We start from the raw sequence: 72,089 nt of genomic DNA, 5'->3' as shown, positions 1-72,089 counted from the left end.
GGAAAAGATCTGTTTTGTTCATTACTTATATTTAGTAACTTACGGGGAAATAAATTTGTTCTGCACTTACTTTTGAAGCTAGAATATTCAACAGGTTAAGACAAAACCTTACTCATGAGCATTACACTTAGAGGCTAGTTTCACAAGCTAGCAACCTTTCAATTCTTTCCACCTAGTGGCAAGAGAGGCTAATTGAAAGCAAGCCCTTAAAAAATAATCTCAGGTATGGGGCCCTACATATTTAAAAGGAAATCAGCTAATATTGTAAGACCAGATAAATGTCCACTTTGTTTTGTTAAACTATAATAAAATAAACTATGTAAAATAAGGTATAGATGTAATTTGCCATGATGTTAAGTACTGAAAGAAAAAGAGTTCCTTTGCTAGACAGTAAATGAACTATTCTAGAAATTTTATAAATTATCCTCCTAGGTCTCTGGTTAGCTCAGTTAATTAGAGGGTGGTGCAAAAATTGATTATCTTTAAAGCTTTTGAGATCTCAAAAACTGTATTTTTAAGTTAGGCATGATACTCACCTTTAAACCCAGCAAAGACAGATGCAGGTGGATCTCTGTGAGTTCAAGACTGCTGAAACTGATTCCTAAATGGTGTGCCCTTTGTTTCAGGGAAATGGGTACATCTATGTTAGGCAGGGGTACTAGGGATATAAAAGGGAGTTCAAGGTAGATTCCATTTGTCACAGATATGCTATTGTGGTTATATTTTACTAATGGATACAATCATGTATACTAGCTGAATATTAACTCTGAGGTAAAACAATCTAGACAGAGAAAAACAAACACTGCATGAACTCACTTACGAGGACTCTAAAAATGTCGATCTCATACTAGTCAAGCAAATAATAGCAGTTACTAGAAATGGTGCAATGTAGAATGAAGAAAGGAATGGTCAATAATTAGGAGGAAAAATTCTGTAGTTCTATGACAGTTCTTAGTAGAGCTTAATAAATTAACTGTATTATATATTACAAAATAGTTTAAAAGAATTTTGAAAGAAATCCTTCATAAAGAAACAATAAAGATTTGAGAAAATGGGTATCCCATGATTTGGCATTTATTAAATAAAAACAAAACTAACTTGCATACTACTTTATAAATCAATTTGGCAGTTTGCAGAAAATTGAGAATAGTTCTACCTAAAGACATACCTGTTCCTCTATCTATACCAATATACCTGTACCAATACCTGGGCATATAGCCCAAAACGGTGCATCATTCCACAAGGATACCTGCTCAACTATGTTCATAGCTGCTTTATTTGTAATAGTGAGAAACTGGAAACAATCTAGATGTCCCTCAACTGAAGAATACATTTACACAGTAGAGTATTACTCATCCATTAAGAACAATGACATCATGAAATTTGAAGGCAAATGGATGAAACTAAAAAAGCTCATCCTGTGTCATGTAACCCAGATCCAGAAAGAAAACCATGGTAGGTATACTCACTTATAAGTGGATATTAGTCATAAATTACAGGATAACTATGCAACAAACCACAGACCAAAGAAGCTAAGTAACAAAGAGAGCCCAAGGCAGGGGGAACTTGAATCTCACTGAGTGCAGGAGGGGACAGGAGAGGTCACATGGGGGGAAGAGAGAGAGAGAGAAAGGGAGTACTGGGAGAGACAACTGGATTTGGGGGGGCATCTCCTGTAACCAGGCAAGACTTCCAATTGGGAAGGGATTGGGACACCAATCCAGCCACAAAACCTTAACCCACAGTTTTGTTGCCTACAAAATATACAAGGTAACAGATGGAGCAGAGTTTGAGGGAAGAGCCTACCAGTGACTGGTTGGGAACTATGCCATGAGAGAGAGCTTAACCCTCACACTAGTAACGATATTCTGCTATATTTGCAGATAGGAGCATAGTATAACTGTCATAAGAGAGGCTTCACACAGCCACTGATGGGAACTGATGCAGAGACCCACAGGTAAACAGTGAGTGGAGCTTAGGGTGTCCTGTAGAAGAGGGGGAGAAAGGACTGAAGAGTCCAGAGAGATCAAAGGTTTTCTTGTGGTCAAGAAAACCTACAGAACCAACTAACCTATACCCATAAGGGTTCATAGAGACAGAACTGTGAACCAGTGAGCATAACTGGGATGGACCTATGACCCCAGCACATACATGACAGTTGTGCAGCTGGGTCTTGATTTGGGATTCCTGAAACAGGAGAAGAGGTTATCTCTGACTACATTGCCTACCTTTGGACCCCTTTCCCCTAACTGGGCTGCCATGTCTAGCCTCAGTAGAAGAAGATGCACATAGTCTTCCTGCAACTTGATATGGCAAAGTATATCCATGGGAAGCCTCCCCTATTAGGAGGAGAAAGGCAGGAGGGGTAGATGAGATGGAAGGGAGGTGAGAGGGAGGGACTGGGAGGAGAGGAGAGAGGGGAAGCTGCAATCGAAATGTAAAGTAAATAAATAACGTAATTAATAATATAAAACAAGCCAAAATCCACACATTAAGTTGTGCTTTAAAATATAGGCAAATAGCATATCAATCAAAAAACAAATTAATAAGTCCAGCACAGTAAGGTGACTGACTAAAGATGCTGAAAGGAATATATCCTCAAATGAAGGTTTCATAGCACATGCTTCTAAATGGGCCAGTGACCCTGTCTAATAGCAGGAGAAAAAGTGTGTGTGCTACACATCACACTCACAATTGAGCTAAAATGTAAGAAAAGATCAAGCACCTTCTAAAATGTCCTACCAAGTACCAAGAGAAGCTTAACCACCCATCCAAACAACGGTGGCCTTGATCCTTCATCAATGAGGTTCTTTGCTTTCTGTGGTGAGAAAATGCTAATTTCTCATTTTTTAATGTCAAGTACACTTGGCTTTTCACAATTCACCGCGGGTGTGTTTCCTAGCACTAAGAGACTTAAACCTACAAGGCTAGAAGATGTTTTAGTTAGTAAAGAGCTCGCCACTCAAATTTGGGGACCTGAGCTGTCATCCACAGTGTCCACATAAAAGCTTGTGTGTGGCTTATATCTGTGCCCAATACTTGGAGGGAGGAGAGGAGAGAAGAAAGGTGATTCTGGGCTTTGTGTGTAGCAGTGCAGCTGAATTGGTGAGCTCCAGGTCCAGGGAGATGAGCCTGTCTGAAAACAAGTTAGAGAACCAACCGAGGAAAACAACTAATGTCAACTCCAGTCTCTACCCTCACACCCAATGTGTGCAAGTGTGCATGTGCACACACACACACATAGAAAGAGACAAGACTACATGGGAGAGAGAGGGAGAGAGATAGAGAATACAAATGGAGGAAAGCTAAGGAGGAATTCAGTTTTCAACATTGGCCCCGAGGCTTTGCAAAAGACCGCCACCCAGGTTTTTTTTTCCCTCCTTTGGTTTTGTTTAATTTTGATGGACATATATTTGTGTATATTTTTAGGGTAAAACATAATGTTCCAATTCATATGTCATTGTGCAATGTTAGCAAAATGTTTTAGTGATTTATTACAAAGTAGGATGGCTATAATTAATAAAACCTACTGGCTATTTCAAGTGTTAGTACAGGGGGTTTGAATTGTTCTCAACGCACAGAAACAATAACTGTGTAAGATGATGGATATGCTGGTTATTGACTTTTGTATTTTTTTAGGTGACTACACCATTTCTCCTCTAGATATTTGTTTCTCTGCTGTGGAGGCATAAACCCGTCTCTGCCAGTTTATTTACCAGTGAGTTTTTACACAGGAAAGTTTGAATTAAAATTCCAAATTATACACATCTGCTCATGTGTACACTGCAATTGTTTTCTGTCTTGGGACTTATAGCTACACAGATACTGGGTGATGATGGCGCACCAGCATTCGGGGAGGCAGAGGCAGGTGGATCTCTATGAGTTTGAGGCCAGCCTGGTCTACAGAGTGAGTTCAGGATAGCCGGGACTACACAGAGAAACCCTCTCTCAAAAAGTAAAACAAACAAAACATGACAAAACATGTCAATGATTTCTCAACTGTTTCTGTAAGTGAAATTAGTTTAAGCAAATCATGTGGGTGGCCAGTTACTAATTTGTACATTGCCTTTTGTTTTGATTTTGAGACAGTATGAAAATGTGCCTGGAATGTTTTTAAGTTGGATATTACCTTACTCTTAGTTATTGTTCTGCTCAAAGTTATAACATATTGAGTGGAACAGTGGCTTTTCCAATGTATCTTCTCTTGTTTTGAGTGCAAATACTGAGGCAGAATGATGCTTACTTTTGCTTGTGAAGTTAACAACCACCACTTGCATTTCATAGACAATAAGTCACGGACTGGGAAGTATTTGCCCCTGATTGCAATTGTTAGGGTCCAAAAGATGCTGAAAGAAAGACCCTAAACTTGAGTAGCATGCAAATAACAAAAGGCATCTATTCTGCAGAGATCCATCATTCTGGGTTTACCATCTTCACAACACGGCGATGGCCCCAAAGGGGAGTTGAAGGCCCCTTTTAAAGCCAGAGAGTGGAATTCCTACAGTGGCTATGTAAACTTGATTGGCATGGGCTGGTGCCCATGGAGGCTACACTCTGGGCAGGACTTAGGAGCTTCTCAGACCAGTAATTAAACAACCTTATCTCCCTAGGCCAATTCTCTTGGCTGAGCCAGTTTCCATGGTTTTTCCTGCAGCTAAAGTTTCTTTTTCTGAGGAACAGAAAACTCAGGCCTGTTCTATCTAGCAAGAAAATTAAGCTCATCATGGAGTTGGTCAGCCTTACTTAGCCAGGCTCTCTCAAAATAAATCACCACCTATGAGCTGATTAATGTAGATTGGAAATATGAACATATCTAAAACATACTAAAAACAAAACAGACCTATATGTGACTATCAAACATGTTCTAGTGTAAGAATAGCAGCACAAACCACTCAGACTCTGGTCTCAGACATTGATGGCTTATTGGAATGCCTTTTCCAAGTTGATTGATCAGGGCCATAGTAAGGACTCAGAGCCTAACTGCGACATTTCATTAAGCTGTAAAGAAAAATAAGATTGTGAAATTTGCAGGTAAATGGAGCTTGAAAACATTATACTGACTGAGGTAACCAAGATCCAGAAGACAAAAGTCACATGTCTTTACACATATGTTGATCTTAGCATCAAGTCTTTTGATTTGTGTTTATCTTGGCGTATCTATGGAATTTTTGAAACTAGAAAAATACCATTGGTGGGGATAGGGAAGGAATATCTTAAGGGAGAGGATGAGTAAAACACAGGTAATACAAAGAAGGAAATAGAAATAAATGCAAAGGCAGTTTAAGTAGGGAGAGGGAAGGGAGAGTAGGGCAGAGAAGGGAGTGAGGAGAATAATAAATAGCACTAAGGATGTTTGAAAAGCCATGGGAAATGTAATATTTAACCCTATTGCTAAAGACACTTTAAACTTTCATTATATGGGAAATCAAGTTGGTATGAATGAGGAAGTTTCCTTCCTGTTGCTAGCTCACATAGTACTAGAAGGTGCTGTGTATGCAACTAGGGGAGCAATCATGAACAGTTTTATCCAGCTGTGAACTCTATTAACTACTGTAAGGAAGGGCATGGCCAAAGTATACCCTTGAATACAATAGTGTCATGAATGTCAGGGAGTAATCAACATTTCTGGTTGGATTTAAAGCCCATGCCACAGCTGGAGATACATGCCTGGTACTATAAATCTGACCAAGAACCATGGTAGAGGAGCAGGCCAGTCCCAAGTGTGAACCTTTTACTATTGTTTTGCTAACTGGGCATAGTATAAAATTCCTCTCTAAATTTGTGTCTCTATGGTTGTAGAATAATGAAATTTTCAGGTATCAGGAAAATTATTGTTTTGCACTGGGTAGTGGTTAAAGAAGACACTCAAAGTAGTCAAAGTACAGGGAATAAATACCAATAGAGTGCTTTGGGAAGGGATGTATTACCTCCTGCTCCAAGGCTCATGGAATAGGGGTAGAAATTGTAAGCCAGAGGTTGGAGATATCCAGAGTGAAACAATGTCACCTGGACATAACAGGATGCTGCATTCATAAGCTCACAGCAAGTGTGGTTGCCTGTACAAGACCTAAACAAGATCCAGCCAATCAACATTCTAGCGTGGAAGGGCAAAGGGCATATGAGACCCTCCCTCTCCTAGCTGAAAAGGTATGGAAAGTTGATGATTTTGTGGGGAGAAAGAGTCAATTTTCTATAAGGATGTGGCCATTGGTAGGTTGACACTGGATGACCCCATACCCATGATCACATGGTCAATTCATAAAGTAGATTTAGCAGATGATCAAAAATAAGACAGACACATAGTTAGGGTTGTGGAGGGTGGATGGATAGCAACATAGAGACCCACAACTGGAAAATGTGCAGAAAATGAGGGACTTTGGAACACTCAGTCTTCAGCGGGTTTTCTACAGGAAGCCCCTCCCCTCAGTCTAGATTATGTAATGAGAATGTAGAAAGGTTATAAGAGCAAGAAGAGAGGGATGACACCAAGAAAAGTGACTTCTAGACTTGTCAGAACCTGGCCAGGCATGTAGTCATGTGAGAAGAATTCTGAGTGCTTGTGGGGACACTCCAAGAAAACTGGACAAAAGTCTTGTGACTCAGTTTCTTTATAACATGGAAATGTTCTTGAAATGTGTTTTCATGTTCCTCCCAGATGCAGCAGAAAGTAGTGGATTTATTTCAGGTTACTTGTTATTGTTGTTGATAATTATCTAAGTAAATGGTCCTTTGTGTGCTTCTACGGAAAAACATGTCACACTTAGCCGTTTTTGTCGTTGTATACAGATTGAATTCATGTGAACTTCACTCATGAACTTTTTTTGTTTTTCAAGGCAAGGTTTCTCTGTGTAACTTTAGCTGTCCTGAACTCTCTTTGTAGACCAGGCTGGCCTCAAACACAGAGATCCACTTACCTTTGCCTCCCTGAGTGCTGGAATTACAGGCATGTGCCACTGCACCAAGCCTCTTATGAACTGTCTTAATTCTCAGAGTATAAATTGTCTGCTGCTCCAACTAATGAGTTTACCTCATTTATCTGCTCCGCTTCCCCAGGTCCTATTGCCTCTCTGGTGGTGACACACACTCAACAGTACTGACACAAATGAACTCACAGAGCCTGTGGTAGCATAAACAAGGCCTGCACAAGTTCAAGCCAGAGAGGGTCTCACTGCTGAGAGACATGAACATTATTTCCCACTCCTAACCAATTGACACCCTGCCCCTGAATCTTCTATGTATTAGTTATTAGATATATTAGTTATTTCTCCTGTTGCTGCAACAAAATGCCAGACAAATGTAACTGAATGAAGGGAAGTTCACAGTTCAAGGTTATAGTTCATTATAATGGAGAATTATGGTGTCAGGAGCCCCAGGGAGTTGGTCACACTGCATCCTCAGTCAAGAAGCAGCTATCAGTGAGTGTTGGTGTCCAGGTTTTTTTAAATTGGGATTCCTAGACAACAGGGATGGTCCACCCAAAGGTTGACTGGGTCTTGCTACCTCCTAGAGCCCAGCCCAGACACTCCCTCCGTCACAGACACACCCAGACTCTTGTCTCATAAGTGATCCTATATCTTGTGAACGTTCCAATTGGCATTAGTCAACATGGAATCTTTTAGCAAAAAACATTTTCACACATTGTTTGTCATAAAAACCAAAAAAACAAAAAACCCACAACCCTACAGTTAATTCTTATACTGGGAAGCTAAAGAAAAAAAAATACGGCCATTGGCCATATTTTATATTTACTTCTATTTAGTCCTATTTTAAAGACATTAGAGAAGGATTTCTCTTAAAATATTTCAATACTTTCTTTCAGAAAAGGTACATATATGCATCGTAGAAAGCAGGTATTTTCCTTTACCATGTATTTCATGTCTGTGAAGCAGCAGAAAACTGTGTCAGGTCATATACTAACTGAGGAAAAAAATCATGAATTGTTCTTTCAGCAAATATTTTCGATACATAACATACTGCGACATATCTCTTTGGCTACAAGGTTCTGTTGTGTGATACAAATTAAATGACTGAGATCTGTTTTCAGTTGGTATAAAAAAGTGGCAATTCACAAAGCACTTTTCCTCCCACATTTTTCTAGTTGCATATGTGCTACAGTAGGCTTCTGTACAGCCACATGTCAGGGGTTTTGCCATTAGTGTCTTCATGTCACTCAGCATGTGCCACGCTTAATGAAAGCTTGCATATTCAAGTGGATGTGTCAGAGCCATTTGGCAATCAATCTGTTATGAAATATTTCTATAGTGCTTTTGGCAAAACAAAAATGTCAAAATAAAAGTTATTACTGCTGATCTTTTTCCAGGGACAATAAGAAAGTATCCTAAATGATTTTAATATTCAAGAAACAACATCAGTTAAAAGCAATAGGATAAGCATGAGAGTTTTCATCTAAAAAAGGCTTGGGTTGCTTATTTGAATAATACTGAGTCATCCTCTGACTTTAATAGTATGTAGTATATTGAAACAACCCTGGCTCACTTCTTCCAATTTCGTTTGCTGATACTTTATAATATTATTTATTTAAGGAACTTTGTAATGGAGCTCATACTTCAATAAGTGTGCATGTCCAATTAAAGCTGTTGCTCAGATTAGAATTTTCAGACATGTATAGAAGCTGAGAAGCTGCTGCTTTACTAATTAACATTTATGTATCGGTTAAGTTTGGCTCTTTGTTGATTATACTTCAAAAATTTTAAGTACCAAATTAAAAATTAATATTACCTAATTAGAAAAAGAATTGCCCTTATCTTTCAGAGAGTTGAAGACTAGTAGATCCTAATAAAGTAGTGGTGTTATTCTTCATTATGGGAAAGAGAAAGCAAAGATGGGAGTGGGGACAGTGTTGCTATTTACATTGTGTTATCACTAATACATTGTGATTTATAGACTTTTGTGCAGAGACATCCTTGTACAATGCAGTTACTCTTCTGGAACAAACAGTTCTAAAGACCGGTCAAGTTAATGTTGAACCAGTACTACAGATTTTTTTTCCTCAAACTCAACCTATATTTTTATTTCTTTATATTTATATGTTTTTTTTATTGTTGTGGTGGGCGCTCAAGCTACAAGCACAAGTGTGGAAGTCAGAGAATAACTTCTGGAAGTATGTTCTTTCCTTCAGCCCTTGTGACCGTTTAACTGGCTTGTCAAGCAATTTTTCCATTCCCACTGAGCCATTTCACTGGCTCTGAAATTAGATTTTTAATCTCCTCGGTACAGTAATTCTTATGTTCTCTCATTGAATCATCATTTGGTTTTGCACTCTCCTTTTATTGTATCAGAAGAAGGTCCTTCCTAAAGTGAGTAATATGAGGAAGGTACAGTAATATCTAGCAGATGATAAAGTGCAGGAGAACAATAGTTAACACAAGCAGATTAACTGGCAATACTTGCATTAATGAAATGAGCTAACATTGAGAAGTCACAATTTAACATTAAAACATGAGAACCAGGAGTGACTGACCAGTAACAGAACAGGAAACACTACACAAAAAGAAGAGTGAAATCCAAACAATTGCCAACACAAAGGAGATGGCCAGGGTAAAACAAATTACGGACAGGAAAAAAGTCTTTTTAGCACTGATAGCACTATCATGAACTGCAGTCAAGAACACATTGGCACTGATGGAGTCTGAGAGTTCAGGGCTGAGATGTGAAGTTCCTGGCACTGTCTGACAGAGCCAGAGTCTAGGAGTCCCTCTACTGTCCACTCAGTGTCCACTTCTTTTTAAGTACTTTGCACCTTGTGCTGTCTTTCTCCTTCTTTTATACAGAAGTCAATAGTTCCTCTAATAGTAGGTCTCTGCCTTGCATGTGCCACCATGCTCAGCCACAAGAGAATTCTTTTTTTTAAATTTATTTATTTTTTTAAATTACAGTTTATTCACTTTGTATCCCAGCTGTAGACCCCTCACTCATCCCTCCCAAACCTACTCTCCCTCTCTTATCTCCTCCCATGCCTCTCCCCAAGTCGACTGATAGGGGAGGTTCTCTTCCCCTTCCCTCTGATCTTAGTCTATCAATAATAGAATTCTTAAGAAAATTTTTATTTTTTTTTAACACTGGAAGTGATTCTCTCCTGTCTTTTCTTCTCTTTGTACTGCTATAGATAAACTAAATATTCTTATGGACCTCCATGAAACTACAAGGCTCTGACTTCTGGCCACTGGCAAGTAGCCACTGCCAGGGGCACTACTTGCTACTCTTAGAACTCATTAATCAACTGAATTTCTTATTTCCTGCTTGGCACCTAGGAGACTTCAGTATAGTATATGCCAAAACACACATGTGTATCTTCACACACATATACATGTACAAATACCTGGAGTGCATGTGAATGAAAATTATATTTACAGCAGAGGAAAACACATATTTTCTCATTGTTGGTATATGGCTCACAAAGTACTCCAAAGAGTGTCATTGGCTCACTCTGGTTAGTCTTTAAAAACATTTTCTGTAGATGAGAAAATTATAGTATGGTCCCCATGCTGCTGCATCAAATCCAATACAGTTTGCTTTTGTGAGCAAAACCTTCCCAGACAGAAGCTATACCTTCAAACAGAACCTTTTGCAAGGCGGATGAACTGTTCAAAGTGATTGTGATAAATTTAGGATGTTGCCAAGCAGAGTCAGATTATTTTGGGCCATCTTTAGCCCTCTTAATGGCCATTTATTGCCCTGCTCTGTACCTGACCTAACACCTCATGACCACTATATGAATCACGTGGAATGTGCAAACAGACCACCAGTTTCCCTTTGGAATGTATTTAACTTGAGTAGACCACTGATTCCACCAACTCAAAAGCTAAGTTTGTTATCAGACAGCATCTGAGGCCTAAAACAGAGGTTTCCCATTCTGCTGCAACCCGCCTCTTTGATATTTTAACGGATGGGTTTGGAAAGGGTCTTGATTTATGACTTAGCTACTTTTACGTTGGAATGTAGAGTTTGGCGTGACTTACATCTCTGTTTCTCAGATATGATCTCTCATATGTGGCACCAGAATAAGCCTATCTCTTGTCCTCTTTGAGGTGAGAATTGTATTTTTACCTTCACACTTTCAATCTTGCTTTCAGGATTAGTCAAAGGAAAGTTGTTACTGCATGAATGGAACTCCTACCTTGTCCTGGAAGTAAATGTGTTCACTAGAATGACAGGACAGGGGGAAGAGGGCAGTGGTGTAAAATGCTGTCAGGTTTAATCTGACAGTGTCGTTCTTGAATCAATAGCACCTGTGACTACCTGCACAAGCTCTAGGCAAGTAGTAACACCTTGGAGTTATGGAGTTGGAGAAGTTCTTGAGGACTCCCACCTCCATGAGGATTTATTCTCAGTTAATGGTTGGTGGGAGAGAGAGAGAAACATATTCAGTGTGGCTTTGGGAAGGTACCTATGCTGCTGTAAACTGTCATCCATGTTCCTGTAACCAACCAGAATGAAACTCATGGGGTCATCGGAAAACAAATAAAAACAGAGGAAAGGAAGGTACAAGGAGTATAAAAGGATTTTAATTCAGAACATGGCTGCTCTGGCAAGAGATCACATCCGAAGACCTTCTAGGTCTGTGTGATCCGGCTGGAATATAGACATGCATTTAATCCCACGAGACAGAGACAAGATCTCTGAGTAGAAGGCCATCGTGATATAGAGCAAATATGAGCTAAAGAAAAGCTTAAGTCCATGGACACTCCTTTAATCCCAAACAATAAAGGTAAAGTTAGTTTGTAGAAGGAAGCACTTATATTTGAAAGTGATGTCTAATGGAATGTCAGAAAAGGTGACAAATTAGAGAAAAAATTAACAGAACAGGATATGCCCAGCTGTCACCAGGAGAGGAAAGGGAAGCTACTTAGTGAGCCATGCAGAGTGAAAGGGAGGAGACAGTTTTACAGGGACAGTAATAGACAGGGTGCAGAGAGGAAACTCAGATGAAGACTGGATGAGCCAGAGAATGAGAAGGAGCCAGAAGATTATAAAAGATTATTGAAAATAGTTTGAGGCCAAGCAGGGCAATTTAGAGGCCGAGAGAAAAGCCAGATTAAAATGAGTCATCTGGCAGAGGGGTTTGCACCAGAACAGATGAGTTGAACTAGCCAGCCCAGAGCTCAGTAAGAACAAGAAAACATGAGCTTATTCAGCAGTAAATCTCAGGGGCAGAAAATATTCATTTGAGGCATAGGTCAGAATGTATGGAGGCCAAAGCTTCCAGGACCAGGCCTAGGTTAGCAGACAGAAGCAGTAACCCTTTAAGATGACAATTAAAGCAGGTGAATAAAAGCTCCTTTTGCAAAAGAAGACTATGTTTAAAGAAGAAGGGGGTCAGTGATAGTGGGAGAGTGACAAGATAAAGTAAATGAAATGAATATGATCAAAGTTGATTATATACATGTATGAAAAATCATACTGAAGCATTTTATATGCAATTAATACATGCTGAATTGATAAATTCAAATTGATAAATTCTACTAAGAATTTTCAGGCAGTGAGTAGGCTGAATCCACATTTAAGAGAAGCTGTCTGGGAGCCTAGCAGAATTGTTTTCTGAGAGGCTTCATGAGGCAGCTGATGGAAACAGATGCAGAGACCCACAGCCAGACAATAGTCAGAACTCGGAGTCTTGTGGAAAAGTGAGAGGAATGATTGAGGGATCAAAGACAACATAAAAGACCTTCAGGGTCAACTATCCTGGGCCCATGGAGGCTCACAGAGCACACACGGGCTGGACCTATGCTCCCTACACATATGTAGCAGATGTGCATCTTGTTCTTCATGTGTCCCTAACAATTGGAATGGGACTGTCTCTGACTGTTGCCTGCCTTTGGATTCCTTCCCCATGGCTGGACAGCCTTGTCTGGCTTCAGTGGGAGAGGAAGTGTGCTTAGTCCTGCTGAGACTTGATGTGCTGTGGTGGGTGGTACCCATGTGGGGGGGATCTCCTATGGAGAGAAGGGGAGGGAATGGGGAGAGTGATATATAAGGGTGGGACTGAGAGGAGAGAAGGTAGAGGCCTGTGTCAGGCTGTAAAGTAAGTAAGTAAGTAAGTAAGTAAGTAAGTAAGTAAGTAAATAAATAAATAAATAAATGGGGGGGGGGACCCAAACAAACCCAAAACCAGAGAGAAAGCCGGTGCAGTGGTGCATGTCTGCCATTCCAGCGCTCAGGGAGGCAGATGTAGGCAGATCTCTGTGAGTCTGAGGCCTGCTTGGTCTACAAAGTGAGTCCAGGACAGTCAAGGCTACACAGAGAAAGCCTGTCTTGAAAAACGATAAACAAAACAAAACAAAATATAACAACAACCTTCCCTCCCCCCAAAAAAGAGAGTTGTCTTAAGGTTGATGAAGGTTTGTCTTGTTAATAAACTAAGTTTATGATACTAAGCAGAACATCTTGTTTTTTAATTTTAAGTTATTATTATTAATTCGTGAGACAGGGTTTCTCTGTATAGCCCTAGCTGTCCTGGAACTGTCTCTGTAGTCCAGGCTGGCCTTGAATTTGGGGACTCACCTGCCTCTGCCCTCCCAGGTTCTGGGATTAAAGGCAGGTGCTCCCACCACTGGCTTAATTTTTATTGTATGTGTTTTGCGTGCATAAGCATGCCTAGTACCTTGGGAGGCCAGAAGAGGGTGCCAGAATCCCTGTAACAGAAATTCAGGATAGTTGTGAGTCATGGTGCAGGTGTTGGTTGGAACCTGGGTCCTCTATAAGAAAAGTAGGTGTCAATCAGGATATATAATGAATAAATTGTGAAAGAAAAAAATTAAAAAAAAAAAAAGAATAGCAGGTGCTCCTCTGCAGAGTCATCTCTCTAGCCCCATAAGCATAACATTTTAGCCCAATATGAGGCCTTTAGGTGGTGACTAATCTTGCATATTGGGGGTGTTTATGAGGATTAATGCTTTTGTGAGTTAGTAGGTAGGGATCCACTCAATCTCCACACTAGTATGCAGAAAAACTACATGGGACCTTATGGTTGGAACCCTCTCCTCCTAAAACATTTAAAGTTTGCTTTATTAAGTAGAACATTTAATTGCAAAAGGAAATAATCAGAGAGTGGTAATTTGTTTAGGTAAACTGTCTGCACAGCTATATTAAATTGACTTTCAGATCAACAAAATGAGACAATAAGTTATCTCGAAAGTAACACAAATTTGAAGAATGTACAATTCAGCAAAAAAAAAAAAAAAAAAAAAGTGACTGTCCAGTCATAAGGCAGAAGCAACCAGATTGACATTAAATGATTGACATCACCAGGAAGAAATATGTACTGGAAAAGAGAAAAAAGCAACTTAGGCCACATGCAATCCCTGGGTAATTTAGCATATAGATATCTGCTGTGGAGGAAGGTGTAGCAAGCATATTAGAACTGCATAATTTGTGTCTGGTTTTATGCTTACTAAGACATATGCTGATATTTTGGTTTTCCCAGTAGATCTTTTCTTTCTTTCTTTCTTTCTTTTTTGAACCAAGAAAAAATGTACTGGATAATCTGAAAATTATAGTTCATTTTACTAAATCAACAATATTTATCACTCGAAACTGGTGAGCTAGTTTTCTGGTTCTATGCTTTAGTTTCACAAAACATGTTAGGGACTTGCATGGTATAGTAAATTCATTGAAAAAAATAAATGCATTGAGAGGCCTGTACAAATTGTATACACTCAACTATAATTTGGCAATTTGACTTTACATAGGCATTTATACATGGCAACATTGGTATATTAAGATATTATTTTATGCAGGCAACAAAATTTTAACATTCATAGGCTGAAAATGTGGATTTTTCTTTTTTAAAACTTAATATTTTTTATTAATTATAGTTTATTCATTTTGTATTCCAGCTGTAGCACCCTTTCTCATCCCTTCCCAATCCCACCCTCCCTCTCTCATCTCTTCTCATGCCCCTCCCCAACTCCACTGATAGGGGAGGTCCTCCTCCCCTTCCCTTTGACCCTAGCCTATCAGGTCTCATCAGGAGTGGCTGCATTGTCATCTTCTGTGGCCTGGTAGGGCTGCTTCTCCATCAGGGGGAGGTGATCAAAGAGCCAGCACTGAGTATTTCTTGTTTTTTTTTTTAATGATAAATGAATTACTCATTCTCAACCAGTAGGTCTTGTACAGAGGAGTAAAAAACTATACTTAGTGATAATCTAGTTATTTTCTTCCTTAATTATATTGTCATCTGTTTTGAACAATAATCCTGGAGAAAAAGATATATTTAAAAAAAAATAGAAATAAGTTTAGGCATGTTTAGTAAAACTTGCCCTGAGCCGCATAACGAATAAACAGCAGGGTTAGGGTTAGTACTTAATTCCAAGTCCAAGTAACTTGTATATGCTCTGATTTCTTATGGGATATTGCAGCCTTAAACTCTACAAGAATGTGTAATCAGGTATGCTGCTAAAGCTTTAAATTGGCCTTCCCCTAGATATAAGTGGTGTTTGAATGAGCCAGATTGGGAGAGGCCATGACTCAGCCCACCCCCCCCCCCCACCCCTCCCCGCCTCTCCCCCAGCCAAAAAAACCAAAAAACTGTGAGGCTGGTAAAAGGATGGGCTTTGCAATGCAGATCACGCCAGAGACAAAGAGATTTAAATTTAAAACCTAAGAGACCTTTCATGTGAGGAAGAAGAAATAGAGGAGAAGAGAATGACTAAAATGTTTGCATATTAACATTGAGTGCAGCTTCCAAAGAACCTTCATTGGAAGAGAAAATAATGATTATAGTTAGGTCTAGGGGGCAATTGGCAGGAGGCCCAGGCATAAGAACAGCCGCATACCATCCGAAACAAAGCTAAATTCAGTTTTGTATTTAGTGTTAAACTTGACTCAGGAGTAACTTTAGTGTCTCCAGCCCAATGTGTGTGTGGGACTGACACACTGTCTCCAGGTTGTGTGCTGGCCAGGCAGGAGGGATTGGAACAAGACTCTAGCTGGGTGTGGTGGCTCAGGCCTTTAATTCCAGCACTCAGGGAGGCAGAGGGAGGAGGATCGCTATGAATTCGAAGACAATCTGGCCTACAAAGCGAGTTCCAGGACAGGCAGGGCTACACAGAGAAAGCCTGTCTCAGAAAAAACAAAAACAAAAACAAAAGACAAAAAAAATTAAAAAAAAAAATAAAATAAAAAGGAGATCTAGACACCCGACACCTACATTTGTGGTCATCTGTTAACCATGCTGCCCCTGGCTTTCGGGTTCCTTTTTGCTCCTGGATCATCCCTTCTACCAGAGCATCTGTTCTCTTACTTTGCCACCCAAGTTAGAGCTTTGCCAAGAGAATTTATGGATTCTGACTTCCTTCTTATCAACACTTGTGGTGTAAAGTGTCAACATTATTTCTCTAGTTAGGTAACTTTTACTATTGTCATTTACTTTTTGTAACTGTGGCTATATTTACATATTTATTTTTTAATCTAGCTTTTCTCAAGTTCTATAGCCTTATTATAGGAGAGGATAATATCAGACATTTGCTGTTTGACAAGGAAGACTGCCTTATATCTTTTTTCATAAGATGTGTGCTTTTTATTCAGTAATGTGGTCAAATATTTATCCACGAAATTATTTGAAATAAACGTCACGAAATTAACTAGAATTACCCCCGATCTTCACATCTGTGCTTTATGAATTTACACTAGCCCTCATTCTGCTTTCTTTTTCCATCTTCCTCCAAGGTGCTACTACTACCTCACAAAGGAACCCACACTACTGCCTTTACAGCTTCTCCACCCTCTCTAATGAAGCAGTTCAATATGCGCATGGTTTATGCATATTCTGAGCCCATGGTGTTTGTGTGTGAACTCTGTGTTTAAGGAAACCTGTAGGCTTGCTCTGATTTGAATGCTATAAAATTTGTTGCAACATCTCCCAGTATCCCACAAATAGGAGCATTATCACGTTAATTAAAAGCTAGAGATAAGAGCATTTTGAAAGAGATTTCTCTGCCTGTGTTTTGAAGGGAATGAATTGGGTGTACATGCACAAATACATGTGAAGAACATATTCTTTTTTTTAAGATATATTTATTTTACATATATAAGTGCTCTATCTACATGTGCACCTGCATCCCAGAAGAAGGATCAGATACTTGTATATGGTTGTGAGCCACCATGTGGTTGCTGAGAATCGAACTCAGGAACTCTGGAAGAGCAGACAGTGTTCTTAACCACTGAGCCATCTCTCCAGCCACCTAAGAGTATATCTTAACAATACATGTACGTGTGTGTATTAAGTAAATATCTGTGTCAGTCTGGGTAGCTTTGAGACATTTTTTTTTCATATTATTTATAAAAATCTCCACTATGAACAAAAATTTTTGAGTAAAAAAAAAAAAGCTGTGTTTTTAAATTCTTATACATTACTATAGCTATGTCTGAGGAAAGTACACCTTAGGAACAATGGCTCTACACTAATGCTAAACAATAACAGGCTTCCAGGCTCAGTATATTTCTAACTGAAATTAGCATATCCAAGTGAAAATGCCTTTGGCCTGAGAAAAGAGAAAAGCAAATTCATTTCATAAATAGCAACACCGCTGGGAAGAGAAATCACTGTTTGGCTGATTGCAAACCCTTCTTCTTGCTTGTACTACATCTTAGCCCCCCCCCATGGTCACAGTCACTGCTAGACCCTCTGTTTTCAAAGCAGTCTCATCATGAGAATACATCTTTGAATAGTTCCCTTGGGAGTGTGGGCCATCAGGTGGTTTGCATGGAGTTCTACTTTCACTAAGGTGACTTTTAGAGAAAATGAGGAAATAAGGTTTCGGGACCCTAATCATGAAGGGATTGAAAGTCTTATCCTGTGTAAAAATAAGTGGTGTGTGTATGCACATAGTGGTGACCCAAAAGTACTTAAAATTGCCACTGCAGGGCGATAGACTCAGACAAAGGGCTTGAGAGTGTTGAGATGTTCAGGTCTCATCCTGGAGAGTTTTAGGCTATCAGGGTCACTTTGGGGATTAACCCACTCAACTCTTGAGAGGTAAGTCCCAAATTCTTAGGGGAAAATAAAACATTCTATTTGTGTCTTAAATTGCTTTATCAAAATAATCATATTGCTCACACAAGCAACTCTGCCGTAATTTCACCAGTTATAAACTTTAAATGAACATATAAACTACAGAACCTAACATGTAGAAGGAGCTAAGCCGGGATAAGAGGAAAGTGAACATCCTTCTGCCTCTGGCTGGAGAGCAGTCGTCCTCGACACACAGCAAAGAGATAGGAACAAACCACCACACTGTTTATCTCTCTGCCTATAGCAAAAGCTCCACTGAACAGGGTTCTTGCTTAAAAAGTTTCTATAAGAATCTCAGGGACATGGTGACGACACAAGAAACATGCAGAGAACAAAGGATTATGGCCGTAATAGAAAAATATTAAGGTATTCAAGTGTGTAAGGAACTTACCTGGGCTTTTAGTGGTGTAATTCACGGGCCATATAATTCTTTAAAAAATGTAATACTGCTCAATAACAGCTTCTGTATCAATCTAGCCACTATAATAGATACATAAACATTATATGGGCATATAAATTTTAATTAATTTAAGAATATAACCAGCTTTTAAAGTCTCTGATGAGGTCAGGAAAAATTAAGCTTCATCAGTGTGAAAAAATATTGAGGTTAATGAGCCAATTGAGAAGACAGCAGCATTCTTGTCATTGCAGTGAGACAGTTTAAGAAGTTAGAGAAGTTAACTGTTCTGAAGCACCACTGACAGCTCCTGAGCAGCTGGTCCAATGAAGTACTTCCTGACCTGTGGAACCAAGGAACTTCTTCCCCCGTGGGACTAAGGAAGTACTATATCCTACAAGATATCACAATTCCCTGAGATTGGACAGGGAAGGCAACCTGTAGAAAAAGACTGTGATATTTTTCAGCCTCAGTAGTTCAGGTATTTCTTTCTGTGCAGCAGCATGCAAATACCATTCAGAAGAGAGATACAGGTAAGGCAGACTTCTCAGGAATGACACAAAGGTGGCAAACTAAGCCACCATTATTAACAAGCCAATGAATTCAGGTGGCACAATTCCATAATATTCTTATTTTAGTAATGGGGAAGAAAGTCTTGAATTCATTTTGACTTAAAAACTGCAGCAGTTTTAAATTAATTGAATTTTGGGAAAACCTGGTCTGGGAACTGAGATTGTTTAATTCAAGTTGGGTTTGCAAAGGTAATGCAGCTGTCTAGGAAGAATCCTTCCAATACCTCCCCTGCCTCCCCATTTCTCCAGAAAGACAGAGAGAATATTTTTAGGGAGCAGGACTCAAGGCACAGATTAACTCAGCAAATAAGTCAGCAGCATTTTGTCCATAGTGCCAGCTTCTAGTAAAGATTGTTGCCCTTCTAAATGAATTACTTTATTGCAGTATTTTATTACAGTTATTCTGCCATTGCTATCTCATTATTTACACCTCTGAATCCATTCTCTACCCTCTGGCTTTTTCCCTAGAGTTTGACAAGCGGAGCATTATCCGTGGATTTGTACACCCTCTGACTTTCAATCAGCCAATGTGAAGACCTCATAGTAAACCAGACCCAGGCAGGACAACAACAGCAGGATGTTTATTTTAAGGCTGGTTCCTATAAAAATTGCTTCTTGTGATCCTCAACGGAGGGTCATAGCTCATCTTGAGCACAAAGACTTTCTCCTTGGTTATTTCTAGCCTAGGAGCAATAGCTCAGCTGCTTAGAACCTTGGCTTCTAGACACACTTTTTTTTTTTAGTTGTTACATCGACACATTTGTAAATAATAAATTTACAGATAGATCCTCCTTGAAAAATTTCTTATTTTGTTTTCCTTACATTTCTTTTTGGGACCTTGACCAAAAGTACACGGAAACTGGTCATGTAATCAGACTGTGGTATGGTGGAGCTTCACGTTAACATGTAATGATTGTGCACTGAGGAGACTTACAAATCCCACACAAAATGTGAACTGAAGGCCATTGAGCTCCTGACATTGTGAAAAAAAAATATATGGCTTTATGTAATTTTTCTTTGGAGAAGAGGGATGTGTTTTGGTAATACATGGATGATTATTGGTGGAGGCATTTTTGGAATTCATATGTGTCTTTGGGTAGTTACGTGTTAGTTAATTCAATAACCTATTATACTCTTAGCTATGGTTGTATTTTATGTGACTTTTGTTTTCATAAAGTAATCTGGATAAGGACCCTTCTCATTCAGCAGCACTATCTCACCATCAGAAAGGGGATAACAGAATATAAAATTGACTTGTCTTATCCTGAAACATAAACTGATACATGTTTTATGATACTGACAAAATATTGACCTTAAAAAGTGATAATGGATGGTAGAAGGATGGCTTAATTAAGTCATTTGTGCTTGCAAGGGACCCTGGTTTGGTTTCCAGTATCCACATTGTCTCTTAAAGCCACCCATGAAGCTAATTCCTGGGGATCTGTTGCCTTCTTTCATCCTTCCATGGCACTAGACATGCACATGGTTCACAAATGCACATACAAACAGTATACTCATACACATAAAATAAAATAAAATATCTGAAAACCGAAAGTAACAGTAAGGAAGTGATGCAAGTAGAATCCATCTTAGAACACTTATTTCCAGTATTTATGATACAATCATGTTCTTTTCAGTACAACAGGTATTTTAATGATGCTATGTAACTTAAAACACAGCTGAACTATTTATTTTTTCCTCTTTTACCATATTGGGAATCCTTTTTTTGTTTGTTTGTTTGTTTTTCAAGCCAGGGTTTCTCTGTGTAGCCTTGGTTGCCCTGGACTCACTTTTTAGCCTAGGCTCACCTAGAACTCAGAGATCTGCTGCCTCTGCCACTCAGAGTGCTAGGATCACAGGCGTGTCCAACCATGCCAGGCCATATTGGGAATCCTTAACAACAGAAATGCTATGGCCAAAAAAAAAAAAAAAAATTATTCTTTATTTTCCATAGATAATTTTAAGCTTAATCTGGTAATGCATCATTTTCTTTGACAGCCAGCCAAAAATAATTGACTAGAGACATGAGGTTAAAACACGTAAACAGAAGTTTTTCAAAAGCCGCCTTTTCTTCTAATAGCCGGAGTGCCTGTTTCTTTTGTGGGTTGTTACTTTCTTAACTTTCGGAGTGACACATACATATGTCAGAAAAACAATCATGACAAATTTCCTGTAAATGGGACCTCCCTTTGCATGGAAATCAGTATTCTATATCATGTGACAAATTTGTTCTAGTACTGAATTATGGAAACCTTTTCCCTAGTTAGGCAATAGTGTGTAAGGCTGTGAACAAAAAATAAATAAAGTGCTGTATGAGACCATTAGCTTGGACAAAATGATTTTGAGCATATGTGTATCATCTTATTTATAATGTTTATTTTGTGAAAAGCATAGCTAGGCATCAATATTCTGAGAAATGACTGGCCATATATATAACACTGGTCCCGTCAGAACTAGAATGGAGCTGACAAACTCACATTGCATGGATCGATAGCTGCCACGGCATTGTAGCTAAATGGTAATTCTAGTGGAATATGTTATTCATGTGTTTGTGGTGACATCTGCGTTAGCAAAGCTATTGTACTTCCAGTTTAATAATAGCAGGTCACATACAATTATGAACAGTCCACAACATTTGTTACTGGTTTATATATTTTAATATACTGGATTTTGTCATTATTTTAGACTCTACCTTTACTTTTAAAAATGTTTGCTCTAAAATATTATGTTGTGTCATGCCATTAGCAGCCTCAGAGATGTGATTTCAGCATCTTTGAATTTCAAAGAGGAGGCCACAATGAGAGACTGACCATGGTTTGTGTATGTCTATGCTATAATGTTTACACAATGACAGAACTGCATAATGATCTCTTTCTGAAGGAATAAAAAGCACCGATATGAAGAGATATATAACTCTACTGATACTGGGACTGTGTTCTGAACTGATCCACCATTATCTTTCTTCGAAGACTGAACAGAGAGCTTATTGGTTAAGTGTGCTTGCTGCCCTTCCAGAGGACCAGAGTCTGGTGCCTAGTACCCGTATCAGACAGCTCACAACAGCTTGGAGCTACAGCTCCAAGGAATCTAACCCTCTTCTACATGGCACTCATAGTCTCTGCCTGTCTGTCTGTCTGTCTCACACACATACAAATTCAAAGAATCCTTTCATTCTTTTGATACAAACATTGTGGTTGCTAGGAAGACACATGTACACAGTTAAATACCACAATAAGATTTTAAGGAGGCTGCATAATTGAATTTATTGACCTGAAAAGATGTTTATGATATGAAATCAGGTGAACCAATAGTATACACTATATAGTTATCCAATAATTTGGGTAGTATGTCAAAGAGAATTCAATTCAAAGTGAGTTAAGGTGAGTTCTCTATTTCTATACTAATTAACATAGTACAGAGGTATGGTGGGCTTCAGGATTGGTTTTGGTAGTGCAACAATGACATAAAAAAACCAGGCTCTTTTTGTTCCTCTTTTCTGTTGACCCAAATATCACTTCAACCAAATGCTGGTTCCACAAACAGTTAAAACTTTCATACCAGGTGCAGTTTTGTATAGCCACATGCTTTCCTATTCATGTGCTCAAGGAGACAAATTTCACCTGGTAATAGCTAAGGAAATATAACTTTTTGATATTTCATACTTGCCTTGAAGCTAAGGTTAATTTCAAAATTCAATGTATTACCTACTGGTGAAGAAGAATGTAGGATGCATTGATATGGTCATATACAACCACAAAAGTCTCTATCAAACTTGTGCTTATGAACGGATGTTCTAGAAAATTATACTGTAATGTAATATGTAAACTCTCAAATTACATTTCTTATAGACATTTTAGTATCCATCTTTATCTACGAAGAGCTAGAAAGCTAATGTTGTAATATGCTTCTATTAGTCAATGAAATGAATCATGTTTGTTTTTAAAATTCTGCTTTTTGTTTATATGTATATAATATTCTTTGGTATATCAGCACACATTGCTTTTCTCTTTAATATTTTAGTATGAAAAATGTAAGGTAAGTAAATTAAAGAATATGAAGGCAATAGTTAAATCAGCTTCACCATACATACTCGTCAACTTCAACAATTATGAAGTTTTTGACAAAACTTGCTTTAAGTAGTTCATAGTAAGGAATAAAGGTTAATTTTAGTTAAAAAGAAGTCAAGATCTAGGGAGTTGTTAACAATTTCTCATTCACAGAATACACCTTAGGGCAAATTCATAACGTTTAGCTGAGGCTAGCCTGATGTTCCCCCTCTCAGTTGTACAAGGCCCTTTTCAAACTGTACTTACTGTGTTTCTTGGAAGGTTTCATTTTGTTTAATTTCTTTATCTGTGTGTCTTAAGAATTTGTATAGTGCAACAAGCCCAGCCTCCAGGAGAGCTGGTGGTGCTCTCCTGTATGAGCCTGAGTGCTAGAAGCCTGGTTACTTTTATGTCTGAAATACGTGAAATTTACGGCTTACCTGTGACTTTCACAGAAAGAATGTTTCAAACATACTTACCACTGAGTAAATCTGCGGTTGAGAGACGATCCATGTTAGGCTTGCAGCTTCCTGTCTTCTGAGGTACCCTGACAAACACGCCTGTGAACACAAGGTCCCCAGTTTAAGAGGCACAGCCTAGGAATGTCTCCCCACTTAAGGCTTTGGTTTTGAAACCCCCTTCTCTTTGAGGGCTTTGGGTTGAATTTAGTACACTTGCTTTTCTACTCTGGATGCCCGCTGGTATCACACTTCACTGCAGGATTGTTTTTCATTTTTCCTAATCAGCCCTAGCTCAGTGGCCCTGCTAAAGGATCATAGACTTGTGGTGGTTTGAATGAGACCCTCCACCCTCACCCTTTCTAGTCTTGGACATTTGAACACTTGGTCCCAAGTTGATCGTTCTGTGTGGGAGGTTTAGGAGGCGTCGCCTTATTGGAGGAAGGATGTCACTGGGTGTGGGTTTTGAGAGTTTAAAGACTGGCACCATTTCAAATTGGCCCTTTTTCTTTTCTGCTTGCCAGTTTAAGATGTGAGTTCTCAGCTGCTCCTGCTGCCATAGCTGTGGCTTGTTGCCACAATTCTCTGCCATGATGGAGCTTTGTCTTCCTGGAATCATAAGCACAAATAAATTCTTCCCTCTATAAGTTGCCTGGCCTTGGTGTTTTACCACAACAATACATAAGTAACTAATTCAGACCCAGAAATTCAAAGTGTCAATATAATATTCACTTAAGAAATCATTACGGTGTGCCAACCATGGTTTGGAGACTGAGAAAAGGCTTGGGGTTACTGTGGGTAGAAGAGATACAATCCCTGACGTTAAGCACAGACAATGTTAGAAAGGACGTATGCTAAATCTAAAAACTGACTGATAAGTACTACAGTGCATAAAATCCTACTGGATATGAAACATAAAATCAATTCCTTTCACAGCTATAGAGAAATCTCCCAGGAATATGGTGCTCTCACCAGAGCAGACAAGAAAGGAGTGGCAGTTCCCCGTCCGCAGAAAGAATAAAAACCTTCTCTTGTTCAGTCATCAAATATGGTTTCCCATAAACAATTAGAGATTGCTAAGACTGCATTTGAAGTGGGAGCTTCTATACTACAGAAGTTGGTTATGTGGACTTATGTCCTTTCACTGTGGTGTTCTGCCAGGCAGAATCAGCCTCTGTTTCTGTCCATGTCTTAGACCTTTGTCTATGCAAGCAAGTGGAAAATCCCTATTGCCTTCCTTCTGCATAAAAGTTGAACTGTTCTTCCTCTTAACCTCAGAACCCTGTATAGTACTTAAACACATTAGCCATTAAACATTTAGGAATTAAATTGTTTAATTTTTAATTTATTTTCTGATTGAATTGACTGTTTTGATTACTTTTTTATTGAAAGACCACTGTGGTGTCAGTATTCAAAAGGCTTTGTTCTGTTTTTTTTTTTTTTTTCTTTTTTTCTGTTCTGATTATCAAGAAGAGAATGAGGTATTGAAGACATTTGTCTTGAAGGGTTAGTAGTGAGGTGGGACTCATTGCATAATTCAGAAGCAGACACACCTAACCACTAAGAAACTCTGAGGTGGTGATAGAGGAAACAGCTAGTCAGGGCTGACTAATGAGGAATAATGGGGTGTCAGATGAAGAAAGGCCTGAGTTCACAAACATTAGCTACCCCTGTTTATGGCATGCAGCTCTGTAGCTCTGCATTTTAAGATATTTCATCAAAAGAAGCTGGATACTAGTTTGGGTTTTTCTCTTCTAACTTCAAGTACGTTTTAGGCATTAAAAATGTTATAAAATATGACCCCTTATATAAGACATTAACCTTTAGCCCAATTGCATGGGCCAGAATAAGGACATTGATCAGTAGAAGAGTACTTGTTTATCAAGCCTAAGACCATTTTTCAGAACTCCGGGAGGGGGGGATGCAAATCCTAGTCTCGCAAACAGCTCTGGGTAAGGGTTCCATTTATGGAATGGGCCTCAATTAGAGTCAGATATTGATTGGTTTCTCCCACAAGTTTTGTGCCACTAATGCATTAGCATATTTTGTAGACAGGACCCCCTTGGCAATGAAAATATTTGTAGTTGGATTGGTGTTTCTGTTTTTCCTTTGGTAGCTTCCAGAGGTGTGGAGTACCCTCCTGTACCAAGAACACTAGCTGGTAGTGGTGAAGGCTCTAGGTAGACAACAGCTTGACTCCTCAGTGTTCCATGAGGTTTGTAGGTATTGTCTTCAGCAATAGGGTCGTGCTGTCAGTTTGTGGAGAGAAAACTATAGTCTTGGCAACAGTCTGGAATGTTTGAGGATTCTTGTGGGACCCCTTTGGCCAACAGCTCAAATTAGATGTAACCCAACCTCAGTACTGAAAGTGGGAGAACTGGGAGGAGTAGAGGGATCCCATAATCAGGATATATTATATAAAAAAGAATCTAATTTCAATAAAAGAAAATAAAAAAGGACATATCGATTTTGGCAGCCTGTTTTAGGACTCTGCTTTTGACAATCTGTGCTATACGTCCTATGCTAGTGAGGCCAAGTCTTATTATTACTTGTTTACCTCATTAAAACTTTATTAGATATAGACAAATCAAAAGCTGATCCTAGGTACTGGAAAACATTTTTGTAGTGACCCAAAGTTTGCAGTACCAATAGAAAATTATGACCCGTAGAGATCAGAACAGCTTTGTATGCGAGTTTTGAGGAAAACCAAAAAGGCGGTCACTTAGCATCAGCTTTAAATCAGCATGACAGTATATTTTTGTAACCATATAAAAATTGTTCTTTGGTTACAGAGAGAAACCCTGTCTTGAAAAACAACAACAACAACAACAAATTGTTCTTATATACAGGCACACTATTAACCTAGGCTGGCTTTTCACACACTGGGGTTCCCACAAACGCTGTTGAGTGCCTCTGCTCTACTAGACACTGTACAATATTCTGTCTTAATAAACCTTGAAATTTTCTTTACTTGCTAAATCTGGATATTGCCTAGTAAAAGCAATGTTCTTACTTTTAAATTGGAATTACTTTAAACCTGGAAAGAAATTGATTTAGATGTGATACATGCAGTATTACAATGCAATTTTTAATAGATTATGCTACAAATCAGGGTTTGGCTCTAATCACAGCTAGTCCATAAACTATTGTGTGACCTGGCTTAACTCTTATCTCTGTTCTTCTTATCAGCAACGAGACAACAAAATTAATACCCACTGTGTAAGATCATTGTGAAGATTAGGCCAACAAGTACATGGGAAGTGCTAAAAAGAGGGCATTACAAGGTAAGTGCTCTGTAAGTGTTACTTATTTCCACTTTACTGGAAAATATTCAGTTATGAGGGTAGTCTTATAGTAGCCCAGGAATAGACTGCATGCAAAGAAACATGCAACAGATAGTTTTCTTTTTGTGTGAGGCTGAGGACTGAACCCATTATACTGCACAGGTTAGGCAAGCATTCTATCATTGAGTTACATCCCTACTCTCAAAACAAGCAATTTCTTTTCTTAGTACACTTATGTCAGGCACTGTTTAATTCTGGGTACAGACCTGAGGAAGCTTCCGGTTTGAAGGGACTGCATCCCAATGAAGTAAACTATATGTATTATAGTAAAATACATATGTATAATAACATATAATGTAGGAAAAAAAAAAGAGCTGTAGAAATGGAGAGTAATGGGAGATACAGATGTTCCTATGTTTAGGACGGTGTTACCATATCTAAAAGTCCACTGAAAGTTGAAAATACTGAGAGAAAATCCACCTAAAACACGTGACCTACCAAGTGTTATAGCCTAGAAATTCACCATGCTGTTGAGAAAAAGTGACCAGGCTTTATGACTGCCTATCTGACTTAGGGCTATGCCTCACTGTCGCTGCCCAGGATATTAAGAGACTATTGTAGCAAACAACGTTAGCCTATGAAAAGGCTAACATTCACAACTCAAAACATAGTTCTAACTTAATGCATCCAGCCTTCATGTCATCCAAAAATGAAAAAAAAAAAATTAAGTTGATTGCTTTACAGAAGCTTTTCAGTTTCATGAGGTCCCATTTATTGACTGTTGCTCTTAGAGCCTGTGCTGTTGGTGTTCTGTTCAGGAAGTTTTCCCCTGTACCAATGAGTTCTAGGGTATTTCCCACTTTTTTTTTCAAGCCGATTTAATGTGTCTGGTTTTATGTTGAGGTCTTTGATCCACTTGGACTTCAGTTTTGTGCAGGGTGACAAGTATGGATCTATTTTCATTTTTCTACATGTAGACATCCAGTTAGACCAGCACCATTTGTTGAAGATGCTATCTTTTTTCCATTGTATGGTTTTGGCGTCTTTGTCAAAGATCAGGTGTCCATAAGTGTGTGGGTTTATTTCTGGGTCCTCTGTTCGGTTCCATTAATCCACCATTCTGTTTCTATGCCAGTACCATGCAGTTTTTAAAACTGTTGCTCTATAGTACAACTTAAGATCAGGGATGGAGATACCTCCAGAAGATCTTTTATCAAAACAAAGCGACCACCTACAGATTGGGAAAGAATCTTCACCAACCCTTTATCTGACAGAGGACTCATATCCAGTATATATAAAGAACTAAAGAAGCTGGAAAGCAGCAAACCAAGTAATACAATTAAAAAATGGGGAACAGAGCTAAACAGAGAATTCTCTGTAGAGGAATACCGAATGGCAGAGAAGCACTTAAAGAAATGCTCAACCTCACTAGCCGTTAGGGAAATGCAAATCAAAACAACCCTGAGATTTCACCTTACACCCATGAGAATGGCCAAGATCAAAAACTCAAGTGACAACACATGCTGGAAAGGTTGTGGAGAAAGGGGAACCCTTCTCCACTGCTGGTGGGAATGTAAACTTGTACAACCACTCTGGAAATCAATCTGGCGCTTTCTCAGACAACTAGGAATAGCGCTTCCTCAAGATCCAGCCATACCACTACTGGGCATATATCCAAAAGAGGCTCAAGTACACAAAAAGGACATTTGCTCAACCATGTTTGTAGCAGCTTTATTTGTAATAGCCAGAAGCTGGAAACAACCCAGATGCCCCTCAACTGAAGAATGGATGCAGAAATTGTGGCACATCTACACAATGGAATATTACTCAGCAATGAAAAATAAGGAAATCATGAAATTTGCAGGTAAATTGTGGGATCTGGAAAGGATCATCCTGAGTGAGTTGTCCCAGAAGCAAAAAGACACACATGGTATATACTCACTCATATAGACATATAACATAGGACAAACCCACTAAAACCTGTGCATCTAAAGAAACTAAGCAAGAGAGAGGACCCTAACAAAAATGTCCAATCCCCATCCGGAAAGGCAAAGAGGATGGACATCAGAAGAAGAAGAAAACAGGAAACAACCTAGGAACCTACCACAGAGGGCCTCTGAAAGCCTCTGCCCTTCAGACTATCAAAGCAGATGCTGAGCTTGATGGGCAACTGTTGGGCAGAGTGAATGGAATTTTAGGTAAGAACTGGGAAATAGTAAGAGCTGGAGAGGACAGGGTCTCCACAAGGAGAGCAACAGAACAAGAAAATTTGAACACAGGGAACTTCCCAGAGACTCATACTCCAACCAAGGACTATTCATGGAGATAACCCAGAACCCCTGCACAGATGTAGCCCAGGGCAGTTCAGAGTCCAATTGGGTTACATAGTAATGTGAAGAGGGACTGCCTCTGACATAATCTGATTGGCCTGCTCTTTGATCACCTCCCTCTGGGGGGGGAGCAGCCTTACCAGGCCATAGTAGAGGACAATGCAGCCACTTTTGATGTGAACTGACAGACTAAGATCAGAAAGGAGAGGAGAACCTCCCCTATTAGTGGACTTGGGGAGTGGCATGCAAGCAGAGGGAGGAGGGAGGGTGGGATTGGGAGGGTAGGAGGGAGGGGCTTATGGGGGGATGCAGAATGAATAAAGTGTAATTGATGAAAAAAAATTAAGTTGAATCACTGTTTATATGGGACATGCTATTTTTGATGGAGTGTTCGGGACTCTGTAGATTAGTTGCTTTTTGCAGGTAGAAACGAATGAAGTGAGAGAATGAATATTAAGAATATCAGAAGAAAAAGAATACTACAACGTGAGAACAATAAATTAAAGACCAGGAGGCAGAACCAAACTCAGTAGTTCAGGTGCAAACAGAGGGGCCATGTGATTAAAAAAATTGTCCAGTATCTGGAGATGAGATAGGAGTAGCTAAATAAGTTTGAGTTGATATAGCTACTAGCTGTATAATTGACTCAATGGAAACCATGGACAAAATGCCTTAAGTGTAAAGTTATGCAGAAGCCATATCTAGGAATCAGTAAAATTTTTCTATAACTTGGACTATTTTAATTGCTCACAACTGGAAAAATAGTTTACTAAGATGTTAAAAATTTGTACAAGTCACTTTTCTACCATGTAGGGCAAGCAAACTATGAGGTGATATGGTGTAACATCCTTTTTTTAATTTTTTATTTAACTTTTATTAATTACACTTTATTCATTTTATTTATTAATTCACTTTATTCATTATTCACTTTATTCATTTCCCCATAAGCACCTTCCTCCTCCCCTCCCGGTCCTACCCTCCCCCCCCTTTCTGCAGGCATGCCCCTCCCCAAGTCCACTGATAGGGGAGGTTCTCCTCTCCTTCTTTCTGATCTTAGTCTATCAGTTCTCATCAGAAGTGGCTACATTGTCAGGGTTCTAGGTTGTCTCCATGAATAGTCCTTGGTTGGAGTATGAGTCTCTGGGAAGTTCCCTGTGTTCAAATTTTCTTGTTCTGTTGCTCTCCTTGTGGAGTTCCTGTCCTCTCCAGCTCTTACTATTTCCCACTTCTTACTATTTCCCACTTCTTACTCCTCTCCAGCTCTTACTATTTCCCACTTCTTACAAATTCCATTCACTCTGCCCAACAGTTGGTCATCAGGCTCAGCATCTGCTTTGACAGTCTGCATGGCAGAGGCTTTCAGAGGCCCTTTTGGCACTCAGCGTTCATCTTCCAATGTGCAGAAACAGACGTTTAGAGAGCTGTAGAAAGCTAGTCAGCAGGTTCCTCTGTAAAACAGCATTCACAGAGCATCTTTACTCCTCTTCTTAAAGTAAAAATATCTTATTTTTTCCTTCCAAAGGCCAAATGATTAGAACTCAATAGAATTCATGTAAGCACCATGCAAGTAAGGAAAGAGGAAGGACAGTGGATAGAGAAGGGGATACTACAGATGGTGGAGGAGCACGGAGAGGGGCTGATATCAAAAGTCTAAGTAGATTGATGGCTAGAGTAAAGTGGACACCATCTATAGAAAACCACATACATCACTAAAAAGATTTCCCAGTGTCAGAATCTGTTAGTGATAGGCAGAACTGGATTTAACTGGCATAAAACGTAGGTCATATACTTATACAGATACACAAAAGAGTATGTGAGGTATTCATCACTCTTTTGTCTCCCCATCAGAGAGCAAAACTGTGGAAGTTAAGTAGTGGGAGGGAGGACAGATAGCTCAACGACAGGGCTTGTTCCAATATCTCTATTCCACACAGTTAGCTTCACAGTTTATATACAGGGGAAAGTTGGTTATATTTGTGTTAGCTTTGTAATAAAAAAAAATTACCATTGAAGTATCAATGACTAAAGTTAGTGGAAGGTTATGGCATGTGTCACCTTCCAGGAAGGAACACATGATGAGATTTGTTACTTCATGACTAGATACTAGATATCTTGACTAGAGAAAAAAAAATTTTTTTTTGAGAAAAAAAATTGTGTTGCCTTGGCTGTCTTGGACTCGCTCTGTAGACCAGGCTGGCCTTGAACTCATAGCAGTCTGTCTGCTTCTGCCTCCGCCTCTCTGAGTGCTGGGATTAAAGGAATACACCACTGTGTGTGGCTAAGAAAAATTATTTTAAATTTATTCTTGAGATGTTATACACACATAACCAAACAAACATGTCACTGCCAATCAACTAAGGACTCAAAAGTCATTATCTATAAAGAATAGTTCAAAGAAATTCTCATCTGAATCCTCTGTTTTCACAAATTATAGATTTTCTCAACTATAAATTATAGATTTTCTAAACTATGGTTTGATAAGGTAATTGGTTTTCTACTTAGCAATTTATAAATTCCCTAGGATCTTACCAGAGATATGCCCTCAGATCAGCTCCTGTTTTGTTCATGTAAGTTCTTTTGGGATAAGTAATATTTTAAAAAGACTCAAGGGAGGAACCTGGGGAAGTTCCTCCCCAGAGTGTGGATGGTAAGGGGCACAGTGGTGGGGATCAGATGTAGAGAGAGGGGAAGGAGAGAGAGCAGACATTGGTAGGAGAGCGTCTCCGGGATGGGAGACTATGGGCATGACTCTAGCTGAGGCTTTTACCAGGTATACATATAGAGCCTGAAGTGTTCACTTTCTGTAGCCAGGTGAGACTTCCAGTGGAGGGAGATGAACATTAACCCCACCCACAAAAGCTTCAACCTGAAATTGTTCTGCCTACAAGATGTGCAGGGATAAAGATGGAGTACATATTGCTGGAATGGCCAATGAATGACTGGCTCAACTTGAGACCAAGAAGACCTACAGGGTAAACTAACTTGGGTCCGTGGGGGCTCACAAAGACTGAACCACCAAACAAAGAGAATGCATGGGCTGGACCTAGAGCTCTACACACATGTAGCAGATGTGCAGCTTGTTCTTCATGTGGGTCCCCTAACAATGGTAGTAAGGGCTGTCTATGACTTTGTTGCCTGCCTTTAGATTCCTTTCCCCTAACTCCCTTGTCTGGCCTAAGTGGGAGAGGATGTGCTTAGTCCTCCTGTGACTTTATGTGGCAGGGTGGATTAGTACTCAGAAAAGGGGTGGAGGAGTGGAGGAGAGGCATATGAGGGTTGGACTGGAAGAGAGAAAGAAGGGGGTTGAAATCAGAGGTGAAGTGAATAAATAACTAATATAATGGGAATAAAAAGACTCACCTAAGGAACATTGTGTCACTCTTAGCCAGCTACAGATCAAGATAAATACACATACATACACAACTTCATAAAACTATGTCTTTATAAAAGTCTGTGACCTACTTCAGCTTCAGTTATAGTCTCAGATATTTTCATTTAAGTATAAGAAATTATATTAAATTCTATAGTTTCACAAAAATATTCTTGGTAGTATTCAACACATTGTTTCATGCATATGAGAAATTCCTTTATCAATTTAAGTGACAGAAAGTTTTTCTCCTGGCATGTTTAAAAAAACTTTTCAATAATGTTTCCCATGCTATTCTTGCTTCCAAGGAGTTCATTGCCACAGTTACAGCTGTATAAAAGCAAACATCTTAAACCACACCTAGAGCACATTTGATTTTCCACTTTTTCCTACATCTGCTTACTAGTTGACTAAGTTGTTATGTATTTTGGAGTTTTTCTTTCCTGAGGATCAAGATCAAATCATCAGGCTTGGTGGCATGTGTCTCTACCTGCTGAGCCATTTTGCCTACTCTTATTTCTCAATTTTAACAAGTAATCTATACATATATACAGAAAGGGAAGAGAATGGATTCACAAATGGCAGCATATTTGCTTACCTAGACAGCCAGTTCACTCACTAGTTTAACGATATTGGTCAATGTGCAGTGTACATCCCAATAAACTGACCAATAAAAAAGCATTGCTTAACAATTAGAACGATCAAACCTCAGGATAATTTTAAAGGTTTCCAGAAATTAAACAAATTACCATAGACATCCATGTATTATCCAGCATTAAAGAACCTGGTACTTTAACGCTAGGGGGTATTTAAAGCCAGGGAGGTAGTTAAGCAGCGATAAAAATCACCCCTGACTAGCCACGGTGGCACTATACCTCCGAAGCTTGTGGCACCAGATAGTTATTGTTGTAAAATTGCTAAGCGTATAGAAGGCCAGTGTAACAATTTGTTGGCTGATAAAAATTCCTGTGGTCAAATTGCTAACTTCACTTGTTATGCAAAATATCCACTGTGGGCTTCAAGAGACTCAAATGTGCAGACATTCTCTTGCCCCTGCTTTCACTGTTGAATATATTTGACAACTACAACTAATTCATGCTAAGGGTAAATGCTCTCACATTTTCTTCACTCCATGGTTTAGAATGTAGGGGCAGAAGGATTTAAAAAAAAAAAAGACAGAAAAAAAATTTGAATGAAAGATGAAATTCTACTCTTAAGAAACCTTTTTTTTTGTCTTAGAGATAATTTTGAAATGATTAACATAGCTTTTATAGCCAGTAACACTAAAAATAACTATAAAAATGCCTACATTCATGAATTCTCCACTCCATGGAGTCTTAGAGTCCAATATTTTAATCTCTCCCCTTTTTCTTGTCATTTTCAAGTTTTCACTAAACTGTTAAACTACATTATGAAATCTGATGTAATATACTGTTATGGCTTTGGTGTGTGTCTGTATGTATGTGTGTGTGTGTGTGTGTGTGTGTGTGTATGTGTGTGTGTGTGTGAACTGACCTCTGCTTGTAGATGATCAATAACTCTAGAACTTACTAATTTTTTAGACTGGCCAGCTATGAAGCATCAGGGATCTTTCTGACTCTATAATGCCCTTCCAACCACAGGGCTTGAGTTATATGTGCATGACACTGCTGAGTTTTTATTGTGGGTGCTCAAGATCAGAATTCAGGTCTCTCTAAACCATCTCCCCAGACCATGTTCTGACTTTTGAGCGGCCCAAATACAGGACAAACACATTGTGATTATCTTTCACTATCTTTATACAGATACCTACTTAAGTCCCCTTATCTACCCATAATGCCTGATTTAGTAGACAGATGCCTGTTCTTATAACGTTTAAACAAAGCTGAACAGTGTCCTCTTATTTTCTGCATCTTTGTTTCTAGGTATACAGATAGCGATCTATGCAAAACCTTAGAGTCATATAAGTAATTTATTTGAATTTGAAATATAGTTTTTTTTGTGTGTGTGTATGTGTGTGTGTGTGAAAGAATAAAAGAAGTCATGAGATTTTGTTAGCTGAGCCTTTTTCTGAGAGTTTGTGCGTCAGTCCTGTTGTGTTTCAAAGGCCTTGTTTACTGGGAGTTCTCTTACACTCATTCTACCTCCTCTTCTGCAGGGTTCCCTGAGCCCAGATGGGAAGAATTTAAAAAAGAGTACACCTCTGATGACCCAAGGATAGTTTAGCCAGCTTAGAGATTTCTTACATTACGACTAGAACCGCGTTCTTCCTCAGGAATCCCCACTCTGCCCTTGTTCAACGGAGCCCGGGAACAGCTAGTTCCATAGCACGATCAAGCGTGTTCTTTCCTTTCCACATATAGTTTTAAGAGTCTGTGCATGCTACAACAGATTTCCTTCTGTTAAAATTTTATAACCGAGTAGAGTGAGAGACGATAAACAAAAATTCCCGTACAGTAGGTAAGAGTTACAAGACCAGGAGAGCACAGAGGTGAACAGCTCATCTACTTTATGGGGATTAGAGGAAGCAATTTGCAGGTGATGTCTTGAACAAATGCACCCATATATACAATCCATTTACAAAAACACATTGACAAGTTTCTAAAATAAACGAAATAGTGAGTTAGGCAATGCGGTGGATCATAATAAAATGAAAGAAATAGACTTTCTTAATTGGGGATTAACATTTGTAAATGTCTGGACTTTTCTAGAGCAACAATGACACATAGTTTTAAGATGTTAATGTTTCTCTAATCTCTGATGTATTTCCAACGCCTGGCTTATAGTTAATTCCAAAGGGAAACTTTCATTTATATGCTTGACTGAGTAGAAAATGTGTCAGCTTAGTTTTAAAAAAAATATTGGTGTTAGTCCTTGTCTGGTGGTTCATTTAACTTAATTAAGCCGCAGTTTCTTCACTGGAAGCTGGAGGAGACTGAGAAGGATAACAATTTTTTTGAATAGATTTAAATATATGAACATCTGAAAATTCCATCGTGTTATTACTTTAAAAGTAGTTGTAGACGATAGCGCTCGAGTCCTCACTCCTAGAAAGTGCTTACAAATTATTCTTGTTGTTGCTCCCTATAAAAAGTGTCTTTGTCGCACTAGTCACACAAACAGTCTCCACGCTAGCCAAGACTGGTCAGACTGGTTCTCTATGGATCATCAGTGACTTCTTTCCTCACCTCACTTTAGCCTACAAAGAAAGCCACGGTGAGCTGATGAACACGCTCAGTCACGGACCAGTCACCACAGGACTCGAATCTTGCTAGTCAGCGATGTACCGGTGAGTTCCCGTCTACTTTCTGCCTAGTAACTTGGATTCTACAGAGGTCTAAGGCACCCAATGACTTGTGGGTCTTCAGCTGGCTACACTTAATATGGAGAATTACTTTTGAGGTTTTACTTGACATTGTGTGAAACAGGTCCTTGTCCTTTCCATAGGTGTGTTCTCTCTCTCTCTCTCTGTCTATCTCTCTCTCTCTCTGTGTGTCTTTCTCTCTGTCTCTCTTTGTTTATTTGTGCTCAGAAGAAGTTCCCCAAATTTAAAGGAGACAGTGATGTACTTGCTTGTTTTGGGAAGAATGCAATATTTTTCTAATTTAAGCTTTGTTAGTCTTATGAAAAAAATACACTTATTTCACTAAGTATATATAAGAAATGTAAATGTGAGATTCTGTGGGTTAGAGTTGTTTATTTCTCTAAGCAGTCTAAAATTTAAAAGCATAAAATATTTTGGAAGAATAAGAAGCAACTTAAGATGACTGCTTTGAATAGATAAATTATCATTGTTAGATTTTAGAAATTAATCCAGTTTTTTTTGGGGGGGGTGTAAAGCGATTCACCCGGCTGGTGAGCAATCCTGGGCTCAATCCTCACACATCAAACTCCAATATACCCGATCACACTCAACTTCTCCATTGTTTCTTTCAATGTTCAAACCTAAATAGTAACAAAATTTTAGTCTACGAATTTGGAATCAAAATAACCTTATTTAATTTTATGTTAAAATTTATTTTCTCAGATATATTGGAAAATCCTTTTAGATTTATACTTCAATGAATATCTTTAATTTGTATTTTGGGAAGAAAATATAAAAATTTCAGTGGAAGCTGTGCCTTTATTACATAAGGAAAAAGTCTGATTTTGTCAGTGGGAGAAGTTCTGCATGTATTTTATGAGAAGTTGATGATTCCTTTAGTCTCACAAAGAGACAACTGAGAGCTACAGATCTTACGAATATAGTGGTCTGTCTTTTACAAGCATTTCTTTATACTCTGTGATAGTTTTTGTATCTTCCTTTCATTCACTTTAAGAATGCACCTATGAAAAATAGTGAAATCTTCGAGAAATCTCTATCAGGTTTACCATTCTAGCTCCCAGCTCTTGTCCATGTAAGATCTGATGGAACTTGAATTTGATTCTACACATGTAGAGAAGCCGTATTGAAGTTATAATTGCAGCAAATTCTTCTAAAATCAATCTCTAATTTAAAACAGAAGATGTGCTAAGCTTTAATAGCCCTGTTTCAGAATGGACGGAAATTAGCCTTCAAGTAAACAAACAAAACAAAAATCCCAAGCCAACTAACACTAAAGGAAAATCTTTCTGATCTGAAGATTTTATGATTGATGAATCAAACTATGTAGGAATGGGGAGATATTGGATGAGATGTCAAAGGAATGGGCTGAGGTGGAGAGGGGCTGGGCTTACTACACACCTTTGCTGGGTAAGTGTTTCAACAGGACTGCTCCCAAGAAATGGGAATCAGTATATATTGGTAGTTTCTTTGTGAGGGCTTTAGCTCATTATGAGGAAAGATGCAAGAAAAAGAAGGAGGGTTGTGTTTATGCCCACTTTCATCTTCAGCCAGAATCTGATAGCCTTCTCTTTGTTCTATTGAAATGAGAATCACTATTTAAGAAATTTAAGGGAAAGAAAATAATTTGAACTGGGTGAAGAGTTTTCCTCTCACCTTTCAATTTTATTCAAATAATTATATGAAGAGATCAACACATGGATGTTTTACACAGAAGATAGTCAAAGAAAGCCCAGCTGTGTGAGCTTATGAGAGGAGGCTTGGGAGGAGGATGAGGTATTTTTTAAAATATTTTTATTTTCTTAAATATGCTTACAAGTAACTGATGATAATTAGACTATAATGAGAATTAAAAGTAAACAGGTCAAACTTATAGGGATTAATTTGTATACTTTTTAGATAGCTGAAGGTGAAATGAGTAATACTCAAATGAAATAAAATACATAACTTTAATGTCTACTGTAAACTACTTCTCAAAGAGCGGTCCACGTATACTTTCCCATTAAAATCAATAAGCATTTATTAAAAATAGAGCTATTTAGCCATATGTCATAACAGTTGCCCAAAGAAAATCTTAACTCCCTTATGTTTGAGGAAAACAAATAGTGTAGTCATAAAAAAAGAAAGGAATATGTGAGGTTGGAGAAAAAAAAACAGCAAAGCATAAGTGAAACAGTTGTTATTAAAAAGAAGTCACCCTTTGCTTTATTTAAATTGACATAATTATATCTTAATGGGAGGTGCTCTCTCCCTAGTCACCTCTCCCTTCAGGGAGATGAGCATTTATTTATGTAGCGTGGTGATAATTAAGGAAGCGAGGGTAAGTTCAGAAGGTATGGGACAGTGAAGGGAGGGTGCAGACATATTTGGGTAGTTTATGTCAAACAGGGAAATCGGTGTTATTTTCATGCTCAAAATATGCTTGTTTACAAGAAAAAAACGTCCCTGTAAAACCATGCCACACCCAGAAATTAGTCAGTAGTGATATTGAAAGAATTTTTCATCGACACATAGGTTCAGAGTTGTGGCATGTCTGAGCTACAAGGGTTTAACATGCACTCATTTCTCTTTCCCTTAAGATCAGTGCTGTTCATATAAAAAAGGTTTAGTAAAGTTTCATTGGCATTAAGCTGGATGTGGATTCTCACTGTGTCTCTTTTACAATGTATTTCATTGAGCAATTATTTCCTAAGTGATTCTTGTTATCACTCCTTTTAAAAGACAAGGTGGTGTGATTCAAATGGTCCAGGCTCCCTCTGGGTTCCAATGGCTCTCTCAGTGTTAGGGTTTAGAAGAACTATATCAATAGTTACTCAGGTTGAGTAAGGTGGCATTCAGGAAGCCAAGGCTGTAGGATTGCTTGGGTTCACAAGTTCATGAACATTCTGGGCAATGTAGTGAATCCTCAGCTCAGCAAAACAGAACAAGATAGAATTTATTCCAGCACATTTTCTTGGAGCTACTTAATTGAAGATAATGGGCAAGAACTGTAAAGAATGCTCTCAGGGACTCTGGCATAATTTCACAGGTCTGAGATAGGTAGATAAGGGATCAGGAAGGATTAAAGGTTGAGAATGAAAGTGGGCTGCAGATAAATAAAGACATTATGCCAGGACCTGCAAGCCTGACCTTTCTCCAAGTTCATACATGGCCTGTGTGGGAGGGTGACTTCTTAGAGTTTTTAAGTAGTAAGATGATAAACTAGTTTTAGGGAAGTCCGAAATACCACTGAAGCATCATTAAAGTTTATCTCACAACATTTCATGGAGATGTCGGATGCCATATGCATTTTGAAGCTAATGAAGTGAACAGAGGGATTTTTGCACTTTGTCCAAAGTGAAACTGTGAGTTAGAGTAGGACAAAATAATAATTGCTACCATTTGAGTTGACTATGTAACAACTACCATCCTAAAACATTCCTTGTGTTTAATCTTTATAACAACCTGTGGTTATATTGTACCCATTCTATAGATGGGGATATGGAGGGTCAGAGACATACCATTTTTTTTTTTTTTGTTGTTGTTCATTTGGTAATGGATGACAGAACTGAAAATAAGCACAGGTCTTTGAGGCCCCAAACCCTGCGTTTTATTCACAACACTGACTCATCTTTACAGGGTCTTTTCAGTTCATCCGTGTGGGTCCTCTGTGACTAGTTTAAGAGATAGAAAAGTTATATTTTCAAAGAATGATTCAGCTATCGAGTAATATTCCCCTGCAACAGGAAGCATGGCAATTCCATTCTACAAAGGGAAGAGATGCCTGAAAGATTAGATAATTTGCATATGGCCACAGGAATAGGTGAGTCAGTCAGTACTAGAGATAGAATCTGGCCTCCCAGTGCACCTGTGTTCTCTGCATACTTTAGGAGGAGAAACAGATTTGTGGGCTAACAACATGGCCCAGGAGCTATCGTTATGACTAATGCTATTAGAACTTGAATAAAAGTAGATGGCCCTCTCAAAAATTAACATTATTTGATTATCATGTACATGTTGATTTGAAATGCTTATAATTGTAGGATGGCAAAATTGAGCAAATGAACATGTGCGGTACTTCAGATATATATTTTTTTTAAAAGTGAGAACAGGTAAAATCTACTCTCAGTACTTTTCATGCATATGACACGTTGTTATTAACTGTTATTAACTGTAGTTACCATGTGGTACAGTTTCTCTCTTGGGCTTATGTCTCCTAGCTAGTTGAAAATCTATTTTATAAAATAGATTGAACACCAAAAGCTTGTCAGGCCATATGTCATGAAGTGCAGAGAGTATATGCGTAGGAGGAATAAAAACACTCCCTGATAGATATATGATGCCAACATAGATTTTATCCTTTGATGCCTTCTAGCAACTCTGTGAGGCAGCTAATCTTAATGTTAGATGGCAGAACATTCAGAGAAACCAAACATTCATGGGACTGAGTCTATTAAGCCTTTGAGTCAGTGACTGGTGGAATTGAAGGTTTAACATGCATACTTTCCCCCCAGTTTTTACCACCCTCCCCTCTGCCTCTATCATCCATCACCCTTGGTCTCCTAAGTACTCCTTTGGATAATCAGAGTCAATTGTTTTTGTCTTTTTAAAGAATTAATTTATCTTCACATCTCAACTTTTCTAATCAATAAAATCCCTGAACCAATAAATTGATATACATCTATGACACTTTAAAACAGCCATTCGAAACATACAGTACAGTCAAGCCATTGTTAAGCACTCAGTCAGTTCCTACCTGATTAAGCACTGCTTTGGGAGAATCTAGCATTCTAATCCTTGCACTAAACTGTCCACGCTGTGGCTACCAGGAGGCAGCAGCATGACTACTCAGAGCTCAGCACTGCATCAACAACAAGGTGAATGCTTGTTCTACATTCTTTTCTCAAAGTCAAATTGCTCTTTGCTTAAAGTGGGTCTCCAATGTCAAGAAAAATTTCTGCGGATGAATTAGAGCCGAGGGTTCCTCTGTCTTGCTTCCATAACCTCTCGCACACATGTGAGGTCACTTGAAAAGCAAATTGGTTTCATATTATGAAGGAAACAATGACAATAGCTAACAATCACTGAGAATTTACTGTTTGTTTGGCAAGGCGTCAGGACCTCTATATATTTATATACCCTGTGATATTGGAAGATCCTATGAATTGGGCTATGGCATTAGAACAGTTTGTCAGTGAGGAAATGTAGACTCAGGAAGGCAAGAAACTTCCCCAGTGTCACCGAGCTAAAGAAAGGCACTGTAAGGGATAAACCCAGGCTGCTCACAACCAAAGAGCCCATGTTGTAATCTACCAGGTAACACAAGGAAACCAGTAGCTTGAAGTTACAGATCTCATAACAGGAGATTATTACTGTTTTTGAATATATAGAAAAGATTATTATTATCTTAGGGTCTTTAAAATACATGTGAGTGTTTATAGGAAAACTTATGATGGTATAGATATTTCTAAGTAAAACAGTCCAAATCCAATGCATCAAGAGCCACATTGACTATATATAGTTTAAATACTAAAAGATTAGGCTGCAGAAGCTGAAAGACACACATGGAAGATATTCATTCATAAGTGGATATTAGCCATATAATATAGGATAAACATATTAAAATCTATAGTCCTAAAGAAACTAAACAACAAGGAAGACCTTAGGGAACATGCTCAATCCTCATTCAAATGGGCAAATGAGATAGACATTAGAAGCAGGCGAAGATAGGGAAAGAACAGGAGCCTTCCACAGAGGGCCTCTGAAAGGCTCTACTGATCAAGGTATTGAAGCAGAGGCTGAGACTCATAGACAAACTTTGGACAGAGTGCAGGGAATCTTATGAAATAAGGGGAGATAGAAAGACAGGGAAGGGACAGGAGCTCCATAAGGAGACCAACAGAGCCAAAAACAAAAACTAAAAAAACAAAAAACAAAACAAAACAAAAAAACAAAAACAAAACTGAGTCCTGAAAAGAATGATACCCCAACCAAGGACAATGCATGGAGAGGACTTAAAACCCCAGCTCAGATGTAGGGCATAGACTCTGTCTCTAAGTGAGGTCTCTATTAAGGAAAGTAGGGGCTTGTCTCTGGCATAAATTCAGTGCAAGGCTCTCTGACCACCTCCCCCTGGGGGGTGCAGCCTTGTCAGGCCACAGAGGAAAACAATGCAGCCAGTCCTGATGAGACCTGATAGGCTAGGGTCAAATGGAATGGGAGGAGGTACTCTTCCTATCAGTGGACTAGGGGAGGGGCATAGGGGAGAAAAGGGAAGGAGGGTGGGATTGGGAGAACATGAGGGAGGGGACCATAGCCAGGATACAAATTGAATAAATTGTAGTAAATAATAATGATAATGATAATAATAATAATAATGTGTCGGGAAAAAAAAAGATTGGGCTGAAGGGATGGGTGGGTGGGTAAAGGCCTGGTTCCAGTCCTGATGACCTGAGTTTATCCCCAGGGCACGTGTAGTAGAAGGAGAAAACTGGCACCTGGGACTTGTCCTCTGATCTCCATACCATGGCCTAACACGTATGTCCTTTGCCACAAACAAGTGAAAGTAGTTTAAAAATTTCAAACACGAATATACACTGGAAGATTTTTTTTTCAGATAGAGTTAAGTAAGAGAATGAAGACCTGACTTTTTCTTCTAGAAGGAACCCATTCTAAATGTGATAATATAGAAAAGTTAAACATACTATAAAAAACCCTAAATAAGCACACACACACCAATCAAAAGATATATGTAAGTGTGTATATTAATCTTAGAGAAAGGAGAGTTTAGACTGAGAAAAGATACTAAAAATAAAGGCTAAACTGGCCAAAAAAGATGGCAGTCCAGAATGTCTTTACCCTTGTTACACAACAGAGGTTCAAATAAATAAAGCAAACAATACTGGAAGGTAAAATAGGCAAATTCACAGTTACTCTTGGAGAGGTCAACTCTTCCCTTTCAGGATATGACAGAACAAATGGACAGAAACTCAGGTAAGACACAGAGAACCCGAAAACACTAAAACAAATTGGCCTGACTGACCTGTAGCAAACACTCTATCCATGAAGGCCAGAGTGCAAATTCTTCTCAAATGCATGCAAAAAATCTATCACGATAGACCATTTTCTGGGCCATAAAACAAAGAACACTAAAGTGCCCTAGAATCGTCAGCAGTGGGCATGGTGGCTCAGAAGGAAAAGTTGTGGAGCATGGCCAAGGGCTGTAGTTATAGAGAGGGGTTATCAGATAGGAGCCATGGCCACCATTAGATCATGGCCAGAAAATGAGAGCCAGCAGGATAAATATTCAAAGCCTTCACTTCTCGTCATCTGCTGTAACAAGAAGATTTTACATTGGGATTTCTGAGTCTTGAAATGTTATTCTGTACATGATGTGTTCTGTACATAAATGAACAGAATAGAAATATGGTGTTTTTTCTTTGCAATTTTATAAGAGCAATTTGCTTGAATGCCTCTTTAACAAATCAATAGCGGTAACTGGAAATATCAATGGTTGAGAGCACATTGCTTTTTGCAGTGGACTCAGGTTCAGTTCCCAGCCTCACACCATAGCCCACAACCACCTGTCACTCTAGTTCCAGAGGATCTGACATCTTTGTCTGGCCTCCATAGGCACCAGGCATGCAAGTGGTGCATACATTTAGATGCAAGCAATGTACTAATACATTACAAAATAACAATGAAAACATACTGCCTGTCTTCATCAGGGTTATTATTATTGTGATGAAATACCATGGCAAAAGCAACTTGGAGAGAAAAGGGTTTATTTCACACACCAGTTTCCTGTACTAGTTCATCATCAAACGCAGTACAAAAAGGAACTCATGCAGGTACCCAAGAGGCCCTGGAGGGTGCTTCTTATTGGCCTGCTCATCACAGCTTGCTCAGTCTGCTTCTTATAGAGCAGGCGGGGGCTCCACCCACAATGACTGAGCCCTCCCCCACCAATCACCAATTAGGAAATTGCCCTATAGCTGGTACTTATTAGATGCCTTTTTTCAAATGAAGTTCCCTCCTTTCAGATAAATCTAGTTTGTGTCAAATCGACATAAAATTAGGCAGCACACTACCTACGCACACCTATAGCTTTTATTGTGCTTTTACCTCGGGTATTTATGTAATTTTGTTTTAGAAATATAAGAAAGTGTAAAAAAATCTCACTGTCCTAACAGTACAAAGTTTCCTCACAATAGATGTAGCTGGAGCGTTTACATGGGTGGAAAAATCAGGTACAGTCCTATAAACTAAGCTGGTGGGTGCCAAACATGTAGTGCCAAACACTGGGTAAATGATTAATTGTTACGTTGTTTTTTATTTTATTTTATTTTATTTTTGAGACAGGGTTTCTTTGTGTAGATCTGGTTGTCCTAGAACTGGCTCTTTATTTAGTCCAGGCTGACCTTGAACTCAGAGCTCTGCCTACTTCTGCTTACTAAGTGCTGGAACCAAAGGCATGCACCACCACACCAAACCTGATTATCATTTTTTTTAAATTAAAAAATGCAGTGTGTGCACTCATGTGTGTTGGTGTACATGCCCATGAGTGCGCACTTGTAGGGCCGCAGGCTTCCATGAGGCGTCTTCGTCTGCTGCTCCCCACCATGCATTTTGAGACAGGGTGTCTCACTGACACACTGGCTGGTGAGTGAGTTCCTAGAATCTGCTTGTCTCTGCCTCCTTGTGCTGGGATTATAGTGTGTGCTGCTACCAGGTCTGGCCATGTGGGTGTTGAAGATCTGATTTGTCCTCATTCTTGTGCAGCCAGCCCTGCACTCACCACAGCATCTCTGCAGCTCTCTCCATTATGTCTGAGACACTGACTTGGGACATTTGCACTGCCTTAGATTCTGGGATGACAATACCTTGTGGCATTCTTCTTTTTCTTGTTCTGATTTTATAGCATACAATGACCCTTTAAATATGTCTTATTTGCCTTTTCACTTTCTCAACTTTGGTAACAGTTTTATAGTAAATATATATCTATATCTATATATGTGTGTGTGTTTATAGTAAATATAGATATTTGCTATACTATAGTATATTTACTGTATTATAAATATATGTAGTAAGTATATATAGTAAATATATATATATTTATATAATACCTATATACTTGGAAACTCATGGGCTTTAAAGATAAGTTAAGTAGTAACATTAGCCATAAATCTTGATCACCACATAAAGTATTTTATGAAAGTGAGGTTTTCTGAATTAGCAATTATTCTTAACAAGGTCTGTTTTGCCTATCCTTGTTGTCAATATTCCAAGTTATTTCCTGGAACTAAGGTGGACTCCACATTCATTGGGGAAGATCCAACACCATAGCATGGTACTGAAAAATGACCTTTTGCAGCTTAGTTTAATCAACTTTGTTTCAGTTCCTGAAGAGTGAGCAATATTTGAGTATGTGGTAAAAATGCATACAGGGAGATGAGGGTCAGGCTTATCTCCAGGAAGCTACAAACCAACCAACCAACCAATCAACCAACCAACCAACCAACCAACCAAAATAAAAAGATGTCATTTTGATGCTCAGGGTGAAAAGACCAACCAGAGCATAGAACTTTAAAATCTCTCTTAAATAGACAGAAACATTTTAATGTGATGAGCAAAAATGTACTTTTACATAAGATACTTTACATAATTGGCAATAGGGAAAGCTTGTTAAGGAAAGCAGCACTGGTTTAATCTCTAAGCCATTGTCTATGCACTTATAAAAACATGTTTTACTAGAACAAAGTGTTTCAGAGACTAGGGAGCTGGAAGAGAAAACTGTTATCAAGTTGTGGGTCAAATACTGTTGGGAGATTAGTACAATTTCCAAAACAAGTTTATTGGCAGGGGAATGGGTGACAGATTTGCCAGACTAGAGCAGGAAAGGATCATTAGTATTGACTTGAAGGCTACCCATTAAACCAGCCATAGCAAACTACAGTTTCAGGATCAGATCTAGTCATTATCTGTTTCTATATGGTGATTTAACTAAGAAGAGTTTTCACACTTTTAAGTGATTGAAGTGATCAAAAGAGGCCATAAAAATATTTTGACAATTAAAAAATATAATTAATTTAAATATCAGCCTCTAGAAATGAAGACCTGTGCTCATTTGATTCTGTATTGTCTGTGGCTGCTTTTAGGATGCAGTGACAGAACTGAGTATCTCTAGCAGAGAACCAACAAGCCTAGAAACCAGAAAGATCTATTACTTGAAACTTCACATAAAAGCTGGCAGACTCCGGCTGAAGAAGATGATGATAGTTCTTTAGGACCAAGTTATGGACATCATGGACATGCATGCTTGTTAGAACAGCTGGAGGGATGGAGCTGCCGAGAGGAGGAAACAGACTATGTCAGCACTGTTTACCATCAGGGAGAATGAAGAAGAAATCTGAGAGCCACTGTTGTTCAGAGCAAGGCCTGACTGAGCTACACATGGGCTTGTTCCGACAAGCCCGCCTCAGGAGCATTAAGCTTCTTACTTAATCACTCACTCCCTGGGGCAAACTTGCACCTTTCTCTCTCCCTCACTTTTTGTTGTTACTTCCTTTCTTTTTATAGTACTGTTCTAAAACTGACATATTAAGAAATGGTATTGGTCACAGAATGTGGGGAATATTGCTTGTCTTCCAGCAATTTAAGACCGGTCAAATATATCTGTAAGTTTAACTCCTATGTTCGCTCAACCTCTCATTAATTACACATTTCCCCCAAATGAAAAGAAAAATGAGACAGCAATTTGGCAATTTGAAATCTTTGAAGGAGTTGGAATCCAGAAAGTCTACATTAGGGTCAATTTAGGTGAATTTAGCTATGTTTTGGAGTGGCAAAGAAGTGTTTGGATAAGCATTCTTATGCAAGAGGCATCTGATTGCACGTACATCCACTGATATGAGAATAGATTTACTCCTCCATTTTATTGATGATTTTGAAAACACTCTCTAACCATACCTACTTTGGAGCAGTTAGTACCGAATGACTTGCTGAGGAAAAACAAGGTAACTAAAAATGATAAATTGTACCTTAATAAACGAAAAAACAAAACAAAACAAAACAAAAAACCCAAAAAGTTAACTGGCATGATGAACAATGCTAAGGAAATGAAGAGATAATGTTTCAAATGGCAAATGTCTAGTAATGTGGGCATGAATCCTACTATTAAAAATTAGAGTAATGATGATAATTACTACTGATATTTGTATATTTCTTTCACACGGACATTCAATGTAATAAAATGACTTACCATGTTTATGACTGCAGGATCCTCAGGTTAGGAGCAGGGAATAACAATTCTTTTTTTTTTTTTATACAGAGAAAACATGAGCGAGTCCTACATCTAATGGGATATTTACATGGTAAAGGAGCTGGTGGCAGCACTCAGAAAGACACACTCATAATTGTCCAGATTGTCTGTCTTTGTCTCATGCTATCCCTCTTGCCTCTTTACCAGTCACTCGGATATCGTGGGGATCAGGGAAGGAAGTCACTGTAGTGTCTTTGCATAGTAGTGAAATGAACTTCACACACACACACACACACACACACACACACACACACCAGATCTGATCTGCCTCAGTCATTTTTCAATTGTTTATAAGCTTTATCATCTCTTTTCTCTGTTCTCCATTTAATTCAAAAGACTATTTATTGTTTAAAGATAGTCTACCATAAAATGAAAACATGTATGGTTCAAATAAAAGTTTTTTTCACGCCTTATTCCACTTTTTACTGCTAATAATTCAGTGTCTCCTATATTTTTATTATGCATACACTATAATTATTTAAAAAATAGAATGTAAAATACATCTCATTAATATTCATCATCATGTTTTTTTTTATTAAAGGGTTAATTGGCCATTTGCCCCTATCACTTAGTGACTGCTTAGCCTGGATGTCTGTCTGTATTAAAAATCACTGTCATACAAATACAACTCATCATACTTCATATCTCAGTATAGTGATCATATACTTCTGGCAAATCTGTCCCACTTTCTATAAGCCTACATTGATATTCCTCATCTGGCATGCACGGACATTGGTTAAAGCCCCTTTCCACCCGTATTAACCCCAAAGCCTTGCTTACGTCTGCTGTATGCATCTCCCGTCTTCTGCACCAGATGAATAGCAAGCATTCAGAGACAGAAGGGACAGGAGGCAGGCTGGGGAACTTCCTGGGCACAAGTGTGCAGGGAAAAACAAACACCTGATGAAAAAATATTTTTATACTGTAGTAATTGCTGTTCTAGGTACAGGTGTTTGGAACCCTACTCAGGGGAGACCAAATTGGTTAGAGAGAGGACTCTGAAATTTCCATGGCTACCATCCCATGGGAAAGTCACAGCAAGAAGGAAATGAAACAACTAGGGTCCCTTGGGCCTAGCTACTGTAACCCATAACCTGAAGCAGGGGCAGGCAGAAGCCTGTGGAGATGGTGACACCAATTTTCCCTATCCAGTGTCCAGGCACAAAGATGCACTGATTCTGCTGCAGGATGGATGTGATATTTCCTGGTGGTCCTATACCACCAAGCAACAACTCTTCTTGGTTTCTATAAGTAAAAAGTATTTATTGCCAAGTGTTTTGCAGTTTGCAAGAAGCTCCCTGAGCTCACTGGGGAGCTGCAGACAGGATTTGTGTCCTATGCTTTATTGGTAGGTGGAGAAACTTAGCTCAGCATTTGAATGGTTTGAGCCTGAGTCAGAGCTAGTAATGAAAAGGCTGAAAGTACAATCCTCTTTAATGGGATTCAGTACCCACAATGCCTCCACAAGGACAGTACATTCTCTACATCTTTTATTTGTTGGATGAGTAGCATTCTAGAAAGAAAGAAGCCTGTTTCACTCAATTTATAGTCATGAGAAACAGTTCGTTACAAAACAAAAACAAAAACAAACAAAAAGTCTCATAGCCAAACACTGACTTTATTCTTTCTAGTGTTTGCATTTGCTTAACAACTAGAATATATAACCTAACTGGTCGTCAATGCTACCAACCAAACCAAAGCGTGGCTGACCATCTGAGGTTAGGACTGTGCTTTGAGGGGAATATGAAGTCACAAATAAAAGGCTTCCATGACATCACTAAAGCTTACAGGTAAGTATTAGCTCAATCATCCGGGTTCTTCGGAGGTCTTCTGTAATCCCGTCTGTGCAGCCTCAAGGTTTGGTTTGGAATTTAATCATAAAATTAAGAAGGCAAGTAGAATTAGGTCTGCAACCCGGTATATGGTTCAAGCTTTACTACAGTTCGAAAACTGTTTAACATTCTCCTGCCTAGAAACAAACTTTAAATGTGTATCTCTATAGCACCCTACTCTGCAGCTTGGAAACAGCTTGCTGGACACATGACAACTCACTCTTCAGGAAGCCCCATGTACAGGCCAGCCAGAACTGTCACTACTTTACATATGGAACGTTATTAGTCCTTACAAGTAATCCTGTTACATAGGGACCATTCCTATCATCTTTGTTTTATAAATAAAGAAACTAGGGCACAGAGGGGTCAAATTACTTGCCCACGTTCAGGCATTCAGAACCAGGACTTGTCTCAGCAGCTACGAAGGATGCAGCACACTGTCCTCTGGATGTTCTTAACTTGCCTAAGTATAGATGAGGAATGTGTATCCATATAATCTCTGTATTGACTTTCTTCCTCAGGTCACCTGTGGTGAGGGCCAGGAAGAGAACTTGTGTGGAGCCCTGGGTTATTGGCCTCATCTCTTTTTTATCCCTGATTGTCCTGGCAGTGTGCATTGGACTCACTGTTCACTATGTCAGATACAGTAAGTATGAGATGCTTCAACATCATGTGACTTGCTCCAACTGTTTCTTCATGGAGTTTCCTGTTTTGGCTTGCCTCAGGGTTATTTCTCCATCACCATTATTTATTTGCGTTAGCTAAGAACTCTTTGAATGATTTTTTTTTTTTAAATCTTCACAAACCAAGAAGGTCCATCCTTCTATCCTAGCTTCCTGCTAGGAACAGAAGGCCACTTTTCAAAATAACTGCCAAGTGATAAAGGAGTCCTAATTAGGGGAAGACCACAGGTTAACTAGAACACAGTATCTTAAGTTAGTTGAGATCACAGGACAATAGCATTTATTAAAAAAATCTAGTTCATCAAAAATTTAACATTCCAATAAATGAATTTCACACTGAAGTATTGTAGAGGTCTAAGCTCCGTTCTGTTCTAAGTCAGTAGGAGAGACGTTCATAGTGGCATACGGCTAAATAAGTGCCTATGTCATTTACAATCTTATCTTGGGACGTTAGTGATGACAGAGGACAAGGAATGCTGAGGTTAATTATGAGGAGGTTCACTCTGTGTTTTTGAGGTCTCTCACTGCCAGATGGTCTGCTGGTTGCTGTTATTAAGCAGGTGCCCAGGGGACTACAGATACAACAACCCTTCTAAAGTTTCCCTATACTGGGCTTTGGGTTTTAATTAGTTGACTCAACTATGACATCTTTGTTTAATATCTCCCTGTGTGATTAGATTATGTTTTGCTCTTGAAGACCATGAAATCATAGACGCTAACCACTTGATTCTAATTTAATTGGGAATTTGATGAAGGTGCTTTTCTATACAGAGAAAGAGGGAAATAAATCTGGTTATCTTCCTCTGCCAGCTACAAAGTATGATTTCAGTTTCCAAAGCAAGGCAGATACATCACCTTTGGGTGGTTTAAAGAAGAACAATGCTTAAAGCAAATATTTTTAGGTGGAATTTCTACACATGCAGGTCTTTAAAATTGGAGTATCTTAATTTTGATAATAGAAATTTTTATGGAATACTTTTAATCCAAAAGAGTTGCTATAATAACATTACAATACAGATCTGCCATGAAGATACTGAGCCTCATTGTATCGTAGGTACTGTTACTTCTTGATGCATGTGTAAGTCTACGATTTACTAACTTTTATGTTTTCAAAAATGGAAAGAGCCTGGCATATATTAGGTACATTATAAATGTACATTGAATACATTATAAATGTATTCAATTCTGAGTGTTAAAAAAAACAAATGAATTACTTTTAGAGCTCTCTGATTTCATAAGAAAGCCCTAGTAATGTTAGAGGTTTGATCACTTTTGTGAGAGAAAAACACTTCCTCCTACATCTCCTTTGCATTTTCATGAACCCAGGTTTTACAAGATTATGGGTCTTCTTTATATGTGTACACTGAAAACTGGGTCATGTTTTCCAGTAGTTGGTTCCTGTATCATACTACTTGGGTGATCAGTTCAGAAACACACGATTCCAGTGCCCACACAGCACACCTGAACAAACAATGATTCTTGTATGTTACTATTTCCATGAATGACACACCATCTGGGGGTGGAAACTAACAATAGAGTAGATAAAACAATGAAGGCTTAGGAATTGACATGCCAAGCTAAGTAGATGTGCTGCAGAATAAATACAAATGTGACTAGGTTTGGAAAACCATCATTTCACGCTCACTTTAAAAAGCTCAGCTCAGAACTAATTGTATAACTCATGTACAAAACCTTTAGGCCTTTACTTACACTTATCTGTGCTATGAATGCCAAATAGCTCTGTTAGTGAACAACATCATTACAACTTGTAGAATTACAAGCCTGAGAAAATTATCCCAAACTCATGTTTATTCAATTTTTTTAAAAAACTTTGAGACAGGGTTTTTCTGTATAAAAGAGCCCTGGCTGTCCTGGACTCACTTTGTAGACCAGACTGGCCTCAAACTCACAGAGATCCATCTGCCTTTGCCTCCCGAGTGCTGGGATTAAAGGCATATACTACCACACCCGGCCTTCATTCATATTTTTATCATATCCAATAGTCATAAAATTATAAGAGAGATAATATAATACTAGAAGCTGGAAAAATTACTAAAACATAGCGGCCTGTTGAAGTCTACAGAGCAAGGTACAATATTGATTATATAATTATTCCTGTGCTTGATCTATATGAAAGTGCTGATAGTTGTACATGTCTTACCTCTTCGAAATGACAAATCCAAATGATGCAAACTATAATTAAAAAAAATCGCAAGCTATGTTTAAGTGAATAAAGGGACCTATTATCCTCTTCCTTATAACATTACTGTTTAATGTGTGGCTGAGTACTGGCTACATCAACATCAGCTTGGAAGAAGAGGAAGGAGCTTGAGTCTGGGTGAGGCACAGTCCATTTTCTTACAATAACCATTTTCAATGGTCTTAGGTTACTATCATATTTACAATGCTTACTACAATGTCTCTCACAGGAATGTGGTAGGCATTACTGTTCACTGAAGGTAGACACAAAGTCCCTGACTCTTTTGCTTGTAGAAGAGGAAAACTATACTACATTAACACTACAGGACAAAGTAGCAGGTTGTGTGAATTAGCATAGACTGGACACAGGTGGCTAAGAAGCAGACAAGACATACCCTAAGCCCAGTGGGAAAAAATAAGTTCTGTGACAAAGAATACCAGTGAACCTATATAGTGTCTTCAGAAGGTTATACCAGATGGCAATTCTAGCTCCCTAAATGTCTGTTTCCTCAAATCCTATCCACATTTCCATCTCCAAAAAATATATTTTCTCATGCTGGAGTCCAGAATTGATGAATAGTTTACTAAGTGTGTGTGTGTGTGTGTGTGTGTGTGTGTGTGTATGGGGGGGGATGCTACTTCTTTAATATAAAATAATTCAGCCCTGGGAAGTTTCTGAATAAAACCTGATGTGTTCATGCAGATGGCATGACTAGATATCCTTTGGGCTGGCAAGGGAATGGGTAACATGTGTGTAATTAGCACACAGCTCTGCTGTGGTGTTTACACAGCACCCCGGAGCAACTAGGCATTTCTCACAGCTCTTACACGCTATATTAAAGTAGGATGGGTATTTCTCTTTATTTTGAGATGGCTCTGGAGCCTGGAGCAGGATGATGAAGCAGATGACTAGGGTAGGAGCATTCCTCCTTGTCTTAGTGTTACTAGTAGTCACCGAATGGGGTGATAATGATGCATCACACATCTGATAATGATTGTGACGGGTTTTGCCTCTTCCCTTGTAGATCACAGGAGGACCTACAATTACTACAGCACATTGCGGTTCACAAGCGACAAGCTGTATTCTGAGTTTGGAAGAGAGGCTTCTAAAAATTTCACTGAAATGAGCCAGAAAATTGAAACTATGGTGAGTGGCTTCTTCTTTGTGTTTATGACATTGGGATGTCCTGGTTTCTAAAATACCCAGTCAGACGATTCCTATATATCTTTGAAAACTGATAGAAAGTCATACAAAAGGGATCCAAAACGAAACTCACAATACCTGACTTAGAAGACTGTATCAGCAAGGTCAGAGCAAGTAACATCTAGTTGCTCATGAATGTCCCTCCCACTCATCTTTTCTACACCATTGTTTTATTCTTGATCAACATAGTCCAGAAACTAGGGGAATGTGAGGCTGATGTGGAATAAGGTTCTTTCCCAACCCATAGAAAAGTCTCTGAGCAAAAGAATGTAGAGATTAAAACCATTCAGATCCATCTGTAAACACTATGCTTACTTGTAGGCATATTGAATGTATCGGTTTTCGGTATACAAGAAAATTTGCACCATAGACTGAAAGGACAAAGGCCTCAGTGATGAATTCTCATCACTATATACATAGACAACAATTTGAAAGCTTCTTGGCTGGTGTTGTAATTTATGGTATGAAGTGATGGGAAGAGAACTGAAGAGCGCGTTCTATCACCAGTGGTCAGTCAGTGATGTGGCAATACATGGTAGATGACTTTTTTTTTTTGTTGTTGTTGTTCTGGACAATTTTTCTCTTCTATGTTAACTTAGGCATCAAAATAATATAATTTGCAAAGTGTCTTCTAGTTCCAATACTCTAAATAGGGACAGAATGGAAATAATTTGTATTGGTCTGCTTTGTTGACATAGTGAAATACTTCAATAGTCTATTTCCTAACAAAAGAAGGCTTATTTGGTTCACGGTTGGAAGGTGCTAAGTCAAAGGCATCTGAGGATGGCCTTCCTTTCTTGTTGGCATCAGAAGGAGACTTACCACACCACCAGACAAAGACAAAGAACACTTACATAGTACTCTCTCACTCTTTTTCAGAGCCACCAGGCTTCAGTCATGGGCTCTGCCCTAATACACATATCTAAACAGACTCACCTCCCTAATGCCCCACCTTTAAACACTGTGGCTTTTCACTCTCTTACCACATTGCAATGGGATTAAATTGCAGTGCATCAAGCCCTGGGAGGCGTTCAAACCATGTCTAAACATTAGACTGACCAACACCCTTTCACTGAAGCTGTGTAGCTCATTGAGGAAGCAATCAGATCCTGGCTACATGTGTACTTGCAAGTAAATATCAGAAGAAGCTCTTCACCAATTGTCAGTATACATGTAAAGTAGGGAAAAGAAACAGAGCTCAGAAAGTCAGTATGTTACAATTTCCCTACCCCTTTTTTTGGGTGCCATTTGCCAAAATAAGTTTTCTAAGATTCAAATTGATTTAAATCTAAAGGAATATAGACCTTTAGTACCTTCAAGATCAATAATAACTTTGAAATTACTTGATAAAAATAAATCCTTAAGTGATAATTTCCAAGTGAGACTATCTACATGCTGTAAACAGGAAGACACTAAAATTTTTACTTACCCAAACCCAGAATTTCTATCTGTCTATCTGACGGATAGAATCTGTCTATCTATCTATCTATCTATCTATCTATCTATCTATCTATCTATCTATCTATCTATCTATCTATCTTTATTTTTGAGACAGGGTTTCTCAATATAGCCTTGGCTGTCCTGGACTTAATTTGTAGACCAGGCTGGCTTTGATCTCACAGAGATCTGCCTGCCTCCTGCTGAGTGCTGGGATTACAGGTATTAACCACCATGCCTGGCTATAACTGAAATCTTTACTTAACCAAGCCCTGAATTTTAAAGTTCAAATTAATTTGAATTATTTATAGCAAGAAATATCTCTACAACACACTTCTGTCATCTTACTGGAGAAACTTCATAGCTGTGGTTGTTCAGGGTTCCAATTCACAGAACTTTCTCAGAGCATCGTCAGTGCTGAGCTGGGCACTCAGTATGTGAGCACACTTGGTACCTATGCACACTACAACGCCGTGTATTCAATCCTATGATGAGCTGCCAGTTAGGACAAATCACTTCATTTGTTCTCCAAAACCATGAGTTCAAACATTTTCTTTTCTTCTTTACATTGTTTTGCTCAGGCATTTTGTCACAATAACAGAACTCTGAAAAAAATAAAAAGATCTTTTTTTTTTTTTTTTTTTTTTTTTGTCAGTGGTAAAAGTTCTTACCTTACGCTCTAGAGGGTGAACTGACTTTTAAGGGAACAACACTCACTGTTTTGGGTAGCCTTCTGAACAGAGTGCGTAGGTCTGCACTGGTCTCAGTGCGGCTCTCATTCTGAATACAGATTCACTGTATTTACGAGGTAGGATGCCACTGCGGATTCTTCAGTGCCAGCTCATCGTGAATGCTGCTTGATGTGTTTTGTTTGTTTGTTTGCTTGCTTTGTCTTGTATTTTAGTTTTCAAGATGTGGGTTGTGACCCCGTTGGGGTCAAATGACCTTTTCACAGGGGTCATCTAAGAGCATTAGAAAACACAGGTGTTTACATTACGATTCATAACAGTAGCAGAATTACAGCTATAAAGTAGCAATGATATAGCTTTATGGATGGGGGTCATCACACCATGAGGAACTGTGTTAAAGGGTCACAGCATTAGGAAGGTTGTGAAACACTGCTCTAGAGCACATCAAAATTTTCAGAAAACTTCATGCTGACATGTTATAAATATCCTTAAACAGGTGAAAAATGCATTTTACAGATCTCCACTAAGGGGACAGCTTACCAAGGCTCATATTATCAAGTTCAGGTAAGTTGAACTGAAAATGTTGATTCTGGATTTAACTTGATGATGAAATTCTTAACCTGGTCAGTAATAAACATATTTTAAAATACTAATGATGTGATGTGATTCAGCTTAACAAACATTTATTCACCTGCTCTATGAAAGCCATGAGCTACAATGTACTTTATTTACCCTCCAGTTTCAAAAATGAACATTTGCAGGATACCTGCTGAGAACAGGGGTACAATTATTGCTGGTGCTATAATGTGTGTGTGTGTATGTGTGTGTGTGTGTGTGTGTGTGCGTGCATGTGCATGCATGTGTGTGTGTATGTGGTGTAAATGACCCATCACAACTGAGAACTAATTTAATAGGAAGAACTAATTCATACCCTGCCAAATGAGAGCTTTACCTCCTCACGTTTTCCCCACCTGCTACCCCAGTTAATTTAGCTGATTTGCATTTGTTTCACATTTTTAATGCTCCAAACATTTACTGGAGAGAATTTTAGAACTCTAATTAGTTCTTACTAAATAAGCAAGGTCAGAACATAACTTTCTACTGTTGTTTTGTGTTGAGGACAAAGCCTTGTGCAGTCCAGGTTTGCCTTAAACTCCCAATTTGTTTTTGTTTTTTCCTTTTTCTTAATCCTTTGCCTTAGTCTTCTGAGTGCTGGGATTACAAGTGTGTAATTACTTGGCAAAACACAACATTTTAAGTAAAGTATTACATATGGACTTTAAATAATGGATTCTAACACACACAATTTATATTCTTCAAAAACAGAGTAAGAACTGTCTATAGTATCATTCAAATGACAACAATGAATTACTTCCTGGTCTGTGACTTAGCTGACATCTCTGAGGCATTGCTTTGATGACTTTTTTTTTCCTAGAAATTCTATACTTGAGATAGCATCCTTTTGGGATCTCTCTCTAGTTCATAAATTTCCATTCTCTTGAGGAATACATTATCTACATGGTCTCTTATCCTACTGGAACCCATGTCTTTATGTCCAGTCTACTATTTGCTTGTTCTTGCACATCTGGCAGAAGGTTACATGGTGATTTCCCTAACTCAAGAAGAATCTAATGACACCACAGAGAAAGTTGCCACCTAAGTCTCTTTCACCAGGGCCCCTCAGAGTTAGAAAATAACTAAGCTGTATCAGCTGTACTTCCCAAGTCACTTTGCAGTTTGCCCACTTCTTCATCTCAGAGATTCCGTCCTTCATTGCCACCCATTCTCTCTTCCTTTGGTGCTGTAAGATGAAGAAGCACAAGTTTAGGAGAAGCATGAACAGTTAGGGCACCACAGAGTTAAGACACTAGCAGACCATAGGGGAACGTAAATCTGATTGATGGAAGGAGAAGGAGCTGAGCTGAATAATGTTTATTGAGTTTTAAGATGGAAAACCATATCATTATACAAAAATAAATAAATAAATAAATAAATAAATAAAACCAAAGAACTATGCACAATAATTCCACACAAACTTCTTCTCTCCTTCAATTCTTTCTTGTCTACCCACTTCTCTCCTACCCTTCCTTCTTTGTATTTTTTGGGCAATAGTAAAGAAGACGACGGAGTGCTGGCTCATATGCTGCTGATTTTTCGAATTCGCTCTACCGAAGATCCTGAAATTGTGCATAAAATTATTGAACATGTTCTTCATGAAAAGCTGAAACAAGCTACAGGACCCCCTAACGTTGATCCCAATTCAGTTGAAATTAAAAGTAGGTTGGTTTGCCTTATTTATCTCTCTTACATAGAATAACTCTAAGATAGCCTTAGGCATTCAGCAAAATTCTTTTGCCCTTTAATTGCTGATGACCCAACATCTATAAACCATTGCTCTGGAACTAAATTGGTGTGAATGAACCATTTTCATTCATGAAAGTGTTCTAAGCATAACTCCTGCATGGTGGCCTTTATTATTTCCCAAGAAGTGCTTTTATTGTACCTTGGAAACAGAATCTAACTATACATGGAAAAAGTGGCTTTGAATACTTAGCTTCTGCTTGTTGCTTCCATCACATGTTCTGAGAGTATGACACAGAATAATTTTTAATATGTGCTGTCATAGCTCCTTTCTTAAATATCATTTACTAGTGAACAACTGTAATTCACATATATTCACCTTTGTGTGTTTTTGCTGCTGTAATTGAACAGGTTGAGGTAGATATTTTTATTTGTTTATTTTTTTTTCTGGGACCACAAAGGACTATGTAATGTTATTTTATAGTTTATGCAAGTACAGTCATCCTCTTGGTACATGGCTTCCATATCCATGAAGCCAGAAAAGCACAATATTTTTGTAAAACCAAAAATATTTAGAAAAAAATATCCTTGCTGAGTGCACACATTTTTCTTGTTACTCTTTACGAATGTGAAACAACAGCTATCTGTGTAGAATTTGTATTATCAGGGATTTTAGGCAATCTAGAGAGAGTTGAAGCATGTTGGAGATGTATATTTGTTACATGCAAATGCTAAACCATTTTAGAACACCATTGGCTTGAACTAGAAATCTTTGGGAATGTCCTTACACTAATCCACTATAGACGCTGAAGGACAACTGCATTTCATTTTCATTGCAGCACAACGAGAATAGGACACAAAGCTAAGCCCACTATTTCTAGTTTTCTTTTTAGTATGACACATTCTTTGAAAGTATTCTATCTTTGGCTTATTAATGGAAGAAAAGACTGGATTAAAAAAGGGACTAGAATTCCCTATATTTCTTCCGATATCGCTATTTTCAGCTCAAACAATTACCTAATACACAGAAACATAAACATGTCCTCCTCTACTGCTAGTGATCCCTCCATCCTCAGTGCTGAGTTTTAACACATTTGTATTGTACTTGTTTGGAGTCTTGCCATGCTCCAACATGTTGTGTGTTTGTCAGGATTCTAACTTCACAGAGCATCATGACTGATACATGCTAGTGGCATGGTGAGACATCATAGACACACAAGTTCCATATGCTTCCTCTGTTTATAACATGTTCCAATATCACACAGGCTTTCCTTATCAAAGCACAAAATACAAGATAAAATTATTAAGGCTTTCAAGGTAGAAATAGAATGGCATGAAAACAAGCACAGAGCAATCCCCAGTAATGGAACAGATGAAAGGAGAACTTTTAGAAAGAAATTGAGGCAGACAATAGATTATTTGAACAGACTGTTAAGTAGCTGAGTAGTAACTAATATTCAGTAATCAATCCTCCTTATGTCTTCCATTTTTCTCACAATAGCCAGATGGAGACAGTACAAAAGAATGTCTGTAACATAAACTTCCAAAGTATCAAAATTATTAAACACCAGAAGAAAATCTAATAGGTTAATACGATTCTTGCATTTAGAACACCTGTCCTAGCATAAGTGTTCTAAGAGAATAGTTTTGACAATTGTAAAAAATACTAAGTGTACTCTGTACCCCTTACTTTGATGACTGTTTGCTTACAGCTAGGTCCTGACTACTGAGTGTCACCACAATAAGGATCTGGCAGAGTTGAGAGGGAAACTGTGGACAGTCTACGTGTCTAAAACCCTAGCAGAAAGAAACCTTAGAGGGGAGTAGCATTGTTTTTAAATGTGATCATGGAGTTCAGCATGGTGCTACATGTGCGGGACTATGCTCTATGCTTAGTAAAATATTCTGAAATGATGCTTAGTAAAACCATCGTTGTATTAGGGAACCAATGTAATGGTTTAATTTGATATTTATCAAATTAAATTTTGATAGTCATCAAAGAGGGACCATGGACTCCCAGAGAATCTTATCTTTTATTTTCTAATTTATTTTATTATAGATATTTTTAAAGCTTTTCTTTCTTTTTAAAAAATTATTTTATACCCCAATGATACCCCTTCCCTCCTCTACTGCCAGTCCCCCTTCCCCTTTTCCCTTTCCTCCCAGAAAAGGAGAGTTCCTCCCTCTCAACCTTCCCCAGCACATCAAGTCACATCCGAAGTGAGCATATCTTTATCCCCTGAAGCCAGACAAGGCAGCCTTGCCAGGGGGAAGTGATCCAAAAGCAAGCACTGGAGTCCATGTTAAAAACAGCTCCCTGCCCTCTCTATTCACCAGGTGCCCCATATGAAGACCAACCTGCCCATTGGCTACATGTGTGCAGGGAGCCTTAGGTCCAGATCCTGCATGTTCCTTAGTTGATGTCTCAGTCTCTGAAAGCCCACATGAGACGAGGTTAGGTGTCTCTGTTGGTCTTCTTCTGAGGTTCTGGTCCCCTCCAGGTCCTTCCGTCTTTCCCCCATCACTTCCACAGGACACCTAGCGCTCTGCCCCATGCTTGACTGCAAGTCTCAGCATCCGTCCTGATCCACTGCTGGCTGGAGCCTCCCAGACTATGGTCAAGTTAGGCTCCTGTCTGAAAGCATAGCAGAGTATCATTATTAGTGCCAGGGGCTGGCTCTCTACGGTGGGATGGGTCTCAGGTTGGGCCAAGTGTTGTTTGAACTTTTTCTCAATCTTCGTTCCCTCATTATCTCTGCACTTCTTGTTGGTAGGATAGTTTTTGGATCACAGGTTTTGTCAGTGGTTTGTTGTTCCCCTTCTTCCACTAGTCCTGCCTGGCTAGGAGGTGGCCGTCACTTCAGTCTTCATGCCCCCCCCCAGCCCCCACCCCCTTTAGGAGTCTCAGCTAAAGTTACACCCATGTCCTTCCAGGAGCTTACCATCAGCTTGACAAAAAGATGCCCCCCCACACACCTCAGTTTCCCAGGGCTAGGAACAGAATCTTATTTTCTGGTATAAAATTCATATTATTAGGTCTCAACACAAAACTCTGGAAATGCAACATTAATGTACATTATAAACAGGCTACCCACGTCCTGATGAGACCTGACAGGCTAGGGTGAGATGGAATGGGAGGAGGATCTCCCCTATTAGTGGACTTGGAGAGGGGCTTGGGAGGAGATGAGGGAGGGAGGGTAGGATTGGAAGGGAGTCGGGGAGGGGGCTATAGCTGGGATACAAAGTGAATAAACTATGATTAGTATAAAAAATAAATTAAAAAAACAAACAGGCTATCATTGTGCTTCTCATTCACACCAGAGTTCTAGGTTAATTGTTCACACCTCCGTTTCTCTTTAAAACAGTTGAAAAAAAGAAAATCATGTCTGTGATAATCTAACTGTATTTCTTCCCTTATAATCCAGGGGTACTTTTTTAGAGATTTATCAGCTGTCTCGTGTTGAAAAGATCATACAGTGAAATTCTGTTACTGCTCACCCTATCCTATTCACCGTTTGTGTGTATTTCAGAAATCAACAAGACAGAAACAGACAACTATCTCAACCACTGTAAGTTGAAAGTACTCACTAAGATTGCATTACCTGGATGCAGGAAGGTAACACTGCAGAACATTTGTATGTGCTTTGTGTTAATTCTGCAGAGATATACTAGAGCGTGGATGATTTATACATAGCTCATGGCACTTCATTTTGTCTCTGATACCCTCTGAAGAATAGCATAACTGGGAGAAGTTCAGACTGGGTGTGCAGGTGCCTGTCACCATGGGAACAGAAGTGACTGAGTTGGACAACCATTAAAGAAGAAGCAAAAACACTCTCTTTGCATGTGTGATTTTTCAGCTAGAGACATAAACTTAATGTTGATCTACTCTAAACAGAGGCAGCTTGAGGTTGCTTGTTTATAATAGAAATTGCAGGTAATCGTGGAAATGTGGTATATTTGATGAAATTAAATAGGTTGAAAATGTAAAAGGTCTTCATTCTAGACGCAGCCCTTCACTCTCTTACTGCAGAGCAACCTTCACGATTTAAAGAGTATATTTAACAGTTAGAAATTGGTAACAGCACATTTATTATTTTCTTACATGGAAGGAGGGATGATGAGATGGCTCAGCAAGTAAAGGCACTTGCTGCTAAGCTTGAAAACCTGAATTAATAGAGAACAAACTACTGCAGGCTATCTTCTGGCCTACACACACACACACACACACACACACACACAAGTAGATACAAATACTAAGTAAATACATTTAATTAATTAAAATAAAAGCTCAGAATGTTGATTAATTTAAAAATGTTACTAAGCCTAGAACCAAAATATTATCCCATTATCTAACTGACACATATTCTTGCCATCCATAGTGCTTAGAAACCTAGGATGCACTGATTCTGTGTTAGCCAAAAGGGATGCAAAATGGGCAACATGCACCAGCTCAAAGGAGCTTACACTCTGATATAACCAGATGCTTGAGACAAACTCATGACCACGGAATTCTAAAAGAGTAGTTTTTACCCCAGGGCCTTGCTATTGCATAAAATATCATGCCTCACTTCAACCTTTTCATCATGATTGCATGAGGAAACGTTACTGGCATCTAGAAAGAACTCCGTCGTAAGCAATGCTAGGGAATAACAACAACAAAACCACTTGTCTACACATATGGGATGCTACTGTCATTAAGGAAGCATGAAAAATATTCATAATCAATTTAGTTTTTAAGCAAAGAAATTGATAGATTATCCTGAGGCAATGCCAGATATAAGTCTCACAAGATGAATAGGAATTGACTATATAAGGTATTATTTACAGATGAACAAAAACAGGAGAAAATGTTTGCTCTACTAGATCACAGAGTAAAAGAAAATCGTGATGCTTAAGCGACTGCTAGTGTCTCCTGTGTCTTTGGCAGGCTGTGGGACCCGACGGAACAGATCTACAGTACAGACTAGTCTCAGGATTGTCGGCGGGACACGAGTAGAAGAGGGAGAATGGCCCTGGCAAAGCAGCCTGCAGTGGGATGGGTCCCATCGCTGTGGAGCAACTTTGATCAACAGCACATGGCTCGTGAGTGCTGCTCACTGTTTCCGAACGTAAGTCCTGACCTTTGAAGGTGGGGCAGAAGGAAAGTGCATGTCCTTTTATGTTATATACACATGAAATAATTCATGAATTTCAAGGGAGGTAAGTTCGGTACACATAAAAAAAATAACATGTTTATCACAAAACATGATGGGAATCTTAGAAAACTTAGCAGGAGATTTTTTTGGTCTCTGAAAATGACAGTGATGTCAAAGACACTGTCGTGGTAAAGTTACTCATTGAAAGATGTATGATAGTTTGCTGAAGAACACAGGAACTTTAAGTCATGCTTGAATTTTGAGCTTGTTATCAAAGAGAAGAACTGATAGTCATTTAGTTTCTTTATCAGAACTGAGGGTTGGGCAGGTGGTAGGTTTGATCCCTATGAGGCTATTCCAAGGAGAAAGATAAGGAGGTATGAAGAAAGTTGGAAGTAACAAATTTTATAGCTGAAGAGTGGATTTATGTTATAAGGAATGGTGGATTTTCAACCTGGCATCAGAATATTGACCATATACACAGTAGATTCTTTTAAAAATTACCTGTGACCTCTGTGGACTTCAGAAAAAGAATTATCTTTCAAGAAGAGGAAGTGGGGCATGTAGAAAGTATTTCCTGCCATTCTATGCAGGACTTTGTTTTCATGTGTTGCTTGTAGCCACTGAGAGAAAAGGCTTCTGGATCTTCAGTGGACACCGTGGTGCATAGTGTGACACTGACCTAGAAAAACACCCTCATGGCTTTTCTGAGCCTGAACCCTGAGCCCATTTCTCAGACTCTAGAGTTTATTTCTGTTGATATGAACTAAAATTTAACAGTTTTTATACTTATACATTCAGATAAAACCATTCCTTACAGATTATTACATTGATGTCAAGGTAAACTATGATTTATGATGATGATGATGATGATGATGATGATGATTATTTGGTAGGCACAAGGACTCATCCAGATGGACTGCTTCCTTTGGGGCAACATTACAGCCTCCAAAACTGACAACAGGCTTCCGGAGGATAATTGTTCATGAAAAATACAAATACCCATCACATGACTATGACATTGCACTTGTAGAGCTTTCTAGACGCGTCCCCTGCACAAATGCAGTGCACAAGGTTTGTCTCCCTGACGCAAATCATGAATTCCAGCCGGGGCAGAGGATGTTTGTGACAGGATTTGGAGCGTTGCAAAATGATGGTGAGCATCTGAAGAGAAAATCAAGTCACAGTCACCAAACTGGGAGTTCCAAGGCATTGAGAACCGAAAGCTATGATAAAATATGTTGGTTGTTTGTTTGGACTCAGGCTAAGGCAGGCTTTATGCCACTTAGAAGATGCATGTATTTTTTCTTACCTTCATCTTCTACTTATTGCTGCTGTTACTGTAATGATATTGTTAGATATGTGAAGAAACAGATATATATGCCTGTTGACCACTGAATTTCTTTTTATTAATGAGTGTATGCCCCTGTAGTGTGTGTGTGTGTGTATATTTGTATGCTTGGTTCATGATGTGTATATATACTCATTCTTCCCCATCTTATTCTTTATTTAGTTGTTTATTTAGAAACAGGTTTTCTTTTCTTTTTTTCTTCTCTCATACATTACACCCAGGATGTGCCACTAGTCCACCCACAAAATCAATTTCCCTTCCTAGGGATATCTGTGCTTCCCCCTCGAGTCTTCCTTGTTACTTAGCCTCTCAGGATCTATGGATTGTATAATGATTATTCTTTACTTAACAGCTAATATCCATTTATAAGTGAGTACATACCATATTTGTCTTTCTAGGTTTGGCCTACCATATTTAGGGTGATGCTTTCTAGTGTCATCCATTTTCATAAATATCATTTTCATGCTGTTTAATTGTTTTTTTTTTCCTTCTTTTTTTGCTTTTTGTTTTTCAAGATAAGGTTTCTCTATGTAGCCTTTGCTGTCTTGGACTTGCTTTATAGACCAGGCTGGCCTCAAACGCACAGAGATGTACCTGCCTGTGCTTCCATTTCTGGTATTACAGCTGTGTACCACCTCATCAGGCTAATGTCATTGTTTTTAACATCTGACTAATACTCTGTTATGGAAATGTACCACATTTTCTTTTATTTTTTTCCTTCCTTCCTTCCTTCCTTCCTTCCTTCCTTCCTTCCTTCCTTCCTTCCTTCCTTCTTTCCTTTCTTCCTTCCCCCTTTCTCCCTGCCTCTCTTCCTCCCTTCTTCTTCGCTTCTTCATCTCCTTCTCCTCCTTTTCCTTCATTCTTGGCTTTTTAAAACAGGGTTTCTCTGTATAGCCTTGGATGTCCTAGAACTCACTCTCTAGACCAGGTTGGCCTCAAACTCGCAGAGCTCTGCCTGCCTCTGCCTCCTGAGTGCACATTTTGTTTGTCTATTCTTTGGTTGAGGGACATCTAGATTATGTTGAGTTTCTGGCTATTATAAATAAAGCTGCTAGGAAACATATTTGATCAAGTGATCTTGTGTAGGATGGAGCATCCTTTGGGTATGCCCAAGAGTGGTATAGCTGGATATATTGATTCCCAGCTTTATGAGGAATGGCCATGTTGATTTCCACAGTGGCTGTGAAAGATTTTACTCCCACCAGCCATGGAGGAGTGTACCTTTCGTTCCACATCCTCACCAGTAGGAGTTGTCTCTTATAGTTTTGATAGCATGTCTTACTGAACATAGAGCTAGCCATTTCAACTAGAATGGTGGTCAGCAAACCTCCAGAATCCACCTGTCTCTGCCTCTCCAGAACTGGGTTTCAGGCATGTGCTGCCACACTATGCTTTTGCTACTCAATTTCTTACTAGACAATTAGCCATGCAAGAAATTAAGGTTTAATAATATACCCAGTTGTGAAGATTAAGTAATCATACAGAAGTTTTCCTCAGACACAATCTTGTGGAGCTCAAACAATTTGAGATTCTTAGGCACTGAAAGTTGTATTTAACCTAGTTAGAAAGAATTTCTTCAAATATTACTGTTCTTAAAAGACACACACACACATACACTGTCATCTTATCTTATAAATCTTATAATGAGAACAGTTTTTTTTTTTTTTTTCAGGCAGGCTTCTAATGATAACTATCTTTCCTCAGGTTTCACCCAGAATCACCTTCGGCAAGTACAGGTGGACTACATAGATACCCAAATCTGCAATCAACCTCAAGCTTACAATGGTGCCATCACTCCTAGGATGTTGTGTGCTGGCTACCTAAAAGGAGAAAAAGATGCATGCCAGGTATGGGCTTACCAATTAGTATACTGTACAGTGATTTGTTCTCCTTTTGTTTCAAAAGAATTACAGATTCACAGGGAGCTGCATAGATTTCACAGGAGAGTCACATGAACTCTTTGAAGCAGCTTGTGGTACATGCTATTTTATTTTGTGTGAGTGTGGTATGTGGACATGCATATAACATGATGTACTTTCTGGAGTGGGTTCTCTTCTTCCACACACGTGCTCCAGGGACTGAATGCTGGGAACCAGGTTTGGTGGCTAACGCTTTTATCCACTGAGCCTTTTTGCCAGCCTACCAGTGTACTTATCCAATTTCCTTCAGCAGCCACACTCACATAGTTATGATAAAAGTATAGGAAAATATAATTAAAATCTGGGGAACAGAAAATGCATCTAGGTATATGGTATTTTACCACACATAGATAGATTTATGGAATTGCCATTGCAGGCAAGATGGAGCGTACGCCACCTGAAAAGCTACATTTGGGTAATAAACTCTTGGCTTCCTCTTCCATTTCTAATATTAGGCAATTTCTATTTTTCTCCATCTCAATAATCTGTTGTTTTCAGAATGTTAAGTAAAATCACACGATCATTTCTTTTGGAATTCCATTTGGTTTATCTGCTACTACTCTTGACTATTTCTTTGTAGAAAAAAAATCCAGTAATTTCTCTAATTTGTTTATGTAAATATGTGTATAGGAAACACACACTGGTATTAAAGTTTTAATCATTAAAGTGGAGTGTAGAATAGAAAGCGTACTTTTCTTTAAATATCATTACAATTCTTTTTAATCAAATATTAGTAAATATAAATATGTTTTATATTTATTCTTTGTGGATAGCTACATTAGTAAATGTTTTCCTTCATTGTTAAGCATAACTTAGGTATTCAAGTGGAGAAGAAAAATATCTGTCTACTCAAAGATTTTCATGTCTATTTTCTTTTAAGGTTTCTTTTCTGTTTTAGGAACTTCCTGTAACCATACTTTTACTGTAGGTCTGTTGGGCACAAGGTTATCTTTTGTTTTGTTTTGTTTTTTTTTTTTTTTTGTCTGACAGACCCTTTACTACTCCATCATCTCTGAAACATAATTATGCCAGATATAGAGTTTGAGACAGACAGTTCTCTTTGGGTCCTTACATCATGAGCAGACTCTACAGCCACCAGAATTGCCTGTCCATAACTCTCTCTATGACTTCTCTCTCTTGTCATCAAGAATTTTCTTTAGTTTTTCCTTACAGAGTTTTGATTCTCTGTCTTAGCATGCATTTTCTTGGCTTTATTCAGCTCAGGGTTTGCACAGTTCTTTTGAATCTATAGGCTTATGCCCTCTGAATTTTTCCACCATGACTTCTTTGAATTCTTTTCTGAGTTCCTCCTTTCCCTTCCACTTCTTCTGGGACTTAATGACAAACATTTTACCTTTCTGGCTATGGTTCCAGAGGCTCACGGGTTGCTCATTGTTGTTTCTGCTTTGTTTATTTCTGTTACTGGCTTGGGTGACTTCTTAGATTCTGAATCAAGTCACTCATAATGGCCTGGACCCTCCGCCAGGATCACTAACTCAGAAAATGCCCTATCGGCCTGCCTACAACCTGATCTACAGAAGCATTTTCTCAATTGTGGTTCCCTCCTCTCCAAATCTGGTTTTGTGTCAAGTTGACATAAAACTACCCAGCATAGTCTACTTACTTGATTTTGGCAGGTTGTTAGGTATTTCTATCTTCCCTGGCTACTCCATTTCTGACTCTTTTACTATAAAATTTTTTTATTTAAATTTATTTATTTTATTACATGTGTATGAGTTATTTGCCTGCTTTTATGTGCACCACATGTGTCCTGGTGCTTATGGAGATCAGAAGAAGGTATTGGATCTCTTGGAACTGGAGTTATAAGAGGCTGTGAACTACACTTAGAGATCCATTTCTCAGTTTTCTGCATGAGGACCTACATGAGCAAGTGCTGAGTGACCTCTCAGCTTGGAAAAAGAAAAGCGTTTTTTTCTTAACACCTTTAAATTTAAATTGTTAATTGCACCTGTTCACAGGTTAACAGTCTGGTGACTTCTTCAGCGTCAGATAACCAGATCAGGTGAAGCAATTTACTGCTGCATTACTCCCCGAGCTCAGAATTGCTTTCTTCACCTTACATTTCAGAATATCCTTATATTTGTTTTATTCATTATTTCACAATGAATCATTATGAAATGACGCATTGGGTACATCCTTCCTAAATGTTTGTTTGGAAAATTTAAACGACTAAGTCTAGCATGTTTTCTAAATTCCATATTTTTTTTGAAATTCCACTTATCCTCCATGCTTCAATCTAGAGCTGTCCAAACACTTCACATATCATTTTCAAGATCTTATTTTGAAGATTTTCATATTTTTTTTTACGATTTCATGGGAACACTACCTGTTTCTACCTTCGTCACCCTGCTGCTTTTAACCGCTGACGATACTAGACAGGCCTTCCCCGCCTTTGTCGCTGGGCTAGACATTTCAGCCGTGGTCAATTCACTGCATTAAAGTCTCCCATAAGGCTGACTTTTCTGCAGGCCCATGGCCAAGCCTCAAGACTAGACTCACTTCATTGTGTTTATCTTCATTTATGTTTATATGTTTATATTTGTTTCTTCTCTTACCTTCATTGCTCCTGGGGTGATGCATGAAACAAACAAGGGTTACTCTGTGAGTCAAACTTCTAAGGTGATATCAAATAAAGAAAGAATTATTTGAAGGTGCACTTACTGATTTCATATTCGCAAATGTTTCCATTCACTAAAATATTTTAGCCTAAATTCAATGCTCAAGGCATTTTTGTGATCATTCAGAAACATGAACAGAGCAGGGAGACACTTGAGTGCTGAATGTGCACACTTCAATATGAGATGCAATTGTCTCTCAATTTTCTCTATTGTAAGGCTCTGAACAGTTTATAAAATGACTAATAACCTATGACAACTGGGTCTGATCTTTCTTATCTCAGTGTTATTTAGCAAATTCCTCTTTTCTAAAGTGTGATTTTTTTTTCTGGTTCCATGATTCCTTTGGTTTCACCTCTGCATTCTCTATATCTGAGTATTCAAGATTCAGGTATCCTATGGAAACTCTCTGTGCTATCTATCTTCCCATTCAAACAAATCATCTCTTTTTAAAAAATTAATATTATTTATATATTTATTTACTACAATTTATTCACTTTGCATCACTGCTGCAGCCCCCTCCCTTGTCTCCTCCCAGTTCCATCCTTCCTCCCTCCTCTCCTCTTATGCCCTCTTCCTAGTCCCCTGATAGGGGAGGACCTCTTCTCCTTCAATCGGACCCTAGCCTATCAGGTCACATCAAGACTGGCTGCATCATTTTCCTTTATGGCCTGGCAACGCTGCAACCCCCAGGGGGAGGTGATCAAAGAGCAAGCAACTGAGTTAATGTCAGAGACAGTCTCTGTGCTCCTTACTAGGGAACCCACTTGGAGACTGAGCAGCCATTGGGTTTCCACAAACCATTTTTTAAAATATTAACTGAAATTGCTTTAATGACTTCCCCAAATCCACACCTTCCAAATTAAACTCATGTCCAAATTTAATCTCAAATTTCCACCCACTTCTAAGCCATTTCCATTTCCATGTTTTAGGTTTTTAGTGTGAGATGAAACCATAATTGCCATCTCAAACTCAGCAGGGTTGTAAAATGCTATTTTAAATATTTATTATTACTATTTTTTGGTATGTATGTATGTGTGTCTGTATGTGCACATGAGTGAAGGAACTTGTGGCGGTTGGAAGTGTTGAATCTTTGTGGAGCTGGGGGCATAGACATTTGTGAGCAAGTGGGCTGAGTACTGAGGAGCCAAACTCGGGTCCTCGGAAGAGCACTGCATACTCCTAGTTGTTCAGTCATTTCTCCAACCTCCAACGTTAAAGTCTCAGCGGATTTCTAAAGCTCGAGACTGTTCCTTTTCAGTAAAATATGATTCACCACTTTCTCGTGGGTTAGGTCATATTAATAAGGAGGCAACCTGAAGAAGGTGCGATCTTGTCAGCTGCGTTAGCTGAGACCTCAGTCCTGCTCGGTCTTTATCGAAATGAAGCCTTAGGCCTGTGTACTGAAACCTGAGACCAAAACAATTCTCCCATCAGCAGAACGTCTGTTTGTGGGTAGCTGAACGCCCTGAAGACTTGAAAATCATCATATTTGTTATAGTTTATCTTGGGTAAATGACAAGCTCTTCCTTGGTGAGCTGAATTGTAAATTAGCAATCTCTCCCTTTTTCCTCAGGGCGACTCTGGAGGACCTCTGGTTGCTTCAGATGTTAGGGATATCTGGTACCTTGCTGGAGTGGTGAGCTGGGGAGATGAATGTGGCCAACCCAACAAGCCTGGTGTTTACACTAGAGTGACCGCGCTCCGGGACTGGATTGCTTTCCACACTGGTATCTAAAACGGAAAGACGCAGTGGGCTGAAATGGATGTTGTCGTCTGTAGGCTGTTGTTAGGGACACATAAATGTAAAAGAGGCCTTGCAAATCAGAAGGACCTGAACCATCACACAGAATAATCTGAAGCGTTTGTTTCTTTCCCAGCTTCGCTCTTCACACGAGCCCAGACGGACTCTGCCAACATACAAGCATTTATTTTCTACAAGTTTTCTGTTGCCAAAATTTTGACTTGCTCATCCAAAGTACTCATGGGTAATAGAACTTGAAGCAACCCTTTCCTTCATTTCGTTAGCTTCTCTCATCTTAGTACGTGTCTATTCTTCAAGTTCCAGATAAGGAATAAAATAAAATGTTAAAAAAAACCTACTTATTTTTAATGTTCAGAAAAACACTAGCGATTTTAAAAATTGAATGTGAGAAATGATCACATAAAATACCAGCAACCAGAGGGAGCAACAGGCTGCTCAGAATTTCACTTTGGAGAAATTGAGGAAACAGAGAAACCAGTATACAGCTTAATTTTCTTCCTAAATAGCTAACAAGAGCAGCATGAGAACTACTGTTTCCTGTGACTACAACAATTATACGAACTCTGTAACATACTTGTTATGAACAAATCAAAGAAAACAATATTTACTTGCAATTGAGGAGGTCAATGATCAAATAAACAAATCACTTACTTGATTGACAATGTGACATGAAAGTTAATGAAGGAATAAAGGATGAGAAGAATATTACTAATCAACTTACTGGAAATTCTCTTAAGGTTTGAGGGTAAATTAGAAGTTCATTTCAAAATAATCAGTATATCTTTTGTGGTAAAATGATTGTATAGTTGAACGGAATTGACAAAAGACTCAGTCTAAACTAATGACTTTCCAAACGGGAGATATTGACTGGCGTAAGGATCAGATATTGATGTATCAGTTGGGTGACTGATCTTGGGACTTGGTCTTCTACTTTGAGATGGTGGCGGACATGCTCCCTCTGCTGGCATTTTCAGCATGTGCATGAAAAGTAGGATGGTTACATTTGTCTGTGCTGAGATATCCCTTGCTGGGACAATACATATGGAAGGTCTCCTGGAAGCTTCGTTTATACTGTGCTGAATTGGTTTATACTGTGTTGAATTGCTTCAACACAGGACTGAAGAGGAAAAGTCTGATACTGGCCTCCTTTGTGGTTCTTAGTTTGATAGATAATTGCTGGACCATTAGATATCCTATATCCAGATGATTCAGACTGTAATGAACTTAGCACTGATGATATGGTTTATGGGGTATTAATGGTAAGATTTCACCAAAGCATTCAGCAGCCATCTCCTCATTGTACACAGACTCTGAGGGATTATATGACAGAGCACGTTGTACTGTAGGATGGCCATATTGAAAACTAATGTTATCATGAAAAATACTGGCTTCTATTAACTCACACAATATTCAAATACCAACTGATACAAGTTAGGCACTTGTATAAAATAAGATATAAAAACTGACATGAACTGTCAATGTTTAATATTCTGAATTATTTGTTGTTCTATTTAATAAACTCTTTGGGGTAAAATGAGAAAATGATGAACTTTAAAGATACGTAAGACTATTAAAGTTAGGTTAGTTTCAGATACCCGTTAGAAAGTGATTGATTCATGTGGCTGGAAAGAGATGCTCAGAGGCAAAGGCCTCATACTGTTCCTCCAGAGGATAGATGTTTTGGTCCCCAGCAACCACACTGAACAGCTCTCAACAAATGTAACTCCGGCTGCTGGGTCATCCATCACCTCTGGCCTCCATGGACACCTTCTCATACAACCACACACACAGACTGTGGGAAAATAGTCCTCCTTAGGAAAAAGTGTACCAAGTGGTTTTCAAATATCAAC

General features: G+C 38.7%; 1 protein-coding gene across 1 annotated transcript; it reads left to right on the top strand.

Moving 5' to 3' along the window:
• The first annotated feature begins 35,681 nt into the window (after positions 1 to 35,681).
• On the top strand, positions 35,682 to 70,771 carry LOC110566133 (transmembrane serine protease 11E). The gene is made up of 10 exons (XM_021663942.2): positions 35,682 to 35,753; positions 49,439 to 49,563; positions 52,825 to 52,946; positions 55,626 to 55,693; positions 57,242 to 57,405; positions 60,961 to 60,999; positions 62,361 to 62,541; positions 63,465 to 63,724; positions 65,624 to 65,766; positions 70,051 to 70,771. The coding sequence occupies exons 1-10, from the start codon at positions 35,746 to 35,748 to the stop codon at positions 70,210 to 70,212; spliced, it is 1,272 nt and encodes a 423-aa protein (XP_021519617.1). The 5' UTR covers positions 35,682 to 35,745; the 3' UTR covers positions 70,213 to 70,771.
• Positions 70,772 to 72,089: the final 1,318 nt, after the last annotated feature.

This window comes from Meriones unguiculatus, chromosome 3 (genome assembly GCF_030254825.1).
Source record: "Meriones unguiculatus strain TT.TT164.6M chromosome 3, Bangor_MerUng_6.1, whole genome shotgun sequence".
NCBI lineage: Eukaryota > Metazoa > Chordata > Mammalia > Rodentia > Muridae > Meriones > Meriones unguiculatus.
This window is presented reverse-complemented; position numbering and strand designations above follow the sequence as displayed.

Coding starts and splice junctions, on each gene's coding strand:
- LOC110566133 (XM_021663942.2), top strand. Junction 49,564..52,824: donor TGTTCACTATGTCAGATACA/GTAAGTATGAGA, acceptor CTTCCCTTGTAG/ATCACAGGAGGACCTACAAT. Junction 61,000..62,360: donor AGACAACTATCTCAACCACT/GTAAGTTGAAAG, acceptor TGTCTTTGGCAG/GCTGTGGGACCCGACGGAAC.